This window comes from Sceloporus occidentalis, unplaced genomic scaffold, assembly GCF_023333645.1.
Source record: "Sceloporus occidentalis isolate IW3139 unplaced genomic scaffold, rSceOcc1.0.p SCAF_1, whole genome shotgun sequence".
NCBI classification, from domain to species: Eukaryota; Metazoa; Chordata; class Lepidosauria; order Squamata; family Phrynosomatidae; genus Sceloporus; species Sceloporus occidentalis.
Window position 1 is genome coordinate 23,248,015 of NW_028316981.1, and position 60,948 is coordinate 23,308,962.

Here is a 60,948-nt window from a genome sequence, read left to right on the forward strand (position 1 = left end):
TTTGAGTACTTCAATTCAAATCTGAATTGCATTTAGTATTTTATTTAAAACATTTTTATGTCATCCGGTAATAGCATTCCCTTGGTGCTTTACATCCTCACCCCCCACAATAACTAAATTTTAGCTCTAAATTTCTCGCGAATCAAACGATTAGGCTAAATAGAGCTGCCATTTCACACCAAACTGATTCCATTTTAAGACAGCCTTAGAATCAACATTTGAAAAGTTACTTTTTTTAAACTACTGCTTCCAGAATCCTCTGATCTTCTTTGCTTCGGTCTTCTCTGAAAAGGAGAACAGTGCTCAACCTGGGGGAAATGGAGCAGAGGATGCAGCAGGGGAAATGCAGCACAGAATAGGTAATGAGGTAGTACAGGAATACCTGGCTGCTCTAAATTAATTCAAGTCTCCAGGGCCTGATGAACTACATCCAAAGATATTAAAAGAACTGGCAGAAGTAATCTCAGAACCACTGGCAATCATTTCTGAGAATTGCAGGAGAACAGAAAAAATCCCAGCAGATTGGACAAGGGCAAAAAGTGGGGGAAAGAGGACACAAATAATTACTGTCCAGTCAGCCTGACATTAGTATCAGGAAAGATTCTAGATGAGACCATTAACAGGCCATAAGCACTTAGAAAGGAATGCATTGATGTTAGCAACAAGCCATACCAGGCTAATCTTATATCTATTTTTCATAGTTACAAGATATGAATGCAACGCCAATTCGCTTCCGGTCCCAATACAAAGTGTTGGTTATTACCTTTAAAGCCCTACATGGCTTGTGCCCGAGTTACTTGAGGGAACGCCTCTCCCTACATAATCCGCCTCGCACTCTCAGAACAACGGGGAAATTGTTGCTTGAATACCCCAAGGTGAGATTGGCAACGACTCACCAAAGAGCTTACACAATGATAGCTCCAACTCACTGGAATGCACTCCCGGAGGAGATTCGATCTATTTGTACATTGGAGGCCTTCAAGAAGGCATTAAAAACTTATCTCTTCCAGTTAGCATACCCTCCTGATTCTTTGTAGAAAGTATTCCCCGACCAGATTGGACAACTACCCATAATTGATATCCCAATTATCCTAGTTATACTGTTTTAAAAATTGAATGTTTATAACTGTTTTAAAACTGTTTTTAATTATTGTATTTGACATGTATCATAGAGTTTTACCGTATGTACATCGCTTTGATCTGGAGGAAAAGCGGTATATAAATAAAAGCTTTATTATTATTTATTATTAACGCCGTGGATGTAGCACAAGTCCCCCATGATATCCTTGCAAAAAAGCTAGTGAAATGTGAGCTAGACAATGAAACTGTTAGGTGGATTTGTAATTGGTTGACAACTAAACCCAAAGTTAAACTAGGCCACATGTTGGCAAATTGTGACCCTCCAGATGCTTTTAGCCTACAGCTCTCTTCCCGCCTCACCATAATTATGCTGGCTAGAGATAACAGGAGTTGCAGCCCAGCATCTGGAGGTTGTCCACTTTAGCATCTGGCAGAGAGAAGCAGCCAATCTCCAGTAATGACCTCTATGGCGACTCTTCACTTGAGCCCATGGAAGCTCATCTGATCCTTCAGGGAGGTTGGTAATGAATGCCATCTTCTCTCCAGGGTTGAACTATGAATATATCTACACTACAGAGTTATACCACTTTGATATCAATTTAATTGCCATGGCCCTATTTTACTGAATCCTGGGATTTATAGCTTGGCAAAGTACTTAAAAACAGCCACTAATCAAATTGGCTTTACCTAGGAACAACTTAGGGAGCTGGGGATGTTTAGCCTGGAGAAAAGAAGGTTAAGAGGTGATATGATAGTCCTGTTTAAATATTTGAAGGGATGTCATATTCAGGAGGGAGCTAGCTTGTTTTCTGCTGCTCCAGAGACTAGGACCCGGAACAATGGAAGCAAGCTACTGGAAAAGAGACTCCACCTCAACATTAGGAGAAACTTCCTGACAGTAAAGGCTGTTCGACAGTGGAACAAACTCCCTTGGAGTGTAGTGGAGTCTCCTTCTTTGGAGGTCTTTAAGCAGAGGCTGGATGGCTATCTGTTGGGTATGCTTTGACTGAGATTTCCTGCATGGCAGGGGGCTGGACTGGATGGCCCTTGTGGTCTCTTCCAACTCTACGATTCTATGATTCTACCTGATGAATTGGCCACCCCTTGCTGCACTTCTAGGTATAGTATAGCATGTTATTGTTTGCATGGATATTTTATCATTTCCCCCTAGGAACAAAGGTCAATATTTAAAATTGCTTTCCTTTATGTTCAGAGGAACCCAGTGAGGTAGATTTGGCTGACATTACAGTTGACCCAAGATCAACAGCAAGTCTCCAGATTGAGCACAGAACATGACATCTGGTCTCTCAGGTCAAGATCTGACAGTTTATCCACTATATTTCACTCTAAAGAGGGGTAAAGTGTCTCCTCCAAGGGCCCTCCAGCATTCTTTTAACTAAAAATGTCCCACACAAATTCTTGGGGGCATGAAGTCAACTTCTCCATGTCTTTCTTCCCACTGCCAGGCTGTTTCAGGCCCAGGGGTGCCCTGTTTATAAACAGGAACTCACCTGGAGGGATGGGGCCCTTTCAGTTGTCAGGGGGATCCAATGCAGTCCCCAGCCCCTCGCAACTGCCCACCATAGCCATAAGGATTTGAAAATTGATTGACAGTTTTCTCTTCACATCACTTTCACAACTCAGCTTAAAGCACAGAAAGGATTTATAATCCTAAGAGAGAGCCAGAAACAGCTAACCATTCTTTGCCTTGGCCAAACATAGCCTATAATTCATTAATCTGCTTCAGGACCAGTACCTACTGCTTTGTGGACCAATAGACTCAGGAACAGATAGTTCAGTCTTAATGGTGACACCTAAATTGGACAGTTGAGGGCTTCCTCCATGGATGTGGAGCATTTTATGTTGAATAAACTCTTTGTTACCGTTAAAGCTTTTCCCACAATCGGGACATATGAAGGAAGTCTTCCCTATGTGGACCTTCTGATGGGTAACAAGGTGTGAGCTCACACGAAAGCTTCTCCCACAGTCAGGGCATGTATAAGGTTTCTCTCCTGTGTGGATTCTCCGATGGATCATAAAGTGGGGCCGCTGGCTAAAGCACTTCCCACACTCCAGGCACATATATGGTTTCTCCCCTGTGTGGATTCGTCGGTGAATTGCCAGGTTCATTTTGACACTGAATTTTTTCCCACAATCCAGGCACTCATAAGGTTTTTCTCCTGTGTGAATCCCTCGGTGCTTTGCTAGGTGCGAGTTCCGACTAAAGCTTTTCCCACAGTCAGTGCACTGATAGGGTCTGTCACCTCGGTGGCTCCTCTGGTGCCTCTTGAGGGCTGAGTTCTGAATGAAATTCTTCCCACAGTCGGTGCAATGGAAGGGTTTCTCTCCTGTGTGGATTCTCTGGTGGTTAACCAGATGGGAGCTGTATTTGAAGTTCTTTCCGCAGACAAGACACACAAGGGGTCTCTTAACCCTAGGGGTTGCTGTCTTTATTCTAACCCTCTGAGCTATGAAACTCCCTGAAGAAGCAAGGGGTCCATTCTGAGCCAGCTCTGAAGAACTTTTCTCCAAAGATTTCTGATTCTGAAGATTTTTTTCTGGTTGAGGATTCTGAGGAGAAACTAGTTGGGGCATCTTACATATTGTTCCATGTCCCTCTACGTGTGTACGAGCTTCTGACTGGGAATTTTTCTTCTCATTCCTACTAACTGTTCCATTTCCTGCAAGATAAGAGAAAGGGGAAGAGAAAGAATATACAATGTAGGGTAGGAATAGCAGACTGGAGTGCCAAATTAAGGCTGTGAACAACAATGCCCTATGAGGAGTGAATTAGGGAGCTGGGTATGTTTAGCCTGGAGAAGGTTAAAGGGTTATATGAAAGCTTTGTTTAAATATTTGAAATGATATACTGAAAATTGAGCTAGCTTGTTTTCTGCAGCTTCAGAAAACAGGACCCAGAGCAATGGATTCAAGCTACAGGAAAAGAGACTCCAGCTAAATATTAGGAAGAACTTTCTGACAGTAAGAGGTATTTGACAGTGGAACACACTCCCTTGGAGTGTGGTGGAGTCTCCTTCTTTGGAGGTTTTTAAACAGAGGCTGGACGGCCATCTGTTGAGGGGTGCTTTGACTGTGTGTTCTTGCACAGCACAGGGTTGGACTCTGCGGTCTCTTCCAACTATAATTCTATGAACCACCAGTTGACTCACAGCGTTCTGTGGAGGGAAAGTGCCAAAAGGTGATATGTGAAGTGCTGAGCACTCAGTTTTATTCATTGTAACTAAAAATCATCATTTCTATCAAAACAGAATTAGTAATAGATCAGCGAGGTGGGGTAGGGATAACAATGGTCTTGAATTAACCCAGTCTCCTTACCATTATGAATTTTCCGGTGTGTAATAAGGTTAGAGCTTTGGTTGAAGCCTTTCCCACATTCAGGACACTTATAGCATTTTTCCCCAGTATGGATTCTCCGATGCCGGATCAGAGCTGACTGGTAAACGAATGTTTTTGTACAGTCAAGGCAAGCATAAAATCGCTCCCCAGTGTGGATTCTCTGATGCTGAGTAAGTGCAGAGCTTTGACTGAATCGTTTGTCACAGCTGGGACAAATATAGGGTTTCTCTCCCGTGTGGATTCTCAGGTGTTGAGTTAGGGCTGAGCTCTGATTGAAGCTTTTCCCACATTCCAGGCACTGATATGGCTTCTCTCCTGTGTGGATTCTCAGATGTGCAGTAAGGGCAGATTTGTGACAGAAGGTTTTCCCACACTTTGGACAAGAATCCTTCCTTTCTCCCACACCACTAGGAGGGCACTTTGCAGTTTTAATACTTCCTGTTAATTGAACAGTTTCACCAAGTCTCTCCAGTGGCTGATTCTCTTGCCAGCCTTCTGCCTTCTGCCCATCCCTATGGGCATCAAAGCTAGGAATGTCCTTCCCTTGGGAATGACCAAGCAACCACCTACATAATTCCATTGTTTCCAGACTCCTTGGTTGAGAGCAATCACCTGCAAAGAAAAATCCCAGACTTTAAGTTAAAACCTCAGGGAACAACAATAAAGGGCAGAAGAGCAAGGCTAGGTTTATTTATTTATTTTTTAAAAAACCCAAAACTAATTTCTTCTTTACCTTACCTTTTAAACAAAAGCTCAGTGCAGCTAACAGAAACATCGCCACATTTAAAATAATAAAAAATCTAGCTGTAAAGCAAAGGCAGAAAAGTTTTTAAGCTGATAAAATAAATTAAAATCAAATAAATTAAAATCAAAATAACAAAAAAATTCAATACACCAGATCAAATGCAGACCAGAAAGGAGTTTTCACATTTTGATAGAAGGCCACCTGCAGAGACGAAGAGACCTAGCTCATTTGTTGCCCAATGTGCCCATCCTCCACTGGGTGAATTTTCAGTGGGAGATGACCTGCAGCTTGTGAGCCAAAGATCACAGAGAAACAGTCCTGTCAAAGGACCCTGTGGGGCTTTCTATATTGCCATTTGGGACGTCCTCCGGACGTCCCATTTTAAAAAAGGGGCGTCTCTTTTAGACGCCCCATGGCCTAGTACGGACTCCGTCCGTACAAGATGGCGGCGCCCCTTCTACATGGGCGCCGCCATCTTTACGTATCGGACGCACAGCGTCCAGACGCGTCGCGCCGCTGCTGACGTAGCGAGCGCGCCCCTGGCGCCTCGCTACGTCGCAAACGCGACGCAAAAAGAAGCTCCATTTTGGAGCTTCTTTTTTCGGTCCGCGCGGGAGTCGGGCCGTTTGAAGGCTCCGGCTCCCCCGCGGACCTTCTGGCGGCGGCGGCAGACCGCCGCAAAGCGGCGGTCTGTACCCCGCCTAAGTCTCCCCAAATCGGGAGAAAATTGGATCCTCAGCGAAAGGACAACCAAACCTTAAATAATAAATAATAAAAAAAATATTTTTATCCCGCTTTTTGCCAAGCAATCAAAGCGGTGTACAACAGACGAAAATATATTCATATATACACAGTACTCCCCCTTAAAACAAAATTAAACAGTATAAAACTAAAACTAACATTTTAAAATCCAAACAATAACCATGGGCAGAGTTCGATAAATAGGAGAAGTCTTATTTGTGGCTGAGTATTTTATTCCTGGAAGGCCTGCCAGAAGAGATCCATATTAATGGCTTTTTTTGAAGCTCTCTAGATTGGTAATTTGATGGATCTCGTCCGGCAGGCCACTCCATATGTTGGGAGCGGTTTCAGAAAATGTACTCTTGGAGGTTGCCCTCAATCTGGTCTTTAAGGGCTGTAGTAAATTCCTCCCAGAGGATCTGAGTGTACGAGGCGGATTATATGGAAGGAGGCAATCCCTTAGATAGGTTGGGCCCAAGCCATGCAGGGCTTTAAAGGTGATAACCAACATCTTGTACTCTCAGGATGTCCATGTGCGAATGGGAGAGGGAAGCTGAATGACCACCTAGGGACATGTATAGAAAGGAGAAGGAAGGAAGCCAAGAAGTGGGAAAGAAAAGGGTCAGAGTCACATTCTTCCCCAATCTGATGCTCTCCAGATGTGCACTGCAGTAGATCATCTACCACTCCAGCATCATGTGAAAACATGGTTGTTTACAACAAACCTTTGGAACCCAACTGGTTTAATACAGCTCCACATATGTGCATGGTTTTATTTTAAAACATTCTACTTGGCTTTAGTCTGTCTTGTTTAAAGTGGTGATGTGTGTATGTGCCCTCAAGTCACCTGTCAACTTATGGTGACCCCAATGAATTTCATAGGGGTTTCTTAGGAAAGGACTACTCAGAGGTGGTTTTGCCAGTTACTTCCTCTGAAATTTAGCATACAGTACCTGGCATTTTTGGCAGTCTCCCATCTAGGGACTAATCAGGGCTTACCTCACTCTGCTTAGTTTCCAAGATCAAAGGTGATCTGGTGCTTGTAGGGTACAGTTTTAAATTTATCATATTGATTTTGCTATACATTGTCCTGCATAGAAAGCAGGATATACACTATCATTTCCTCTGATGGTAAGATCCAGGGGAGAAAAAAGTCCAAGAGAGGCTGTTCTGATTAAGACCAAGTACTGAGGTAGTGACTATTTGGTCCCATTTGGACAAAAACATGACAAAAGATGTTGTCAGAACTGCATCCTATTTTGCTGCAAAAACAAGAAGGGAGTGAGTTTTCACAAATTATTCACAAATCCATCTTGCAAGGAACCTCCAGGTAAGATGTAATTCAGGAAATGGGTAGCCACAGGGTGGATGGCATTAACCTAGCCATTTCCTAGAATCATTCTGCTTTTCTGTTGGCTGAAGGAATCTGTAAATTTCTCAACTTTCCCCTTTCTATACTGATTCATTGGAGAAACAGGGAACAAGAAATGAAGCTCTGTGGTGTGGAACTACCTGCTTGCATGAATGAACACTAAATGATTTGCACTAAATGTTTTTGCTCTAAAATGGCTACTCTTAAACAAAGGATACAAAAATTACAGTGAAAAAGACAGCCCATTTTGTTGTTTCAGGTTCTTTTATCCTTTGTCTCACCTTGAATGAATTTTGTATAAGGCTGTTTTCCTTGATGTCCCTGGAAGTGCAATCTCCATAGTTCCTCTCCTTGTTTGAGATGTGTAAGCATGCTAGCCTGTGCCATTGGAAGCCCTGTTCAGAATGAGGAAGGGAGCCTGATTAATTTTTGCAATACTACTATGATACACCTCATTTATAAAATTATTGATGTCAGCCAACAGTGAGTACATACTGTAATAATTGTAGTTTATTGTGGCACTAGAGCTCTCTGCCAGAGAAGGCTAAATGCCTCACATAACTACAGTTCCCAGAATTCCCTAGCATTGAGCCAGGGCAGTTAAAGCCTCCTCCAACTGGACTATTTCTGCAGTGTGTTTTGGACCTTTTGAGTCCCATAAGAAGCAAGCCCAAGGAGAACACTTACCCAATGAAATTACATGCTGATAGTTCTCCTGCATGACATCCCAGTAGAGGGATTTTTCATTCACATCTAGCAGGGTCCACTCCTGCTCAGTGAAATGCACAGCCACTTCTTCAAAAGCCATCTGCATCTTAAGAGAGGCAACATATTTAATTTTTAAAATGGGCTCAAACCATAGTCTAACTATGCCAAAACACCAATCACAGTCCTGCTACACCAGTCTCTAGAACATTCAGAAAGTCATGAGGACAGGCTTGGTAAATGTTCCTGGACATGAACCGGGTTAAGAATGGAGCCTGACATCTGCCAGGCGAGAAAATCAGGAATGGGCTCAAATAACCAGGGTTTTCTTTGGACTCCTCCATTATTATTATTATTATTATTATTATTATTATTATTATTAACCTTTATTTATGATGCGCTGTAAATTTACACAGCGCTGTACATACAATATTTTTAGTTAGACGGTTCCCTGCCCTCGGGCTTACAATCTGACACTGACAGATAGGATGAGATGGGGTTCTACTTTGCTACTGGGTGGAGCCGACCTGATGGAAGGGCCAGAAAAATGGGTGTAAAGGCAATGGCCATAGCTACACTCACCACTACAGCATAATGTAGTGACCCTGCCATATCCCTCTTTTTTGTTATGATTTTTTGGACCTGTCCACCTCCTCAGCTCAAAAGCATGTGTGGAGCGAGACTATGGGTGTAGCAACATAATGCATGTGTGATGCATTCACACTAAATTAGAACTCTATTTAATGGTCTTTACTTATTAAATATCTCACAGTAGTCAGAATCATAGTATTACAGAGTAGGAAGAGACCACAAGGGCCATCCAGCCAAACCCCTTCCCATGCAGGAAATCACAATCAAAGCATCCCCAACAGATGGCCATCCAGCCTCTGTTTAAAGTCCTCCAAGGAAGGGGACTCCACCACACTCTGAGGGAGTGTGTTCCAGTGTTGAACAGCTCTTACTGTCAAGAGGTTTCTCCTAATGGAATCTCTTTTCCTGTAGCTTGCATCCATTGTTCCATGTTCTAGTCTCTGGAACAGCATAAAACAGGCTAGCTCCATCCTCAATGTGACACCCCTTCAAATACTTAAACAGGGCTATCCTATCACCCCTTAACCCTCTCTTCTCCAGGCAAAACATACTCAAATCCCTACGTCTTTCCTCATAAGGCATGGTTTCCAGACCCTTCACCATTTAGGTCGCCCTCCTCCTTGGTAAGCATTTTTAGCTCATACATATAAGAAGGGAAAACCCTGGTGTGTATCATTAGCAATATTATATCAGACTTCTGGTAATACATTGTAATACATCTATGCTGTGTTATAGAATCATAGAATGTAGAGTTTGAAGAGACCACTAGGGCCATCCAGTCCAACCCCCCGCCATGCAGGAAATCCAAATCAAAGCATCCTCGACAGATGGCCATCCAGCCTCTGTTTAAAGACCTCCAAGGAAGGAGGTTCTATCACCGAGAGAGTTTGTTCCACTGTTGAACAGCCCTTACTGTCAGGAAGTTCCTCCTAATGTTGAGGTGGAATCTCTTTTCCTGGAGCTTGCATCCATTGTTCTGGGTTCTGTTCTCTGGAGCAGCAGAAAATAAGCTTGCTCCCTCCTCAACATGACATCCCTTCAAATATTTAAACAGGGCTATCATATCACCTCTTAACCTTCTCTTCTCCAGGCTAAACATCCCCAGCTCCCTAAGTCGTTCCTCATAGGACATGGTTTCCAGACCCTTCACCATTTTAGTCGCTCTCCTTTGAACACATTCCAAATTCTCAATGTCCTTTCTGAATTGTGGAGCCCAGAACTGGACACAATATTCCAGGTGGGGCTTGACCAAAGCAGAATACAGGGACAGTATTACTTCTCTTGATCTAGACACTATACTTCTATTGATGCAGCCTAAAATCGCATTGGCCTTTTTAGCTGCTGCATCGCATTAAAAGATATCTTGGAGATTGGACCCACGTTTAACTTTGAGTTCATCTGGATTTCATATGCACCTTATACACATAGCCTGAAGGTAATTTTATACTCAATAGTTTGAATAATTTTGTGTATGAAACAAAGTTCGTCTACAATAAACAATCAGAAAGCAAAGGTGTCAATATCTCTGCCACCCATGTAGACAATTTTGGATTTTGGAATATTTTGGAATTCTGGATAAGGGAGAGACAGCCTGTACAAAGATTACAAATAAATCACATTCCACCTCCGCTGTGACACATTTCTTCAGAACTGAAGAATATTACCCTTTCTTATATAATCCATCACATAGTTTCTTTCAGCAGACAGGAGAATGGCCTACATTTGCGGTGCAGACCTATGCAGACACTAAGGTCTTATATTCATTTCACTAGCAAGCCTTCTGGCTTTCCTAGCTTCTCAGTTTCAGCCCTGGCATTTATCATCCCATAAAAGTGTAAAGGCAAATGAAGTTACTGTTCATATTTCCAATGACGAATCCCAGAATTCCTTGGGAAAGCCCTACATGCTAAAATAGTACAAAAGTAGGGAACATTCTACTGCAGAAGTGGCCCAGCTAACTGCTCTTTTTGCCAAATGTCTCCCACAAAGGTAAGAATACAATTCCCAGAATACCTCAGCCAATCCTACCTATAGGATTCTGGGGATTTATGGCCCATCATGTTCCCAACCTCTGGGCTGTTTGTTGTCTTCTCTCAGAAAAACACCCTCCTAAATTACGCATACCTGGGGAAACTCCATGCTGTTTGAAAAACAGGATGATGTCAAAGGAAGCTGGGATGAACAGTTGCTGTCTGTCAAAGTAAGAAGGACGCCTGGAATAATAATAATAATAATAATAATAATAATAATAATAATAATAATAATATGTTTTAAATTACAGGAAAAGCATCAGTCACGTATTGATTTGACAACCCATTGTTTTCTTTTATGAAAATCAGACAAATCAGCTTAAAGCCTAATACTAGTATTCTGCTTTTTGCTATCTGGTCCAGATGTTGGAGGTACCTTCTAAAATCACAGGATGATACAGATATTCCATTCAAAAGCCTGGAGGTGCGCTGTATATTAGTAGCAATTTGCTGCCAGGCCTTTACAAACTGTTGAAGTTGGGCTCTTAATGTTGTGTGGTGTTCGTTTTGAGGTTTTTTAAGGATCTGTGCATAGTTTTTTATTTTTATTGTTTTTAATGCAATTTAGCATTTTTAGTTGTTTTAATATGTGGTTGTTTCATTGTATATTTTATACTTTCATTTAACTTTTGTAGTATTTTTAATCTGTATTGTGTTAAAATTGTTAGACAACCTTTCTCCCATTACTGGAGAAAGGCAGGATATATATAACAACAACTATAAGCAACAACCCATTTTAATCTTTTTGTATGGACATTATTTGTATGCTGCCCTGAGATCTTTTGACATAGAGTGGGATAGAAATATTTAAATAAATAAATAGGATAAAAGAAAAATAAATATTTTCTTCTGCCTTGTAAGTATCACCATAAATACTGTGGTTTCAATATTATCATCAGTGGGACTCAAGAGAACCTAACAGTGACCACTCATGACCACTGTTTCTTACCTGACCTGAGTCTCAGGATAGGAACAGGGATAGGAATAAGGTGGGCTATATCAGTAGTTCTCAATTTTTCACCTTTCAGAGGTTTTGAACTCTCCAAATCCATGATCATTTGCCATGCTATCTTAGGCTTCTGGAAACTGAAGTCCCAAACATCTAAAGGATTAAAGTTGAGAATCAATGGACTATATAACAGCAATGAGTTTACATCTGTCCCACAGTCACATCTGAACCTATGGAAATATGCTTTAGTGAAATGGTAAAGAGCTCTTCATTTATTAATTAATTAATTTAATCTAATCAGTCAGGACTAGGTTGGCAACTGTCAATCAGAGGTATTTTTCTTCAGCCGCCCCCAGACTGTGGAATGGTCTGCCAGAAGAGATGCAACAGCTGGATATGCTACCTGGATTTAAAACAGCATTGGAGACCAGTCTCTTCCAGCAGGTTTATCCAGATGATTTTTAAATTATTAACTTTTAAATGCTGAATTTTAACTGTGGATTGTTTAAGAATGTGCATGCCTTATTTGTTCTTTTTTACCATTCCATCTTTTAATTAATGTGTTCTAAGTGATGTTGTACACTGTCTATTTGTTGCTGTTCCACACCTTGATCCATGGGGAGAAACAGATAAGAAATAATAACAATAATAATAATCTACGGTTACTGTCTATGACGTTAACCAAAGACTTCAAAAAAGCATGGAAAATCTTAGTCCTCCCCTCAAATAATATGCAAAACTTGTAGAGTTTCATCTTTGTTCTATTAAAAAAGTAGTTGACATGTCACCATGTCATATCACTAGTAACTCTAATTAGCTTACTAATTAGTAATTGTTAAGGCTTAACACTCATTATTTTTGAAGATTTGGACCAATTAACCCCAGTTCCTTTCTTTTGACAAAAGCTTTCTTGATTCACATGATCGTTTTAAAAAGAGCCCAAGCGCCTTTGGACATGGATTCTAGAACATGGTCACATAGCCTGAAAAATCCACAAAAATCTATGGATGTCAGCCATGAAAGCCTTCGACTTCACATTGCCTTTGGACAGCCCATGGATTGTGTCTCCCCAGGAGAACACCACAGGAAGAGTTCTTACCCAGTGAAATCACATGCTGGCAGTTCTCCTCCATGACATCCCAGTAGAGGGCTCTTTTGTTTACATCCAGCAAGGCCCACTCCTGCTCAGTGAAATGCACAGCCACGTCCTCAAAAACCACCTGCATCTTAAAGAGACAACACTTTTAATTCTTAAAACACACTCAAACCACAATCCAACAATGTCACCTCTGAAGAACTGGGAAAGTCACCACACACTTGGTCAATGTTTCAGGACTTGAACAGGGCTAACCGAAGCCCCCAGCATCCTGCTAAGGAGAGGTCGCAAACTTTTTGGCCTTCCATATCTTTTTGCACTTCAACTCCAATCAGCCCCAGCTAGCACAGACAAAAGCAAAGGTATTTGCTGTTCTGTGCCTTCAAGTTGTTTCCAAGATATGGCAATCCTAAAATGAATTTATCATGAACTTGGCAAGATTTGTTCAGATTACATTTGCCACTGCCTTTGTCTCTCCCAGACTCCATCTAACATTCAGACCACTACTCTATACTGGGTCTCTAGCTAAGGGATTATGGGAGTAGAAATCCAAAACATCTGTAAATCCTACAGCTCCCTACTGCTGCTAAAGACCAAAAGACAAGGCTCAAAATGTTACTCTCTCTTTGCTCCATTGCCTGATGCTGGCAAACAAGATGGGATAAGACTACAGCAAGGATTCCCACCCTGGGGTGCCCAAAGCCCCAGGGGATGTGAGATGGAATTTCAGGGGTGCAAAACGAGCGACTTGTGTCCTTGAATGACGAATCACAAGTCAACACTCATTTTTTTCTGAATAAATTAGAATCTAATTGCTCAATTTAGATTTGCATTTTATGAACTAAGGCCCAAATGGGCAGAAAGTGCCATCCTGGGGCTGGTTTTAGGGCTCGGTAGAGCAGAGCATCCCCATGCTCCCGAGCCCTGCTGTGCCATAATGGCTTGCTCCCATCCACACGGGGATGCCATGATGACGTACGCGCAGCTCAGCATCCAAACAGCGCTATGCCACATGGACATCATCAGTGCATGCGTCTGAAGAAAAACCCGCCAGGAACACCTTCTTTTTAGGGTTCCCGGAGGCCACACCGTTTGGTTGCTGCGGCCTCTGTCAGGGGCAAAAAGAGGTGGCATCTCGCCATCCCTTTCCCCCCCCATCTGTATCCCTAAGTTAAAAGCTTATTTTTTAAAAGTTCAATTTGTTCTCCCGCATTATTGTATGTGGTTTGAAAATTAGAAATTAGACTTTTTCATCTTCAAATGTGATATTACTTTTATAGGGGGTGCAAACATTACTCAAACATTTCCTAGGGGTGTGGGGCATTTGAGAACCACTGGACTACAGTATGCTGCTTGCAGTGAGTGAAGGAGCTGCACAGAAATACAGACGAAGGTGCAATTATTACAGATGTTGCTACCTCCATGTTGCTCTCTTATCACATCCTTTTTCTTTCAGATTTTCTTCTTATGGCCTCCTTTGGTTTAATAGAGCCTGTGAAGATAGATTATAGATGTAGCCCACTTGAGTGCACCTGATAACACATGTGCCTATGGGCAACATGACAGGCACATGTATCCTTTGTGAAAATGTTGCTAATGACATTTATTCAACAAAGTTCTGGCAACATCGTTTGTTTTTTATCCAAGACTTACTCACAATTACCATAAAGTACTTTATTTCTAATTGGCTAACAAACCTAAAATCATATTTCTATGAGAGCTCCAGTAAGTAAAATTACACCCAATCATACTATTAGAAATTTGTGCTGTTTTGGAAATAGAACGGTAGTACAGTCACATTCTGATCTTGGAAACTAACCAGAATCAGTCCTGGTTCATACTTAGATGGGAGACTTCCAATGAATACAAAGTGCTGTAGGCAATATTTTAGAGGAAGTAGCTGGCAAAACCACTTCTGAGTATTCTTTGCCTAAGAAAACCCTATGAAAAGCATGGCTCATAGGGCTGCCGTTATGTTAACAGGACACTTGGAGGCACATACACACACAGCCACATTTTAGGTAGCCCACCTAATAGCCTTTTTTCTATAGATCTGAAAATTGTTAGTGTGGACACAGCTGTAGACAATTTTTCCACTCCCAGATCTCTAAGGTTCACTGTCCTTGTTGTTTTGTCCCTTGAAGTTGCTTCTGACTTAAGATGAATACATCACAGGGTATTCTTGATGAGATTTGTTGAGGTATTAAACAGACTTGAAGAAGCCATTACACTAAAACTTGGGTTACATTTGCAGTGTTCAATACACCCTATATTCCTAGCCAAGCTAATTATGATGCCTTATTTGCTTTCACACAGGCAAAAAGGAAACCATGAAGCATGCATTCCTTTTCTAGTCTTGCATTGCTTCTCTCTCACAAAACAGATGGATCCACACAAAGCTGCTTACCTTGTGAATTTCCATGGTACCCATGAAGCCCAAGATTAAATTCTGCTATCTCTTGGGTTGAGGATTCCTGGAGATTACAGAAGAGACATCTGTAACACAAACCATCATACCACTTTGAACACAGCCTGTCTCATCTGGATTTGGAAGTGAAGCAAGATCATATCAGGTTAACACTTGGATGGTAGGCCATCCGGGAACATCAGAGATTTTTTGACGGGACTCGAAAATACTCCTGCCTGAATTCCTGAAGAGTTGCTGCAAGTCAGAATTGATAATACTGGGATATATGGATCAACAGTCCGGCTACCTATAAACCAGCTCCCTCTGTTCTCACATGTTCCTATACCTTGTGACTTGGCATCAGAGTATCTTACTTTTAAGGAAAATATTATGATAATTCAAAATAGTGTCTTACCTTATACCAAAAGTGGAATAAAACATTTAACAGCCACCTGAACAGGCTGGCTGGACAAGTAAATAATCTACTCAGAGAAAGGCCATTTCCCAACACCTTGTCACACACCAGCATGAATCATAGAAACACAGATTGTGTGGGAATACAATCAGTGCACTCCCAACAGATTGCCAGCTTCTGTTTAAAAGCCAGCAAAGAAGGAGACTCCAAGGCAGTGTATTCCATTGTTGAACAGCTGATACTGTCAAGAAGTTCTTCCTACTGTTTAGGTGGATGTTCCTTTCCTATAATTTAAATCTATCGCTCCATGTCCTAGTCTCTGGAGCAGCAGAAAACAAGCTTGCTCCATCTTCAACATCCTTTCAAATATTTAAACAAGGCTATTATTTCACCTCTTAACCTTTTCTTCGTCAGGCTAAACACACCCAGCTCCCTAAGCTGCTCCTCGTAGCACATGGTTTCCAGACCATTTACCATTTGGTTCCCATGCTCTGCACATGCTCCAGCTTGCCAATATCCTTTTTGAATTGTGTGGCCAAGATATAGTATTCCAAGTGAAGTCTGACCAATGCAGAATACAGCATTACTATTATCTCTCTCAATCTAGAAACTATACTTCTATTGATGCACCCTAGAATTGCACTGGCTTTTCCAGCTGCTGCTTCACACTGTTGGCTCATGCTCAGCTTGTGGTCTACTAGGTCTTTTAGATCCCTTTCACGTATCCTGTTGTCAAGCCAGGTGTCACATATCCTATATCTGTGCATTTCCTTTTTTTCTGCCAAAATGCAGTATCTCATATTTCTCCCTGTTAAAAATTCATTTTGCTAGTTCTGGCCCAGCTTTCTAATCTATTAAGGTCATTTTGAATTCCAACCTTGACCTCTTGAGTATTAGCCACCCCTCCCAACTTGGATTGCTACCATGCTGCAGAAATAAAGCAGTTTGACATCACTTTAACTTATATGGCTCAATGCTATGAAATCATGGGATTTGCAGTTTGTTATGGCAACAGAAGTCTCTGACAGGGAAGACTAGATATTGCTATAGAACCGCCAACTCCATAGCATTGAGTCATGGCAGTTAAAGCATTGTCAAACTGATTAATTTCTGCAGTATGGACACACACACAGGGTCATCTGCAAATTTGATAAGGAAACACTCTATTCCATCATCCAAGTCACTGATAAAGATGTAGAATAGCAATGGATCCACAACAGGACCCTTCAGCACCCTGCTAGTCACTTCTCTCCAAGATGAAGAGGAGCCACTGCTGAGCGCCTTTTGGGTTCAGTTGGTCAACCAATTACAAATCCATGTAACAGTCGCATTGTCTAGCTTGTCTGCAAGAATATAATGGGAGACTTTGTCAAAGGCCTTACTGATATCAAGATATGCTACTTCCACTGCATTCCATTCATCTACGAAGCTTGTAACTATCAAAAAAAGAGATAAGATTAGACTGGCTTGACTTGTTTTTGAGAAATCCATGTTGACTTTTAGTGATCAAGGCATTCCTTTCTAAGTGCTTGCAGACTGTTAATGATCTCCCCTAGAATCTTTCCTGGTATTGATATCAGGCTGACTGGGCTGTAGTTATTTGGGTCCTCTTTCTTCCCCTTTTTGTAGATAGCATCTGCTGGGACTTCTTTTATTCTCCAAGGAGTTCTCAGAGATGATTGCCAGTGGTTCTGAGATTACTTCTGCCAGTTTTTAAAATATCTTTGGATGCAGTTCATCTGGCCCTGGAGACTTGAATTCATTAAGAGCAGCCAGGTATTCCTGTACTACTTCATTACCTATTCTGTGCTGCATTTCCCTGACTGCATCAGCTGCTTCATTTTCCCAGACTGAACATGGGTCCAAAAGACATTGCAGAAATAATCCAGTTTGAGGCCACTTTAACTGCCCTGGCTCAGTGCTAGGAAATTCTGGGAATTGTAGTTTATTGTGGCACCAGAGCTCTCCCTGACAGATAGCAATAGCAATAGCAAGCACATTTCTATACTGCTTATCAGTGCACTTAAGCACTTCCTTAGCGGTGTAAGCTAATTGCCCCCAAAATCTGAGTACTCATTTTAGCGACCTCAGAAGGATGCAAGCCTGAGTGGAGCTTGAGCCCTTTTGCTGGTACTGAACTCGCAACCTTATGGTCTGTGAGTGAGTGGCTGCAGTACAGGCATTTAACCACTGCGCAATGTGTCACAAAACTACAGTTCTCAGAATTCCCTTAGCATTGAGCCAGGGCAGTTAAAGTGGTCTCAAACTGGAATACTTCTGCAGTGTCTTTTGGACCCATGTTCAGCCTGGGAAAACAGAATAGCTGATGCAGTTGGGCAAATGCAATTGGCTCGAATTGGATAATTTCTGCAGTGTTTTTGGACCATGGTTCCCCTTTTCAGAGAAGCCGAAGGCAAAGAAGGCGTTGAGTAATTCTACCTTTTCTCTATCCCTGGTTACTATTTTGCCATATTCCCCATGCAGTGGCCCTACCATATCCTTGTTCTTTTGCTAGAGACAAAAAAAGGCCTTCTGTTGTTTTTAATCTCTCTAGCAAGCCTTGAGCTCTAGTTTTTCTGACTCTTTCCCTCCACTTGTGACCTATCCATCTGAATTCCTCTTTTGTGATTTCGGAGATACAGAAACCAACAAGAGGCTACACAGATGGCAGGGACCTTCTATGAAGCTCTCTGGAGGCAGCAGCTCATCATTCAATAGGAGAAATGCAAAGAAACAGGTATAAAAAGCAATTTTTAAAACAGAAGTCAAAAACACTTTCAATAGCAAACCCATACAAAAAAAAAGCCATATAGTCAAAAGCAGTTGCGCTGCATTGACAGATATAAGGAGGAGGACCACTCTTGGTCCAGGGTGACCAGATAGGTCCTCACCCGCAAAGGAGGACACAACACCACAAAATGGGGGACATCCCACAAAAATAGAAACAATTATTATTATTATTATTATTATTATTTGTATCCCACTTCTCCAAAAAGATTGAAGTGGCTAACAATAAAACAATAATAATAGAAACATAAATTCATGCTTCTTAGTCATGCTCCAAATGGGGGACATTCAGGACATTCCTCCCGGACAGAAGGTGGAAATGGGGGACATGCCCAGGAAAAAGGAAGATGTCTGGTCATTCTGTCCTAACTACAAAGGAGGGTAAGGCGCTGCAAAACAGAGGACATTCCAGGAAAATGGAGGACACTCCCAAATAAAGACAGTCATAGAAATATAAATCCGTGCTTCTGAGCCATGCTCAAAATGGAGGACATTTTGGACACTCTTCCTGGGCAGAATGTTGAAATGAGAGGACATGCCCGGGAAAAGGAGGACGTCTGGTCCACCCTGTCCTAAACACAAAAATGGAGGACATTCCCAAACAAAAAGTCACGTAAATATAAACCCATGCTTCTGAGTCATGCTCAAAATGGAGAACACTTTGGACATTTCTCCTGGACAGAAGGTGGGAATGAGAGGACATGCCCGGGAAAAGGAGGACTCCTGGTGACCCTGAGTTGGTCCAGTTTCCCCAGTTCTCCTCTGCACCCAGAAGTCCCTTCCCTTCCCCTTTACCTGCCTCTCTCTCTGCCTCCTCCTCTCCTCCCAGGGACTACTGCAGAATCAGAATCAGAATCAGAATCAGCAGCAGCAGCAGCAGCAGCACAGGGGACCCACTAAGATGGTTGCAAAACAATCGGGGCGTTTCGACGCAGCCACGGCGCTCTGCTGCTCCCACCGCTCTCGCCACAGCGGCCCCTGCCGGACAGCCCTCGTAACTGCGGGTTCACAGGATCATAGAGATGGCAGGGACCCCGATGGGGCAAGCTTGTTTTCTGCTGCTCCAGAGACCGAGGATGATGATGATGATCCTCTTAAATAGCAGGAAAAAAGCTTGCTAATAATAATAATGATAGTAATCAATAATAATAATATCCTAATAATAATAATAATAATAATAATTATGATGATATAATCCTATTCTCTTAAACAGCAGAAAACAAGATTGCTAATAATGATGATAATAATCTATAATAATAATATCCTTATAATAATAATAATAATATAATCATATTCTCTTAAACAGCAGAAGACAAGCTTGCTAATAATAATAATAATAATAATAATATATGTAATAATAGTCTCCTAATAAGAAGAATCTATAATAATAAAAATCTCCTATTAATATTATTATTAATAATAATATAATCCTATTCTCTTACACAGCAGAAAATAAGCTTGCTAATAATAATAATAATAATAATAATATAGTAATAATCTCGTAATAATCCAGACACTAATAATCTCCTAGGGTGATTATCACACGGGAGACAAGACGTCATTGTCTTGTCCTTCCTGCACAATCGCAGGAAGGACTTTCAGACAACGTCACGCTTATCCAGACATTGTCCTGTCCAGAAAGCATGAGTGATAGCGATCGCACAAAAGCCTTTCAAATAATGTTGTGCTGCTCCTGTATATTGTCCCGGCATTGAAGTGGCATTGCCCAACATTTCGCGTTCATGGGGGTTCATGTTAATGGAATGCTGCTTCAATGACAGGATCAGTGCTATGTTATGAAAGGCTCTTGCGCAATCGCTGTCATGGACAGGATAAGGACAGGGGAGCAATCCTGTCCCTATCCTGTCTGTGTGTGATAATCTCCTAGGTCCTGGACATGGAGCAAGGGATGATAGCTACAGGAAAAGATTCCACCTCTACATGAGGAAGATCTTCCTGACAGTAAGAGCTGTTCGACAGTGGAACATACTCATGGAACCAGTATGTGGAGAGATCTTGTTGCACTTTTGAGACTAACTTAAAGAAAGACGTTGGCAGCAGGAGCTTTCGTAGACTTCAGTCTACTTCCTCAGCTGTGTTTAGAAAGTCTAACACAGCTATATCTTTGAACTCATAGAATCATAGATAGTATGGGGCCATCCAGTCTAACCCCATTCTGCCATGCAGGAATGCACAATCAAATCACTGCCAAAGATAGCCATCCAGCCTCTATTTAAAGGCCTCCAAAGAAGGAGACTCCACCACTCTCTGATGCAGCCTGTTCCACTGTTTAACAGCTCTCCTTGTCAGGAAGTCCTTCCTAAATCCTAATGTTCCTCAGAATGTGAAGGAGTCTCTTTCTTTGTAGGCCTTTAAACAGAGGTGCAAAACACCCTCCAGAAATAATCTAGCCTGGGTCTGCTTTAACTGCCCTGGCTCAATGCTAAGGGATTCTGGAAACCGCAGTTTTGTGGGACATTTAGCCTTCTCTGTCAGAGAGCTCTGGTGCCTCAATAAACTACAATTCCCAGGATTCCCTAGCACTGAACCAAGACAGTTAAAGCGGTCTCAAACTAGATGATCTCTGCAGTGTGTTTTGGACCACAGAAGGAGACTCTGCCACATTTGGAGGGACATTAGGAAGAACTTCCTTAGAGTAAGAGCTGTTCGACAGTGGAACAGACTCTTTCCTCAGAGAGTGGTGGAGCCTCCTTCTTTGGAGGCCTTTAAACAGAGGCTGGATGGCCATCTGTCAATGGGGATGCTTGGACTGGGAGTTCCTTTCTCCTATTATAATATAATAATAATAATAATAGGAAAAAGAAGCAGCAGCCTTGAGGAGAAGCAGGAAATTAATAATACCGTAATAATAATAATGAGAATGAGAATTATTATTTATTTCTTGTCTCTCCTCAAGTCTTCGCCTCATCCTCCCTAAACTACACTTCCCAGAATCCCACGGGCCGCCGCCATGATGACGTCAGCTTTGAGAGGCAACCCTCCCTCAGTCTCTCCAACCCGTGCATGCATGCCCTCCGGCGGCCACCAGGGGGCTCCCAACTTCCGGTCTCGGAGGCCAGGTCCCCCCTTGTGTTTCTTCCCCCTTCTCTCGCTGGCCAGCTCCCTTTGTTCCGGAGCCTGAGTCGGAGGCGGCGGGCGGCATCCGGTTCCAGCAGCAGTAGCTGCTTGGCCACCATATTGGGGTTCCTTATTATTGCTGGAGCCTCGGGGGGCCGGGAAAGGAGGAGCAGAGCCAGGAGGGCAAGTTTGGGTGTGTTTAAAACTGGATAACGGGGGGAAAGAGGGACTGCATCCGCACTGGAGAGTTAAACCGGTTTGGGACCGGTTTAACACTTTGCCTCAAGGCTGTGGAATTCTGGGAGTTGGAGTTTGTTGTGGGGCCCTCTGGGCCCCACAACAAACTCCAACTCCCAGAATTCCAGAGCCTTGAGCCAGAAAAGACTTAAAGCGGTGCCAAACTGGGTTATCTCTCCAGTGTGGATGCAGCCAGGGGGACCTCCAGGCAAAGAATGGGTGGGTCTATTTTTTTGGGGGGAGGATAATTTGGAGGTGGGAAAAAGAGGGTCCAAAAGGGGGGGGTCCCTTTGCTGTGGATAAATTAGTAATAATAATAATAATAATAGGAAGGAAGGAGGAGGAGGAGAAGCCTTCAGGAGTGGCAGGAAATTACTACTACTAATAATAATGTCTTTCCCTCTTTGAATCGTTAATAAATTAATTAAGGCAAGAGGGAGAGACTTTGCACTACTGACTTCCAAAACACACCACAGGGATAATCCAGTTTGACACCGCTTTAACTTTCCCTGGCTATTAGTGCTATTAGGGAATCCTGGGAAGTGTGGTGTTTGTGGGACATTGAGCCTTCTCTCTGTCAGAGAGAGACAGAGAGAGCTCTGGTGCCACAATAAACTACAGTTCCCAGGATTCCCTAATAGCACTAATAGCCAGGGAAAGTTAAAGCGGCCTAAAACTGGGTTATTCCTGTGGTGTGTTCTGGACCCACAACTCTGTCACACTTTCTTGGCCTCCTCTGTGACAAATATTTGTATTTTTGAGTGGTTGTGAGATCTGCAGTCAAGTCAAGGAAGGGGAGGGGGAGATGTTGTACCCCGCCTTGAGGAGAGGCAGGGAAGACATAAAAATGATTTATTATTATTATTATTATTATTATAAACTGGAAGAAAGAAATTGGCAGCATGCAACACACTGCAGAAATAATCCAGTTTGAGAGACCGCTTTAACTGCCCTGGCTCAGCACTAGGGAATCCTGGGAACTGTAGTTTTATGAAGCATTTAGCCGTCTCTGTTAGAGAGCTCTAGTGCCACAACAAATTCCCCAAATCCCCTAGTACTGAACCAGGGCAGCTAAAGTGGTTTCAAGCTGGATTGTTTCTGCAATGTGTTTTGGACCTCAGTCTACTTCCTCAGATGCATTTGCATCTAGGAAAGTTCATGCTGCCAATTTCTTTCTTTCAGTAAGTCTCAAAGGTGCTGAAAGAGCTTTCTACATACTGATTCTACAGGCGAACATGGCTATATCTTTGTATTATTATTATTATTATTATTATTATTATTGAGGGAAGGAGGAGAGGCCTCTTTCCCAGCCAAGAGGAGAAGAGAAAGCTTCAGGATATATATACTCTATGTGTGTGTGTGTGTGTGTGTGTAGTCTCCTCTTCCTCCCTTTGCCTTGGAGAAGGAAGAGGATGAGTCAGAACAGCGCCTGCAAGCATGGCATGCCCTGGCATCATGTTTTCCTTTGGTTGTGGCTCATTGGACAGACTGAAAAATGAAGGGTGGGTGCGAAAGGGGAGTGAGGTGGCACAACAGGCCTCCAGAATTCAGATCAGCTTGACAGTGGTCCAATACACACTGCAGAAATAATCCAGTTTTAGACTGTTTCAGCTGCCCTGGCTCAGTGCTAGGGAATCCTAGGAACTGTGGTTTTGTGAGACTTTTAGTTTTCTCTGTCAAAGTTTCACAAAACTACCGTTCCCAGGATTCCCTAGCACTGAGCCAGGGCAGTTGAAGGGATCTCAAACTGGATTGTTTCTGCACCCACAACTCTGTCCCACTTTCTTGACCACCCCTTCTGTGGCTGAGCTGTGCAGATGTTTGTATTTTTGAATGGTTATGAGATCTGAAGTCAAGGAAGGGAAGAAGGGGGAGATGATGTACCTCACCTTGAGGAGAGGCGGGAAAGAAATAAAATTATTTCTCCAGAATCCAACTGGCTCAAACTGTATTATTTGTGTGGTGTGTTTTGGACCTTTGACTGCATCCACATTGCATAAATAATCCAATTTGACACCTCACCACCACCACCCCGCCTTGTTTCACACGTTGACAGGGCTGTTGCAAGGATCCCTATGCAGGTCTGCCTCTGTTCTGAACCCACACTCCAGAAATAATCCAGTTTGACAGCCCTTTAACAGCCATGGCTCAGTGCTATGCAATTCTGTGGAATTGTACTTTGCTATGGCACCAGAGCTCTCTGACAGAGAAAGCCAACTATTTCACAAAACGACAACTCCCAGAATTCTAGAGCATTGAGCAATGGCAATTAATGCAGAGTCAAACTGGATTATTTCTTCATGGGGATGCAGCCAGAGGCAGATTTACATAGGAGCCCTTGCAACAACGCTGTCAGATTATGAAGCAAGGAGCCCTGGAGGCCCCTGGAATGCTTCACAGATTAAATGCTTTTGTCATCCAGTGTCTGAAGTGTTAGGCTAAATTACCCTCTGCATGTGTGTGTGTGTGTGTGTGTGTGTGTGTGTGAGAGAGAGAGAGAGAGAGAGAGAGAGAGAGAGAGAGATGGTTTAAAGTGGGATTATAAACAGTGAAGTCAGAGAAGAAATGAAAGGGAAAAAAGTACAGATGAAGACTCCAAGAAAAGAGTTTCCACCTAAACATTAGGGCTGCATCACCACTGCAGGAATAATCCTGTCTGACCCCGTTTTAACTTCCATGGTTCAATGCTGTGGAAGTCTGGGAATTGTAGGTTTGTGAGACACTTAGCCTTCTCTGTCACAGAGCTGTGGTCCCATCACAAGATACAGTTCCCAGAATATCATAACATTGAGCCATGGGAGTTAAGGTAGTGTCAAATTGGATTATTTCTACCATGTGGATGCAGCCTAGGAAGAACTTCTTGGTGGTAAGAGCTGTTTGACAGTGGAACACGCTCCCTTGGAGAGTGGTGGAGTCTCCTGGAGAAGAGAAGGTTAAGAAGTGCCATGATAGCCCTGTTTTAAGTATTTGAAGTAGTGTCATACTGAGGCTGGAGCAAGCTTGTTTTCTGTTCCTCCAGAGACTAGGACCTGGAGCAATGGATTCAAACTACAGGAAAAGAGATTCCATCTCAACATTAGGAAGAACTTTCTGACAGTAAGGGCTGTTCAACTCCCTCAGAGAGTGGTGGAGTCTCCTTCTTTGGAGGTTTTTAAACAGAGGCACCACAGGGGATACTTTGATTTTGTATTCCTGCATGGCAGAATGGGATTGGACTGTATGGCTCTTGGGGCCTCTTCCAACTCTGTGATTTTAAGACAGCTATTGTATTTGTCAAGCTCATTCACAAAACAACTGCCAAATGATGATGCCTTGGTGAGCTGATAAACTAGTTGAAAGGAGGTCAGTCTTGGTTCTGCCCCCCTCACCTGAAATTGTACATTGACTGGGCCACATTCTAAATACCTGAAGGCACCAGATCCTGTCTGATCTCAGAAGTTAAGCAGCGTCAAACCTGTTGGATGGGAGATAGCCAAGAAAACCAGGTACTATAGGCTAGTGTTTCTCAACTTATCTGATGTGCAGAACTGGCAGTAATTTTATCCCCAAAGTGCCAGGGACCAGCACCATATTTATGCCCATCAGCTATAGTTGCTTCTTTCTTTCCTGGAAGCATACCAGGGACTGGCTGCCAATGACTCAGGGACAGGCATTGGTCTACTCTAGAGACCACCACTTTAAATAGCACTACTTTCAGGGGAAAGCAATGGCAAACCACCTCTGTGTTTTCCTTGCTTAAGTAACTCTTTTGAAATCTGTGAGGGTCACCATCAGTCTTGGAAGATACACACATGCGCACACACTCTCTCTCACACACATATATTGGGAGGCTGAAGTGAAAAACATTTGACTGGTTTAAGGTTGTCCCTCTCTAAAGAGTTCAGGGCAGAGTGGAAAATAGCAACCTTGGCTGGAAACAGCAAGAAAAGAAGTACAGATAGTTGTGAAATTATGATGAACGAATATGCAGTTCTTTAAATTTCCCTGTTCTAAAAAGTTGCATGAGAAGAGAGTTAAATATTGGATTACTGAGAGCAAAAGTTTATTTTTGTGTTAGACTCTGGATTGCCCCCAAACTGTGTGTTGCCTTGAAAGTTAATGTTAGAATTGGTTCTAGCTGAAACTGGAAAGAAGGTAGAATTTGAAATTCTTTTAACAGGGAAGAAAAATTTGGGAAATTTGTATGATCTTGATGCACATCAGAATTTATTTCTTTCAAGTGAATTCTGCAGAGGAACAGTAAAGATTTCAGATTAAATACAGACAAATAAACAAAGTAATTACAACACTAAGCCTGTTAACTTGCAGTGTATAAGCTGGATGTTATATGGGAAAAGAGAGACATACAACTCGACTCAGGCTTGCATCCTTCTGAGGTCGCTAAAATGAGTACCCAGACTGTTGGGGGCAAATAGCTTACTTGCTAATTTGCTTACTTGTTGTTCACCGCTATGATCTTTGGAATAGCGGTATATAAATAAAACAAATTATTATTATTATTACAACTATTGTACAGAGAGAAGTCTTTACTGCATTACTGGCTCATGGCAAGTAATAGGGATGCTAAGATTGTGTTAAAATATAACTGATAGCTCAAGGGGGAAGGATTGTATTATAATAAATAAAGATGGTATTTAGGTCATCATGTATGAAATCTAGCTTTAACAAATTGGAAACGCTATGCTAAACTAACCTGGGAGAGTGTCAACAGATTGCTGTTGACTCTGTGTTCTTCTTTTTATTGTATAAATAATATGTTTGTATAGTACGATATGTACTCTAGGGCATTTAAATTTTAGATGCCGTTGGGTATGTCTTAGAAATTAGTTGTAAGGTTTTGACATTGCTCCTATTGCTTTGCCAGTAGAAAATACAATTTGTTGTTCAACAGGTGCTAGTCAGCAATTACTGGAGTCTGGTTGGTTTGTGACAAAAACCAAATAAGCATGTATAGGATTGTAGGTTTCCATTCCTAGGTGATATTGTTTTTCCTGCACTGGTATTTTATGTCAAAGGGATTGAGTTGCTTATCTCCACATAAGCTTGGTGAACTAAACTTTGAGTCTGTGTGGTGCAGTGGTTAGAGCAAAGATGGGTAGAGTGCAGTTGTCTAAATGTTGTTGAACTGTATCTCCTAGCATCCTTGTCCACTGACTGATCCTGGCAAGGACTAATAACATTTGGAAGGCCATATTTTGTCCAACCCTAGGTTAAGGTGTTGGAGATCCAGGTGATAGTCCCCTCTTGGTTGTGAAAGGGATACACACTCAGTGACCTTTGGATCGGGGCCGCTACCTCCCTCCCTTGCTCTCTCTGCATGATCTACCTTATGGAGCTCTTGTCATGATGATTAAAAGGGAAAGTGCAATGTATGTTGCCATGAGATCATTATGGGAAAATTGGGATAAAAGTATTGAGTAACAAATCTGCTATATTGATGCCTCAACTTATGATACTAAGTGGTTGGGTGTAGAGATTTAACAGGCTTTTTTCTGCTGTTTCTTTCAGGGCCAACACTTCTTGAGGGCTTAGTTACTAGCTCAAGAGAAGTGGGGAGTAAAGAGGACCCTCAAGTAAGATCATGGAGGAAAATGGTGAAGATGTGGCTTCCCTGGGTAAGGATCTCCTCCCTGTTGATGTGCAGTCTCAGTACTTTCATTGCTTAGAACTGTTTTGAAAGTACTCTTCAGGTAGTCATGGTTTTTCCTCTAAGACCATCCTTTCTGGCTTGTTGTAAGTGTTTCCCCTGATTGCAATAGACTTAAGGCAATTTAGTGCAAAGTCTGTTCCTCACTGTGAGCTACTCTTGGTCCCATCATCTGAAAAATTATCTTAAAAGGGAATATTCAAAATGACTTCCTATATTTCTGGTTCAATACAATAGTATTTTTAAAAGGCAAAAGAAGGGGATAGAAGAGGAAGCATGAAAAACATCTCTAAGAAAAATCAGGTACTGTATTATCTTCCCTGATTGCCATTTTCTCTAAGGGAAGGAATTGTTACAAAGCCTGCATAGTCTCTTCTTAGCAGTGTTGAGGGACGGGGGGGGGGGGGGGGGTGGACAGATTAACAAACAAAATTTCCCAGAGGTGGTGGTGGTTGTTTGAACCATGTTTTTTTTTTTTTATTAATGTGTAGAGCTACACAAATAAAAGACTAAATCAGAAAATTAAGTAGCAAAATGAAGTTCAGATGTTATGGCCACTAGCATAAATAATTATTGTTCTAGAAAAATGCTCTTTTTAAGCAAGTTGTTTTGTTGAACGCAATGTTAATTGGAGAATTTGCTTCTGAATGGCATTTCTTGGACTATAAAATAAAGGCATGTTACAGACCGCCCAAAACGGGCGGTCTGCCGCCGCCGCCAGTTGCTGCATCCGGGAACCGCAGCGGCCAAACTGCGTGGTTCCCGGTGGAGCCAGAAAGAAGTGCCAAAATGGCGCTTCTTTCTGGGCCCTGGAAGTGGCGCCGCGAGGCGCTAGTCGTGCACTTGCGGCGTCACTTCCGCCGCGCGACGTCCGGACACTACGCAACTGCAACGTCAAAATGGCGGCCCCCATGTGGATGGGTGCCACCATTTTGTATGGACTCGGTCCGTACTAGGGTTGAGGGGTGTCAGGAAGTAACGCCCCTTCTCAACCCTACCATGCCCCTTCCTAACCCTAGCAAGCCCCTTTGGCGCATCTGTAACGTACCAAAGTGACTAAAAAGAAGGAACTGACACTGGATAACGGTCTAACAATGAACAACTCTCAATAAACTGGTAAAGTTAAAATGTTTAATTCAAACAGTCATTGTTCTTCCAGTAAGAGGGTTAGAAAATACTAATACTAGCCAATCAGTGTGTGTGTGTGTGTGTGTGTGGTGTGTGAGTGAGTGAGTGAGTGAGAATAATCAATTAACAAAAACAGAAGTGTTTTTGGTTTAAAACCAAGGTAGCTTAAACCAGCCAACCCTGCTTCTTAGTCCTAAAAGAGTCCTGTCTGCCTAAAGCAATCTGAAAATAAGAACTGCAGAGATTGGATGGCTGGAACCATGTATCAGATCCCTTAAATGAGTGTATATTCACATAGCCCTAAAGTTTCTAATGGGCCAAAGCAGATGGCTGTGAAGGAGCTACCTCTGGCCCTGATTGCACTGGGACCATGGTGACCACATTGGCTTTTTTTCAAAGTGGGCTGCTTCTGCAGTCCCAAATGGACTGTTGGCAGGAACAGATTAAATCCGCTCCTTTTTGGACTGGCTTTCTTCCCCCCGTTAGCATGGCCACGGAGCAGCTTCCAGCCACTTTGGGGGTGTGCACAGGCTTGCCATATCCCGGGAACTGGTGGGACTATCCCGCTTTCTGGGAGGCGGGCACTGTCCCTTCCCACTCTCCCTCAGTTCCCGGGACAAGGCAAGGCCCTTCTCCAGAGGCAGAGGAGCGTCCTCTGCCTCTGAGAAGGGCCTTGCTGCTGAGCTGGGCTCGGCTCTTTGGCTTGGGCCTCCCCCACAGCTGGAGGAGGCCCAGGCTGAAGCGCCGAGCGTTGCGCGGGCCCTCCACCAGCCCCTGGGGAGGTCCTGGAGGCGGCGGCACGCTCAGCACTTCGGCCTGGGCCTCCCCACGGCTGGAGGAGGCCCAGGCCAAAGCACCAAGCGTTGTGCTGCCTCCTGGGCCTCCCTGGGGCTGGTGGAGGCCCAGGAGGCAGCGCAACACTCGGCGCTTCGGCCTGGGCCTTCCTGCATTTTTTAAAATTAATTAATTAATTGATTGATGTTGTCCCAGTTTGGTGGCAAGGCCAATTATGACAACCCTAGGCGTGCATCATGTAAACACTTTGCCCCCCAAAGTGTCTGGACGCTGTCTTATTGAGCCTGTGCATTTCAGGCCAGTGTTGCCTGATCTAGGGAGCATCTACACCATAGTGATTTCAGAGATTGGTTTCCTGTTGCCCAGACTGGAAAGTAAAGCTGAAGAAAGCTTTTGGATTTCTAGAGATTTATCTTAAATTGTTGATGCTGACCCTGTGATTTTTAATTTGGGGCTCTGCATGGAGCCTTTCCATTTTTTTAAAAACTTCAAAGATCGACCATTACTTTAGCAGGAATCCAGATTCCGAGGGCTTTATCAACCCTGCCAGTGTTTATCAAGTCCATGCAACCCATCCTGTGCAGGATTTGAATCCAACTAGTTGTTAGATAGCTGGAGATGTTGTGGGGTGCCACTACCATTGTTCATTTACTTGGGAGAGCACAGCATTTGCATCATAATAATTGCCCTTCATATGGCTTCATGCACTCTGCCATTGAGAACATGGCCACATAGCCCGAAAAACCCACAAAAAGCTATGGATGCCAAAAACCCACAAAAAGCTATGGATGCCAGCCATGAAAGCCTTCAACTTCACTTTGGTATCTGGCTTTGTAACCTGATCCCTGTGATCCCACGTTCTGCCTGCACAGTTCCTGGAGATAATCTGCCATCTTCATGGACAGAATCGTTTCGATTTCTGAACCCTACCATATATCATCCCTTTATCACACAAACATGGTCTTTGCGCATGAGTAGAAAATTCTCTGTTCTCTGAGCCACTGTTTATTTTGGTCATGCCAATTTGTCCACTCATCATCAGAGGGAGATGAGAAGAATATTTCTGTGGAGGCATCTGCACAGCTGAGGATCAGAGCTAGATCTCTGTTGGTTAGATTCCTATGTGATGCTGAATTGGCCACTGGTGAGTCTAATACAGTGCGCCCACATCCTACACAGGCGCCCTATACACGGCTTTTGCTGAAAGCCGCACAACAAGCAGGAAATGGCATGCGCACCCATGGTGGACAGATGCCACCGCACCTGAGCCCCATTAGTTTTAATGGGGCTCAAGCATATGCAGAATTTGTTCTACGTTGGGGGGGGGGGGTCTGGAACGGATCCTCCGCGTAAGACAAGGACACACTAAGGCTTAAGTCTAGGTGGCTCCCAGTGAAAGACTCGAATGAGCCAAGGCCCCTTTGAGTTCTAAATTCTGTTACTAAATTTGTGCACCAAGATGGAAGAAAACAGGCATCACCGATCCACAGTTACCTGAAACACCCTTCAGTTTGTTGGAACCCGGCCCAACCTCTTGAAATATTATTGAGAATGAAGTTGCTCATACGACTTAGCAAACCAACACAAAAAAATATGATATGCAAAGGGGTCTTGTAGTACCTTTAAGACTGACTGACTGAAAGAAAGAAGCTGGTAGCATGAGCTTTCATAAACTTGAGCCCACTTCATCATATGTATGAGGTGGAGAATCCAGAGAGCTGGTTGCGTGTGCCAATGTCAGTTGAAATTCAAAACCTTCTAGTTATGGTGATGAGGTGAAAAGCTCAGGTTTAAAAATGGTTCTTGGGGGACAAAAGCAGGAGGAAGGATATTACCTAAAGCCAAGGAGAGTAGATAGGCCAGAACAGTGATCCTTGAACAAAACTACAAAAGAATATTGGAAATAGCAATATTAGAATATATCCACAGACTTCAGTCAGACAGCAGTGGATGGAACAGAGACAATGATTTCCTGGCACACTATACACAATTTCAACACTAATCACCCATCCTCATGAGGGTGCTGTTGACCATCATTTCTCCTCTGGTTCTCACACTACATTTCAGTACTCATTCATAGAATCATAGAGTTGGAAGAGACCGCAAGGGCATCCAGTCCAATCCCATTCTGCCATGCAGGAAATCTCAATCAAAGCATCCCTGACAGATGGCTATCCAGCCTCTATTTAAAGACCTCCAAGGAAGGAGATTCCACTACACTCTGAGGGAGTGTGTTCCACTGTCGAACAGCCCTTATTGTCAGGAAATTCCTCCTAATGTTGAGGTGGAATCTCTTTTCCTGGAGCTTGCATCCATTGTTCCGGTACCTGTCTCTGCAGTAGCAGAAAACAAGCTTGTTCCCTCCTCAATATGACATCCCTTCAAATATTTAAACAGGGGTATCATATCACCTATTAACCTTTTCTTCTCCAGGCTAAACATCCCCAGCTCCCTAAGTCGTTCCTCATAGGACATGGTTTCCAAACTCTTCACCATTTTAGTCGCCTCCTTTGGACATGCTCCAGTTTCTCAATGTCCTTTTTGAACTGTGGTGCCCAGAACTGGACACAATATTGCAGGTGGGGCCTGACCAAAGCAGAATAGAGTGGCACTATTACTTCTCTTGATCTAGACACTATACTTCTATTGATGCAGCCTAAAATTGCATTGGCCTTTTTAGCTGCCGCATCACACTGTTGACTCATGTTCAACTTGTGGTCTACTTGGACTCCTAGATCCCTTTCGCATGTAGTTTCATTCAGCCAGGTGTCCCGCATCCTATATCTGTGCATTCTATTTTTCCACCCTAAGTGCAGTACCTTACATTTCTCCCTGTTGAAATTCATTTTGTTAGCTTTGGCCCAGCTTTCTAGTCTATTCAGGTCATTTTGAATTTTGATCGTGTCCTCTGGAGTATTATCTATCCCTCCTAATTTGGTGTCATCTGCAAATTTGATAAGTATGCTCCCAATTCTGTCATCCAAGTCATTGATAAAAATGTTGAATAGCACTGGGCCCAGGACAGAGCCCTGTGGGACCCCACTGGTCACTTCTCTCCAGATGAAAAGGAGGCATTTTTGAGCACCCTTTGGGTTTGGCCAGTGAACCAATTACAAATCCATGCAACAGTTACCTTGTCTAGCCACATTTTACAAGCTTGTTTGCAAGAATGTCATGGGAAACCTTGTCAAAGGCTTTACTGAAATCAAGATATACTATGTCCACAGCATTCCGTTCATCTACCAAGCTGGTAATTTTATCAAAGAAAGAGATCAGATTTGTCTGGCATAACTTCTTTCTCTGAAACCCATGTTGACTTTTTGTGATTTTGGCATTGCCTTCTAGATGTTCACAGACTCTCTGTTTAATTATCTGCACTAGAATCTTTCCTGGTATTGATGTCAGACTAACTGGATGATAATTGTTGGGATCCTCTTTTTTTCATATGGTTCTCTGCTTCAAATCATGATTGGGAACAAATGCCAGTCTCTAGTGATCACTTCTTCATGTCTTTTAACTGTCAGCACTTTTTCCGTCGACTGCAGTTCTGGAATTTTTTAGCTTTGTTTCAAGTTGAATGGCTTAGGATTCATATGTGCTCAGTTAAATACAGTATGGCCCCCATAACTGCAAGGGATACATTCCCGGACTTAATGTGGAAACGTGAAACCATGGATTATAGCAAACCCTATTGAAATGAATTTCTGGTAGATGTTGACATAGAGTCACATTGGAGAACCTAGAGAGAACACCTGACTAGACATTTCTAGATCCTCCAGCATGATTCTATAGTAGGTTTCTGCTGGAATATCACCGGGTCATCCCTGGAGCACATCATGTTTTCTGATACCCTTCCAGAGACTGTGCCAATGCCAAATCATGGCACAATTACACTTGAGGACCTAGAAAATGCCTAGACATTTTTTCAGATAAACATATTTTTTCAGATGTGGGTAAATGAAACTACAGGTACCAGTCCCATGGATACTGGAGTTGTACTGTAAATAAAACAAACAAAAAAAAAATCCAACAGTTGTTGGCTGCATTAGGGATTCACCTTTTGTTGCTGCAGTTATTGTGGTCCCCCCCCCCCCCCCCCCCCCCGTACTCATGCATACACAGTATACAGTTCAATTTAAGCCCTGAGCTAAACCTATACTCTTGGTAAGCATTATTAGTATCTATATTCTTGGTAAGTTATTTTATGTTAGTTTTTGATGGCTATGTAACTTAAAACTTGGATTCCAAAGATAACCTGTGTGTTGTTTATGTTGACTCATCATTCAATCAGATTTCCAGCCCTCATGGTTTCATAGGATAACCAACCATTCTGTGAACTGAGTGATTGGTTGCCTTTCCTAATGACATTCAGTCATATTTTCCCTACAGGTATCTTCAGGCATCTAAAAAGCTTCACCTCTAATTTTATCTGTTTTTCTTTTCTCCCCGAGCGGCCTATATTTCCACAGATGGCAGTTATACAGGTGAGTAAGTTGTTCCTTTGCATGTTGGTTAGGCAGGGTTAAAAACCAAGTGTGTCTAGAAATTTGCTCTTAAAGAATGTATTGATTGGAATGTATTATGGAAATTTTGCTCAACTTTTAAAACTACTCTTGTTGTTTGTCTAAGGGCTTAGAGTTAGTGAAGGCTTAAGGAGGGACAGACTATTAAGCCCACTTCACATGTTACGCTAGACACGTGTATCACACTGTTGTCATGTATCTTTTTTTTCGCATGTCGGAATGCAGACTCCCGTGTCATTTTCTTGAGGTTACACGTGTTTTCTTTGCAGGCCAACTTGCGGGAACAAAAATGTGAGATGCGTGTCTCTTGTAACATTTGTGTGAGATGCACATGTCTCAGCGGGGGAATTGCCAGCGTGATCATAGAGTGCATTGTACAGAGCATCCCATCTCTCTTTATCCGCACTCTATCATTAGGAGCTTCTTTGTTACACCCCCTCCCCTACTAGTGCTCCTTTTACTCCACCCAAATCAATTCAAAGGTTTCCTGCTGCCATTTTAAAAAATATCCTGCTACCAATATCACCGTGTCATCCCTGGAGCACACCATGTTGTCTGATACCCTTCCAGAGACCGTGCCAATGCCGAATCACGGCACAATGACGGCTTCTTCGCAGGGCTCTTCCTCTGCCACAAAATCCAGGCGCCAACCCGTTTGGACTGATGAGGAAACCCGGGCCTTCATCCAGGTGTGGGGCGATGATGCTGTCCAGAGTGCCCTGGCATCAAACTACCGTACAGTGGCGCAGTTCCAATGGATAGCAGATGAAATGCGAGCCCGGGGGTACAACAGGGATTGGGAGCAGTGCCGGGAGCGTGCAAAGGTGCTTCGGCGTGGCTTCAAAGAGATAGTAGATGGGAACAGCAACGCCGGGCACGGGCGCCGTGTCTGGCCATATTACGAAGAACTTAACCGCTTTCTTTGCATCAAGCAAAATCTGGTTGTTCCGCGGCTTTCAGGGAGCAATGCCAGGCCACCTGTTGACCGTCGACGCCGGGAACACCGGGAAACGCAGGATGCAGCCTACGAGCCAACGTCCTCACTAGGAAAAAGTGACAAAGGGACTTTTGAAGAACCTGATGGGGACTGTCTACTGTTGCCTGAATCTGCTGGATCTCAGCAGAGTGAAGCCAACATGGAAAATCAAGTCCCCTCTCCAGCAGCACACTCCGATATATCCATGGATGGGAGTGCTGGCCCAGGCACCCCCATAGATCCTTTGCCACCCAGTGACTTGATCTCTGGTGAGTTTTGTGTGGCTTTGTGTCCTATCTAAGGGCTTTCATACACTGTTGTTTCAGCTGTCCATGGACATCTGGATATATTTGTCTTTGGATAAATAGGAAACAAAGAGAGATGAATTTATGTATTATTGTAAGTGGTGTGTAAGGAATTGTTCTCGGGGACAAGAAGTTAAGAATCACAGTTTGCAATAGGGACAAGGGGAGGACATTGAAGCCTATAGCCCATTTGGATATAAAATGAAGGCTTGTGTATGTGTGTATATGCCTTTCAGTTGCCTGTCAACTTATGGTGACTCCATGCATTTGACAGTTTTCGTAAGCAAGAAATATTCAGAGGTGGTTTTGCCAGTTTCTTCTCCAAAATATAGCCTACAGCACCTGGTATTCATTGATGATCTCCCATTCCAGGGCTGATCCTGCTTAACATCCAGGATCAGAAGGAATCTGGTGCCTTTAGGACATTTGGGCCCCTTAAAAGTCATATATTGTCCAGTGAAATTTCAAGATTTTGGTAGGGCTAAGCAGGTCTCCTGTTGGTAGCAAGTCTGGATTTTTATTTATTTATGTATTTATTTGTGCACAGCACACCCTTGTTGTAGTACAGCTTCTGACAATCCTCATTCTGAATCATATTGAATAGAGTAGACTTGGTCAATCCCCGATTGAATGGTGAGTCAACACACATAAGTAAGGCCAATAGTCTACATACTTGAGTATAATGTAAGTGCTCCATCTGTGGAACTCCACTATGATTTCTCTGTTACAGGACTCACTGTGTTGCTTTCATAACCCACTTCCATCAGCCATTACATGGTAGGTGGGGGGCAGAATTGTAGAAGTGTCTGACTATGTTCTACTGTTCCCATAGCCAAATGCAGATTGAGGAAATCCTCTGTCAGGGTCCTCCAGAGATCTCAGCAGATGATGTCATCAGTCTGTGTCTGACTGTGGGAATATAGCCGGATGTCTCTGATTGCCTCCACTCTTCAACAGCAAACGAATGGGTGGAGGAGTCTATTGGAGTGACACAGTGAGTTCTGGGGAAAACATAAGGTGGGATTCTTTCAGATATCGCTAAAAAGATGCTGGCCATTGCTTTGTTGAATCTGTTGTAATTGGGATTAACAGTAAGATTCAAGCCCTAGTCTGTGTTCCCTATGTTATTATGCAGCACTAATTCAATCCACTTTTCTGCTGTTTGTTCCTCTAGCGCCAAATCTACGCCCTCGACCGCTGACTGCTGCTGAGCGAATGCGGAATCTCCGTTGCAGGCAGAGAAAGAGGAGGGGGGACACTTTGAAGGAGCTTATGGAAGTCACCTCCCAGGCCACCAGTGAACTTGTCCGGACACTCTCTGAACTCACACACAAAGAGGTAGCCTCTTTTGAGCGTGCTTACAAGGAGGACCTTGCAGCCCGGAAAGACGAGATGGAGCAGAGTGCCGAGGACATTGGAAGGCTGGTCAGTGCTCTGGAATCGAGTGATCAAACTCTGAAGGAGCAGCTGAGCAGCCAGACCAGCGTTTTGCAGGGTATCCTGGAAGTCATGAAGGACATACGGGGCCGAACATCCTACAGTCCCCCCTACCCGTCGCAGTATTACGATTTCCCTGGCCCAAGTATGATGCATACCGGGGGCACTTCCTCAAATGGCCAAGAGATGCCATGTCCCTCCCCTTCCAGCCTTGCGTTCACATCCCAGCAATCGGCCACCAGCAATGGAGATGTCTCCCCCAGGAAACGAATGAAATAGATGGGAGAAGCACTGCTGCTCTGCTGTCATTGTGGAAACCATCCCTCCAGCTCTTCTCAGTTCTTGTTATGACATATATATTGCTTTTCTTACTGACTTTCTTAATTGCATAGGTAGAACGTGTTCTCACCACATTATGTGTGTCGCCCTGCAACTTTAAAGTTGTGGAAACGTCTGCCAGCAATGTACATTTAGATTTCTTATTACTGGTTTTTTTTAAGTGTACCTACATTAGTTTCCCTTCCATCCTTGTTTCCAGAGGAATGCAGCGTTTGATGTAAAAGTCAAAGGTTTTTTAAAATACACTTAATATGTGACCAGGTTCTGTAAAAAAAGGTAATCTTTTAAGAGTAATAAAGTTGCACTGTTGTTCTATATCTTTCAACATGTGTTCTGCAATAGTGCCTTGAGTTCCTGGGTCAAATCGACATCCTCTTTGATTCAGCATTCTGTCTTAGCCACATGCCACAGAGATGTTTACAGTAGGGTAGGAAGGCAGCACTCATGCTTGCTATTGGCCCCTAGCATCTGATCAGAGAGGTGCCATTTCTGAAAATGGAACGTCGGGTTCACCAACAAATGCATTCCAGTGCATTTATAGAATCCCTTGAAATGCCAGTTACTTTAGTGGTACAGGTCGAGTCTCCCTTATCTGAAATACAAAATACTCCTAAATCATCCACATGGGTGGCTGAGATAGTGACACTTTTGCTTTCTGGTGGTTCAGTGTACACAAACTTTGTTTCATGCACAAAATTATTTAAAAATATTGGGTGTAAAATTACCTTTAGCCTATGTGTATAAAGATGTATATGAAACATAAATGAATTTTGGGTTTAGACTTGATCCCATCTCCAAGGTAGCTCATTGTGTATATATGCAAATATTCCAAAATCCAAAAAATTCCAAAATCAAAAACCCATCTGGTTCCTAGCATTTTGGATAAGGGAGGCTCACCCTGTAATCTTAGGGCTGGTTCCTACATTAGGCAGTGTGAAATCCCCACCTCAGGCAGCAGAGCAGGAGAGACAGCAAATTACATAGACAATACCCCACCCCACCCCCAGAGCAACCAGGAGAGCTCCTGGCACTGCTTTGAGATGCCATGCTGGTTGCTCCAAATCCCCACCAGTGCTGCTCTCCCATACTGGTAAAATAGTAGTCTTCCACCCAGTTTCTTGCTCAGAGTTAATTCCCCCACTTTAAGGTGCTCTGCTTCAAAATGAAGCATTATGAGGTGACCCGGTGACCACCTGTATACTGGCACTCTCGGTAGCCATCTTTGCCATCATGGCTTGCATGGAGAAAGATGTCCAGGATGAGGCATTTGGGCCTCAGTAGCTCTCTAAACAGCAAGCTGATAGATACTAATTAGATATTAATTTAGCCAATGACCACTGTAACTGTCTTCATTTCAAACAGTAAGATAGCTGGTGTTGGCTAGCATTGTCCACTGAAATTTCAACAGTTAAAGATGCATTGTCTTTCCAAGCTTGTATTTTGCTTATATTTCATTTCATTTCATACTTCCCCCACTGCTCTTGAACCTTTGTCACATCTCTTGTCTATATTTTCTAAGCTGGAAAGCCCTGTTTAATGACTAAGCTAGTTTTCATGGCAGAAGACCTGCTTGCTTACATACAGTGCTGTCTCCATCATGTACAAGACCTACTTGTCCTTTTAAGAAATTAATTCAGTTGTCAGGATCTAAAACATAATATCTGCCACTTACTTCCACTGAGTGCTTTTGTTCCAACTAACTTCACTTCTAGTATTGCAGTTCAGCTGAGAGAGAAAGCAAGGGGAGATGTGGGCCAGCCAGAGTAAGAATTTAGCCATCCCATTCAACTTTATGATGGTATTGTTCATAGAATCCTAAAATCATAGAGTTGGAAGAGACCATGAGGGCCATCTAGTTCAACCCCCTGCCATGCAAGAACTCACAATCAAAGCATACCCAACAGATGGCTATCCAGCCTCTGTTTAAAAACCTCCAAATGAGGAGACTCCATCACACTCCAAAGGAGAGTCTTCCACTGTTGAACAGCTCTTACTGTCAAGAAGTTTCTCCTAATGTTTAGGCGGAATCTCTTTTCTTGTAGCTTGCATCCATTGCTCCGGGCCCTATTCTGTGGAGCAGCAGAAACAGGCTTGCTCCATTCTCAATATGACACCCCTTCAGATACTGAAACAGGGCTGCCATATCGTATCTTATCCATCTATTCTCCAAGCTAAACATACCCAGCTCCCTAAGTCTCTGATATGTGACTTCAACTCAACTCTGATTTATGGTGGCTTTATCCTTGGGTTATCTTGGCAGGGTTTAGAAGGAGTTTTCCACTGCCTGCCTCTGAGGCTGAGAGAGTTAGATTTGCCCATGATAAACAGGTATTTCAATCTTGGTCTCCCAGAATCCTAATCCAATGTTCAAAACACTCATATGGTAGCAGACCTGTATTTAAACAAGTCTATCATTGCAGCTAGTTTGGCTTAACATTTATTTATTTATTAACAGTGGAGAACAGCAATCTTCCTGAGGATGAGAAGAGGGGTTTTAACTGTGCAACTCTCCCCCCATCCCAATAAAGATCACTGTTTCCAGTCATCTGCTTCTTGTAGATCCCCTGAACTGTAGGGAATAGTTGCTGGGGTTTGCTGGGCCACGAAGTAGCCATGGGACATACATTTTGTCCACCGATTGCCTACACGTGAGTGTAAAGATCATTTTGTCCTCTGTGCAATTTTCAACATTACTTTGTCATCCTTATATTGGGATTGGGATGAAGGGAGCCATAACTGCAAACATTAATATAAATGAGGCTGCAATACTGTGGCTTTTTTCATAATTGTGGGGTTTTGGAACTCACTATCCTTTTTGAAATTCTGAAAGAAATCTGAGAGTTTGGTGATTATTTTCTTCAACATAGCCATGTTGCTGCTATTTCAGTGAGGCATGTTTCAGTTCCCAAGCTTCACTTCTATGTTATTCTAACTACTTTTCATCTAGTGTGACAAACCTCCTGGATTTTTTACTCTGGGAGGATTGTTTCCCACTGATGTATCATTTCATTGGATTTGTGAGTTTGTTTCTCCTTCCTATAATATTAGCATTAGTACTTTACTAGGACACTTAAGGCAGCAATCCCATGTAAGCCCCACTGAACATAGTGAGCCTTTTGAGTAAACAGGCATACGATTGTTCTGCTAGACCACCAGCATTTAAATAGACTCCCCAATGTATGTTATTTGATAGTCTGTGTTTGTTTGATCTTGAATGCTCCTCTGTTAACAAAAATAGCTTCTTCATTGAAATGACAGATATCTGCCTGTAACTTTCAGGGAGTTTTTAATATATCTATGTGTGTGTATGAGTGTGTGTGTGTGTGTGTGTGTGTGTGTGTGTGTGTACAGGCTGCCTCTTTCTTATCTGGAATCCTGAAATCTGAAATACTCCAAAAACCAAAACTTTTTTCATGGATGGCTGAGATAGTGACATCTTTGTTTTCTGATAATTCAGTGTACACAAACTTTGTTTCATGCACAAAATTATTAAAATTATTGTATAAAATTTCCTTCAGGCTCTGTTTATAAGATGTAAATGAAACATAAATGAATTTTGTGTTTAAACCTGGGTCCCATCTCCAAGATGTATGTATATGGAAATAGAGATATTCCAAAATCCTTCACCACCCCACCCGAAAACCCAAAGCACCTTTGGTCCCAAAGCAGAATATTCTAATATTTTCTCCGTAGCAAACTAGTTTGCTGAGTGATGGGAATACTTTTCATATAAGGGGAAAAAGTAATCTGATTCTATCCTCTACACTTTCGAAATGGTCAGTCTATTCTGTCAGCTCAGAACTTTTCCATTTCATTATTTTGCTTATAACAGACAAAGTCTGAGCATATAGATTGCAATCCAGCATCCCCTCAGTGCAGCATAAATACCCACATGTGGAGATGCTCAACTCTGCTTACACTACTGTCAGATATATTGCTTGGGTAATGCTCAGACTGTCACTCTGCATCCATAATGCTACTTCTGCATGGGTAGTTCATAAACAGGATTAATAGAATCATAGAATCATAGAGTTGGAAGAGACCGCAAGGGCCATCCAATCCACCCCCTGCCATGCAGGAACTCTCAATCAAAGCATCCCCGACAGATGGCATCCAGCCTCTGCTTAAAGACCTCTGACAGCATTGCCAGAACATTGAGAACTTCACAAGGGTTGTCAGGGGAAAGGCCCCTCATAGTTTCCTTCATCTTGGAAACACTGATAAGCGCTCTGTCCTTTGTTTATGAATCACTGATTGAAAGTTTGTTGCAAAACAGTTCAATTGTTTTGGATCAGGAGTCCCAGAATCACTGATCCAGACATTTGTTTATGTAACAAGGAAGAATATCCCAGCCTTCTATTTCAGGAAGTGAGGTAATAAGAGGAGAAGAATTTTGTACTTTCACTTGATGGTCAATGGAAAGGGACAGTAATGACCAGGTAAGCAGCAGATAAGCAGGGTGACCAGATCATGTCCTAACTACAACGAAGGACAAGGCACCGCAAACTGGAGGACATTCAAGAAAAATCTAGGGTATTACTAAATAAAAGCTAAAAGCACCAACATAAATGTAAATTCATGCTTCTTAGTCATGCTTCAAATGGAGGACATTTTGAAATTCCTCCTGGACAAAAGGCTGAAATGGAGGATATATCCTGAAAAGGGAGGACACCTGGTCACCTTGCAAATAAACAATATTGGAGAAAACTGGGTTGATTCATCCTTTCACAACCGGATGCTCTCTGAATCTCCAGGACTACAAAACCCATTCACTTGTGGCTGATGGGAATTGTAGTCCACATTATCAACAAGGTGCCAAGCTGATGCTGTCTTAACTAAGCAAATAACAGCATGTTTTTATATGTGTATCATGAGACATATATCCCACTGAGTTGAACAGGAGGTACTCCTAGGTAAGTAGGTGTAGTACTGCAGCTAGGTTCAACAAGGCTGTTTTGTGTGGGCTCTTGATTACATTTAAGAACAGCAGTGTATGCATAAAGCAATTATATTATTTTAAGGGCACCACACAGTGGCGGATTATTCTATGATATCTTCCAGTCTCGTTTGTGTATTAAACATCATGAATTTCTCATAGTTACTTAAATGGCCTCTGATTTTGCATGTTTCTCTAGCTCCTGATCTAGACAGTGCTGTAGTTTGGAGTTAGCAGCAACTTTCCAAAATAGCTGGTGGTTCATTTTTTTTCCAGAACACCCTCTCAAAAATATGCAATATGTCCTTTAATAACCAGAGTGAATTATTCACTTATGAATAATTTATCAATGTGTATCCCAATACAATTTAGTGAAGACTGTTTCATGCACGCTCTCAGTCTTATTTCTGTTGCTTAAGGCACACCAAGACATTTTGCTGCCTGAGGCAGCCACATAATAATAATCATAGAACCATAGAGTTGGAAGAGACCTCAAGGGCCATCCAGTCCAACCTTTTGCCATGCAGGAACACAGAATCAAAGCAACCCCAAAAGATGGCCAGCCTCTGTTTAAAAACCTCCAAAGAAGGAGACACCACCACTCTCCAAGGGAGCATCTTTCACTGTCAAACCGCTCTTACTGCTAATGTTGAGATGGAATCTCTTTTCCTGGAGCTTGCATCCATTCTCTGGAGCAACAGCAAACAAGCTTGCTCCATCCTCAATATGACACCCCTTCAAATATTTAAACAGGGCTATCATATCACCCCTTAACCTTCTCTTCTCCAGGCTAAACATCCCCAGCTCCCTAAGGGCATAGTTTCCAGACCCTTCATCATTTTAGTTGCCCTCCTTTGGATACTCTCCAGTTTCTCAACATCCTTTCTGAATTGTGCCCAGAACTGGATGCAGTACTCCAGGTGACGCCTGACCAAAGCAGAACAGAGTGGGACTATTACGTCCCTTGATCTATACTTCTATTGATGCAGCCTAGACTTGCATTGGCTATTTTAGCTGCTAAGTAGGCCTCACCCAGTTCATCCATCCATTTAATACTATGTGGTTTTTAAAAACGTTTTGTCTGATTTTGTTTTAAATCTGCTGATTCTGCAGTTCAGAGTCTATACTTTAGCTGGTATATTAATGCACATTGTTTTAATTTTGTATGTGATTCACCTTAAATGGGGCAGGGGAGGTATACATTTCCATCCTTGTTGTGTGCCTTCAAGTCGTTTCTAACTAATGGCGAACCTATCATGAAGCATTCTTGGCAAGTTTCTTCAGAGTGGGTTTGCCATTGCCATCTTCTGAGGTTGAGAGTGTGTGACCTGCCCAAGATAGGTGGGGCATCAAATGGAAAAGCTGGGATTTGAACGCTGGTCTCCAGAGTCATGGTCCAACACTCAAACCAATACACCATGATGGCTCTCAAATTTGTGAATATATTCTCTTTATTATAATTGGAAATGACAATCGGATTTAAGTCTTGATAGTATCACTGTGAGAAATGTCATGAAAGCACACAACAATACAGACATCTAGATTAGAGATGGGTAGAAGTAGATATAAGAAGCATTACGATATGAAGAAACCAGAGTGTCGTAGTGGTTTGAATGTTGGCCTACAACTCTGGAGGGCAGGGTTCGGATCCCAGCTCGGCCATGGAAACCCACTGGGTGACTTTGGCCAAGTCACACTCTCTCAGCCTCAGAGGTTGCCATGGCAAAAAAAAAACCTTTGAAGAAACCTTGCCAAGAAAACTCCAAGACAGGATGGCCATAAGTCACAAATCAGTTGGAGGAACAACAAACAACCCATCTCCCCATGGCGAAGGGGCGGGGAGCCTGCTGCCACCACAATGGCAGCCTAAGGTCCAAAACACACTGAAGGAATAAACCAGTTTGAGACCAGTTTAACTGCCCTGGCTCAGTGCTATTAGGAAAACCTGGGAATTCATAGAATCAGTGTTGGAAGAGGCCGCAAGGGCCATCCAGTCAAACCCCATTCTGTCATGCAGGAACTCCCAATCAAAGCATCCCCGACAGATGGCCATCCAGCCTCTGCTTAAAGACCTCCAAGGAAGGAGACTCCACTACACTCCGAGGGAGTTTGTTCCACTGTCGAACAGCCCTTACTGTCAGGAGGTTCCTCCTAATGTTGAGGTGGAATCTCTTTTCCTGCAGCTTGCATCCATTGTTCTCTGGAGCAGCAGAAAACAAGTTTGTTCCCTCCTCAATATGACATCCCTTCAAATATTTAAACAGGGCTATCATATCACCTATTAACTTTCTCTTCTCCAGGCTAAACATCCCCCGCTCCCTAAGGTGTTCCTCATAGGACATGGTTTCCAGACCTTTCACCATCTTGAATAGTGGCACTATTACTTCTCTTGATCTAGACAATATACTTCAATTGATGCAGCCTAAAATAGCATTGGCCTTTTTAGCTGCCGCATCACACTGTTGACTCATGTTGAACTTGTGGTCCACTTGGACTCCCAGATCCCTTTCACACGTAGTCTCATTCAGCCAGATGTCCCCCATCCTATATCTCTGCATTTCATTTTTCTGCCCTAAGTGCAGTACCTTACATTTCTCTGCGTTGAATTTCATTTTGTTAGCTTTGGCCCAGCTTTCTAGTCTATTCAGGTCATTTTGAATCTTGATCCTGTCCTCTGGGGTATTAGCTATTCCCCCTAATTTGGTGTCATCTGCAAATTTGATAAGTATGCTCCCAATTCTGTCATCCAGGTCATTGATAAAGACATTGAATAGCACTGGGCCCAGGACAGAGCCCTGTGGGACCCCACTGGTCACTTCTCTCCAGGATGAAAAAGAGCCATTGCTGAGCATCCTTTGAGGCCATAAGTCCCAAATGAGTTGGAGGAAGAAGAACCACTAAGGTCCCCATGGAGAAGGGTTGGGGAATGGCTAGCAATAGGCCCAAGCCAGAAGAGCTAAGGCTAGGCCTGAGGCTGTGGAGGCTGCGGCCTAGGAGCCCCCATCATTCCCGGAGTGCTAGGAGGCGGGCATGGAGGCTGCTTGGCTCCTGAGGGCCGCCAGAGGTCTCTGGACTAGTCCTCCTCCTCCTCCTCCTCTTCCAGGCCTTGCTTGGCTCCGAGGAGCCTTTCAGGAGGCGGGGAAGCTTCCTACTCTGAACCGAGGAGGAGGAGGAGGAGGAGGAGGAGGCCTGGTCTGGAGACTCCGAAGGAGCTGATCGTTCTCTGGCTCAGGTCTGGCCCTTCCCAGCCCCCTCCTGCTCCTCCGTGGCGCCTGGCTGGGTGGGGGGGCCTTGGGGCCCGGGATCCGGGGCTTCGTTGCCCAACCCCCTTCCCTGGGGCCTGAAGCCTCTGGAGAGGGAGCCCTCCCTTTCCCTCTCTTTCTAGGCTTCCTCCAGGGTTGGGAGGGAGGGAGGGAGGGAGGGAGGAGGACAGCAGCACCCAGAATCCACCAAACCCAGGGGCAGCTTTCTGGGCAGGTGGCCCCAGAGGCGTCCCAGGACGCCTCCTCCATCATTTTTTCCTATGAGCTTTTTTGGCTTTCCTTCTGGCCTTCTTCTGTCCAGGAAGGAATTCCACAACGTCCTCCATTTTGAGGTCATGACTTTAGGAAGCATGGGTTTGTCTCTTGAGATGAGTGTTTGGGGCTTTTGTTTGGGAATGCCCTACATTTTGTGGTGCCTTGCCCTCCTTTAGGAAGCCTGAGTCTTGAGATGAACGTCCTACATTTTCCTTTCATTGCCTCTACGTTTTGTGGCGACTTGTCCTCCTTTGCTGTTGCCACAAGGCACCCGAAGTCCTCCTTCCCCCAGGTCATGTCCTCCATTTTGAGCATGGCTTTAGGAGGCATGGGTTTATCTTGAGATGAGTGTTTGGGGCTTTTGTTTGGGGATGTCCTACATTTTGCAGTGACTTGCCCTCCTTTGCTGTTAGGACAGGGTGACCAAAGGTCCTCCTTTTCCCCAGACCACGTCCTACATTTCAGCCTTCTGTCCAGGAGGAGTTCCATAACGTCCTCCGTTTTGAGGTCATGACTTTAAGAAGCATGGATTTATCTTTAGATGAGTGTTTTGGGCTTTTGCTTGGGAATGTCCTACATTTTCCTTAAACGACCTACATTTTGTGGTGCCTTCTCCTCCTTTACGGTTAGGACAGGTCTTCCTTTCCCCCAAGCCATGTCCTCCATTTTAGCCTTCTGTCCTGGAGGAATTTGATAATGTCCCCTATTTTGAGCATGACTGAAAATCATGGATTCATCTTTAGATGAGTGTTTTTGGCTTTTATTTGGTCACACCCTGCATTTTTGCTTCAGTGACCTACATTTTTACAGTGCCCTACATTGCCCTCCTTTGTGTTGCAGGCCTCTGGGCACCCTGTTTAGGGGGCCAACCAAAATGCACAACATACATGCTGCAAGGTTTCGAAGCATCACTGACTTCTTCATCAGCTGCTGCTTTTGTTGTTGTTGTTGTTGTTGTTGTTGTGTGCCTTCATTTCTAACTTACGGAGACCCTAAGGCAACCCTAAGGTTATAATGGGATTTTCCTGGCAAGGTTTCTTCAGAGGAGGTTTGCCATGGCCATTCCCTGAGGCTGAGAGTATGTGACTTGCCCAAGGTCACCCAGTGGGTTTCATGGCCAAGTGGGAATCGAACCCTAGTCTACAAACTGTAGAGAGATCTTGTAGCCCCTTTGAGACTAACATGAGCTTTTGTAGACTTAAGTTTACTTCCTCAGATGCATTTGGACTCTGGTCTACAGAGTCGTAGTCCAATGCTGAAACCACTATGCCATGCTAAGGTGTTAAAAATCTTTGTTGTTGTTGTTGTGTCCCTTCAAGTCATTCCTATTAATGGTGACCCTAAGGTGAACCTATCATGGGGTTTTCTTGGTGAGTTTCTTCAGAAGGGACTTGCCATTGACATCCTCTGAGGCTCAAGAGTGTGTGCCTTGCCCAGGGTCATTCAGTGGGTTTTTATGCCCAAGCAGGGATTCAAAACCTAGTCTCCAGAGTCATCACAGTCCAACACTCAGGCCACCACTCCATGCTGGCCTTAGTCACAGACTAATGCCAGTGTCCTTAGACCAGTCACTTTGCAGGGTTGTTGTGGAGTAAAAATGCAGAGCAGAAAAACCACCTATGCTGCCTTAAGCTTAATGGAGAAAGGAAGGATGCAAATCTTGACACTACTCATTAAAAAGGTATATTTTAAAAAATTCTTAAAAGTTGAGTTGAACATAGCTAAATAAAAACTTTTTTTACTTAAGTAAATACGTAAATAGTTAAGTTTACTTAACTGAATAAATAATAAAAATAACTTAAGATTTTCCCTACTCTTCCGCTTCTGTGTTATTACACAACCCTTTTGTTCAGGCTTATATTGTTTTGAAAAGCAAGTTCCTAATCCTCATGGCTTGAGACAGGAATCGTAGAACATTGAGTTTATGCATCTTGAAAGAAAACAGCTCAATGTGCAGAGGCAAGCAAGTAGCACCTACAGAGAAGTGTGTAAGGAAAGCATGGGGAAAATTTGGTGGTACCCACATTGGTACCCATTGGTACCCAAAAAGCATGTGTCTTGGCTTTAGTCTAGCCTGCCTTGACTTTGGGCCAGAACACATGTAACCGAAAGATCCTCTTAACCATTAGTTAAGAGACAGAGAAAGGGTTGCAGAAGAGTCATGCAGCCGGCCCCCATATTCATGGATTCTTTGTCCATGAATTCAATCATCCATAGCTTGAAAATTTTCTAAAAGAGTATAAATTCCAAAATGCAAACCTTGATTTTGTGCCATTTTAATAATAGACACCATTATACTCTGCCATTCAATACAATGATGCTTGTATTTAATGGGATTTGAGCATCCATGGATTTTGGTCCTGAAACTAAGCCTAACGGGTTATTTGCAGTCCTTGTTAGGTGGCATCCCTTGTGATATGCATCTGAGGAAGTACACTTTAGTCTATGAAAGCTCATGCTACCAACTCCTTTCTTTTAGGTAATCTCAAAGGTGCTACAAGATCTCTCCACATACAGTTTTCACCATAGTTAAAGTCACTGTTGGTGCAATCCATCACTACATCGGAGATGTGCATGGAATGGCAGAGGAGATTTTCTCCAGAAAGAAAGGGGAGTGTATGATCTTGTGACCAGCTTCTGTTCTTCTTAACCACCTTTTAAAAAGTCCTGTTGCTTCTTCTGCACTGTTTTCCCACAGTTTTCCCTATTTCCAGCATATTCTTGCAGCCTGCTCTGTTTATTGTGTAAATATTTTAAATTCTCTAAACACACACAGTACAAGAAAACACATATGTTTTGGAGCAAGATTATTGGTGATATTATATGTAAAATTTCAAAATTCAATGTCTCAAACGTTACAGCTAGAACTATTGTGTCAGAGGTTTACAGAATTTATTCTTATGCAGCGGGATCTTGTACCACCTATGAGACTTACGTAATTTAGGGAAAGGAAGTTGTAGCATAGTACCACCAGGGTTGTGGGTGATGTGATTAGGTCCTGTGATGACATTTCCTGAGTAGATGTCTGGGCAGAGTTGTCATCTAGCCTCTGGGTTTGTGGCAAGGTCTTTTACCTGTCTCACCATTTGTGTTGTGTGTCCTCTTGTAGGTAAGTAACTGTTTGGGGTTTGGAGGCTGTCCATAGGCAAGTAAAGGCCTGCCACCAAGAGCCCTTCAGAGGGCAACATTACTGTCCAGAATGGGTTATGCTTCACTGATGGTATGTCTGAGTGGTCTCAGTTGGGAGCTGTAGATCACTACTGGCGGGCTTCTGTCATTTTCTGTTTCCAGTCTGTTCTGTAATACATTAGTCATGCCTTATTTATTAATGTGTGTGTGTGTGTTTTAAATTCATATGGTGGATATTGTAGCTTGAGGAATACAGTTGGCCCTCCACATTTGCAGTTTAGACTTTTGCAGATTTGATTATTTGTAGTTTCGATTAATATCTCCTCTCTAGGAATCCCTAGGTCCTCCAGCGCAACTCTGCTAGAAGTTGACCATAGAGTTGCACTGGAGGACCTAGACGTTCCTAGAGAAAACACTTCTCTAGGCATTTGTAGGTCCTCCAGCATGATTCTGTGATCAGCTTCTGGCAAATGTTGACCATAAAGTTGCACTGGAGGACCTGGAGATTCCTGGAGAGGTGTTCTCTCAGGTAAATATAATAGTGGCATTTTTATTTGTGGTTTTTCCACATTCACAGGGGTCCTTCATCCCTCAACCCATTGAATGTGGAGGGACCACTGGACTTGTTGTAATTCCATGAGTTTAGCATCCCTGTCTTGTGGGTCTGAGTAGATGCAACTGTATCAAAGGTCTTGGCTGTAAACTATGGATCTGATAGTGTCTTCAGGGTGGAAACTGGAGGGATGTATGTGTAGCAATCAGTGGATTTGTGATATAGTGTGGTGATAATAATAATAATAAACTATTTATTTATATCCCGCCTCTTCCATTTTGGGGATCGAGGCAGGTAAAGCAGAGTTTATGGAATACAGAAATGATAAAACAACAGAATTCCCCCACCCCCTAACCCTCCCTCCCTAAAATACAAAATTATAACAATAAAATCATACATAAATATATACATAACAATGATATCAAATGTGTTAGTCATTAAACAAGTGACAGCTAATACGGGAGCATAATTTGTCCATTCTTCTTCCATTTTGATTCCTTGTGGTAGACAAATTGGAATTATAACTCCATGAAGAATAAGCAATCAAAAGTCTTGTAGGGAACATTGAGACTAACTGTTTAATCTTACTCAAAAGTTAATGTCATTGTGTTTGGTGAGGCTTACTCCCAGGTAAGTAATATACAAATGGCATACATATACTTACAGGTATATGGAGGGTGGGATGAAATGCAAAATGTGTGGTCTGATACAATTCTATATAAAGCTGACAATAATCAAATGACTTCACACTAGTGCATGATGTACTTAATATATGCACATCTTACAGAAGTAGGTATAGTTTTAACTTTTGAAGACAAAAGAAATTCTCAGGATCCTTTCCCCCCTGTAATAAAGGTCCAAAACATACTGCCAAAATAATCCAGTTTGAGACTGCTTTAACTGCCCTGACTCAGTGCTAGGAAATTCTGGGAACTATAGTTTTGGGAGACATTTAGCCTTCTCTCTCAGAAAGCTCTGTGCCACTATAACCTACAATTCCCAGAATACCTTAGCACTGAGCCAGGGCAGTTAAAGCTGTCTCAAACTGGATTATTTCTCCAGTGTGTTTTGGGCCAAAAATGACTGTCTCCACCTACTCCAAGATTAATCCAGTGTTTAGGATTTACCTCATTATGAAAAACATTGGGCCAGATAATTTGCCAACGCAGTAACTGGTGATAATCTTTCATCCCCTTTTTGCTGTGTTAGTTAACACACGCTATAAGTCCAAAAATCATTATCTCCATTGAGGAACCAAACTTTGTAGCCCTTCTCCAGCAAGAAAATTCCAAAGGGAGAACTGCTAAGTTAAAACCACAGAGTTGGATTCTCATCCTTTTAGGTTTGAATAAAGACAACTGTTTTCAGTTCTATTGCAGCTACTAATTAACATTGTGAAACTGGGACGATCTGTGCTGCTGCTAGTTCCTGTTGTTGTCCCTTTGCTTATCTTAAGGTTACTGTGCTTATCTTAAGCTTTGCATAGAAATGTTGCAGACTGCACTTTTTGCTTTTCATTGACATTTGCTCTCCCCTCTCTCCCATTACCCCTGTGTGAATGTATCCAGTCCAATAAAAGAAAACAAAATCTGCTCATTTTTAAGGTATCACAAGATTTTCCATTATTTTCTCTGCAACAGATGAATAAGGCTATACTTTGAAAGCTGGTGAAGAATATAACTAGGATCTGCAGTCATGACATAGCAGTCTAGGGGCCAAGCAAAAAATTAGGAAGTTTCATTTCAATTTAATCTAAGTGGCTTTCAGATGTGGCCTATATTCTTTCAGCTTTAGTGCCCCTTCCATTCTTCAGTGTGGTGACAATAGTACTTATCTACCTTATAAGACTGTAGTAAAGTTTACTGAAACCGATAATGTATATTAAACATTTATGTGAACCGAAGCTGGTCATTGATTCTTTATCACGATAAGTATTGCTAAGCATAAGATAACAATCAGCAGTCATTGATTCAGTACAGTGCAACCTTCCTATCCACTGGGACTTGGTTCTGTCCCCTCCCATGGATGGGGAGAATGCAGACAGTCATGCCCTATATCAGTCAGTGGGTTACAGTACTGGTTTGTAACTGGTTGACCGGACAAACCCAAAGGGTGCTCAACAATGGCACCTTTTCATCCTGGAGAGAAGTGACCAGTGGGGTCCCACAGGGCTCTGTCCTGGGGCCAATGTTATTCAACATCTTTATCAATGACCTGGATGACAGAATTGGGAGCATACTTATCAAATTTTCAGATGACACCAAATTAGGAAGAATAACCAATACTCCAGAGGACAGGATTAAAATTCAGAGTGACCTTAATAGATTAGAAAGCTGAGCCAAAGCTAACAAAATGAAATTCAACACGGAGAAATGTAAGGTACTGCACTTAGGGCAGAAAAATAAAATGCACAGATATAGGATGCGGGACTCCTGGCTGAATGAGACTACATGTGAAAGGGATCTTGGAGTCCAGGTAGACCAAAAGTTGAACATGAGTGAACAGTGCGATGCAGCAGCTAAAAAGACCAATGCGATTTTAGGCTGCATCAATAAAAGTATAGTGTCTAGGTCAAGAGAAGCAATAGTGCCACTCTATTCTGCTTTGGTCGGGCCCCACCTGGAATATTGTGTCCAGTTCTGGGCACCACAGTTCAAAAAGGACATTGAGAAACTGGAGCGTGTCCAAAGGAGGGTGACTAAAATGGTGAAGGGTCTGGAAACCATGCCCTATGAGGAACGACTCAGGGAGCTGGGGATGTTTAACCTGGAGAAAAGAAGATTAAGAGGTGATATGATAGCCCTGTTTAAATATTTGAAGGGATGTCATATTGAGGAGGGAGCAAGCTTGTTTTCTGCTGCTCTAGAGAACAGGACCCGGAACAATGGATGCAAGCTACAGGAAAAGAGATTCCACCTCAACATTAGGAAGAACTTCCTGACAGTAAGGGCTGTTCGACAATGGAACAAACTCCCTTGGAATGTAGTGGAGTCTCCTTCCTTGGAGGTCTTTAAGCAGCGGCTGGATGGCCATCTGTCGGGGATGCTTTGATTTGGATTTCCTGCATGACAGAATGGGATTGGAGTGGTTGGCCCTTGTGGTCTCTTCCAGCTCTATGCTTCTATGATTCTAAGTCCACGTGCACACACCACCTTTGAATAATATGGGGTATGGTGAGCCATGTAAGCCCGCTATATGTTATTTCCATCTTGGGAATGAGTTAAACTGCAGATGGGTCATGACTGCCTCATCTACCCTAATCTTCGCTCTTCTCTATTTTCTTTCCCTTACCTTTTTTTAACCATCTAGTTGGATGATGAGTTCTGCAGAGCTCAAAAGCTTGCATACTTTAGTGGTATTTCTGTTTATTCTAATAACTGCATTTCCCAGCTATAGGTAATATAGGTGAAGTGAATGTTTAAAAACATGATACAAATATTTATATTTAATACTAATTACTTTGTGCATTCTTTTATTTTTTCTGAGCAGTAAGTGAAAAGATGGTGAATGAAGAAGAAGAGGGTACTTCTCAGCAAAGAGATCCCAAACCAACATTGCATGGAACGCCTTCAGAAAGTTGCCCAAGGAATGCTTCCCCAGACCATGAATTGGAAGGAGATGAAATCAGTGAGACCAGTTCAGAGATCGAGGGGAGAAACTCGGCCCCAGAACTGGAGAATGAATCTCTTCCCATCAACGGAGGTGCTTATCAGTCGCAGACACAGTACATCTGCCCTGTTTGTGGAGAATGCTTTAATGGGAGTTCCTGCCTCGTCGAGCATCAAAAAGTCCACAAAGAAGAGAAGCCACACACATGCCCTGTCTGTGGAAAGGGCTTCAGCCAGCAGGCTGACTTGGCTGAGCACATGCAGAGCCACACAGATGAGAAACCATTTTCTTGCCTGGAATGTGGGAGAACCTTCCTCTTCAGCTCTGACCTGGTTTCTCATCAGAAAGTCCACACAGGAGAGAAACCCTACATCTGTCTGGAGTGTGGGAAGGGCTTCTCCCAGAGTTCCCAGCTGATGTCTCACCGGAGAGTCCACACGGGGGAAAAGCCCTATGAATGCATCATCTGTGAGAAGAGCTTTCGGTCCAACTATGACCTGGTCAACCACCAGAGAAGTCACACGGGAGAGAAACCTTACATATGTTCTGACTGTGGGAAAAGCTTTACCCGGAGTTCGCACCTAATTTCCCATCAGAGAGTACACACCGGGGAGAGGCCCTATCCCTGTGGGATTTGTGGGAAGCGGTTCCGAGACTGCTCCCATTTGATTAGGCATCAGAGAGTCCATACTGGTGAGAAACCTTACGAGTGTTCCATATGTGGAAAGAGCTTTCGGGTCAACTACGACTTAGTGACCCATCAGAGAAACCACACTGGGGAAAAGCCGTATGAATGCCCCGACTGTGGGAAGGGCTTTAAGCGGAGTTCCCATCTCATCTGCCACCAGCGGGTTCACACAGGGGAAAGGCCCTACCCCTGTGGCATCTGTGGGAAAAGTTTCAGTTACAGCTCAGACCTGATTAAGCACCAGAGAATCCACACAGGTGAGAAACCTTATGAATGTCATATCTGTGGGAAGAGCTTCCGAATCAACGCCGACCTCGTCACTCATCAGCGAATCCACACAGGAGAGAAACCCTATACCTGCGCCGATTGTGGGAAATGTTTTGCTCGGAGCTCGCGCCTTGTATCCCACCAGAGAGTCCATGTGAAGGATGGAAGTCTTGGAACGGCCCTTTCTGAAACTGACACATCCCCTGGTGCCACTACCTGGTCCCCGGCGTCTGAACGTCCCTGGAGTCAAGAGGAGAAAGTAGCTCAATCCCTTAAGCAAAGCAGTGACCCTGCTGCTCTGACTGGACTTGCAAATTCGAGTCAGTTTGTCCTCAGCAATGCTTCTCAAGCAACCCACATGGGTGAGATAAAGGTAGAGTGTCTTTCTTGATTCCTGCTATTGTGTGAGCAGTGAGACAACAGTGAGATACAAAACACTGACTTTCCAGTTACAGAGTATGGAACAGTATCATGAATTCCTCCTTCCATCCCTTTTCACTTGGGTAAGTTTAAAGGGAAGATTGAAGTAAGCCTTGTATTTACAAAACTTTGGAGTCTCTGAGCTGTCTTTCTCATTGTGAACCTCAGAGGATGTGTGCATTGGCACAAGGAACTAAATCATGTCTTGCACCATGGCATAGTTACTACCAAACACATCTTCATTAAAAGCCATTTTTAAAGCTGTTCATTTGGTTTTGCTTACCCCAGTAGAATCCTTGATAAATATAGGCCAGGGAGTCTTGAGAAATTTTCACTAAAAATTCCTAGAATTTAAAAACAATGCTTATTTATTTGGCAGTGAGGAAGTATACAAAACTAGAGTTGAGGTTGGTCACACCCATTTTAGAAAAATTAAAAACATGATACAAAACAAAGAGTACTGCTCTACATGGTTTGCCTGGAAATGATTAAAGAAGCAAGAAAAAAAATGGGAGACCACCCCAAAAGTTTCTTACTGTAATGAACCTTTCCCAGTGTTGAGTTTGTATCATCTCCTGTTCACCCAACCCCTGGTGTTCCCATATAAAGTAAGCCTTCCTGCTTTCTTCTATTCCTATGAGGAAGCCATGGCTCTGAAAATAGTTCAGTATATACATGGCTGCAAAGTTTATTCTGAAGGTGGATAAATCCTCCCTGCCCCCCATGTTTTCAGTATAATAAAGTACTTCAGTTGGATAGTGTAGAGCTTTAAGTCATTAATAAAAATAATATTTAATTTAATTTATAAGAGAGACTTCTTCCTTGTAGGGTTGACCCAAAGAGAGATCCCTATAGGACAGCACAGAGATGCTTTTTATTTCTTCTTGGAGTGAGTGTAGGGGTGTGTGCAGGAACCATGCTGGACTCATACAGAGAATGTTTGTTTCACACTACTGTCCAGCCTGCCCTTGCTACCTCGGTTTTGAAAGGTTTTTATTTTGGGGCAGGGGTGGTGGCGGATGGCCCTGTTCAGAATTCACCATCCAGCATGACAACTGACCCTGGTGGCTGTTGGATTCTGGATGTTGTAGTCCAAGGAATAGCTTTTTCTACCTCTGCTTTTTTCAAGGAACACAAATACAGTTTTTCTTCCCAGTACAGGGAAGGCTGGTTGCAAATGTGCAATATGTACATCGGTTCTCTTGGTGCATATGATGTACTGGAGAGGAGGAGAAAAACAGTCCATGTAGAGATTTCTCTCTGCACCTATGCAGGAAAGAATCAGGCCCATTTGTTTTTTATTTCAAGAATTTCCAAGGGATTTTATTCCAAATGCCCCAAATGCTTTTTTAAAAAAAGTCTAGTATAACAGATTTTAATACATACGTTCTGATATGGTAAAAGCATATACTCTGTTCCTTAATAGTTCCACACTAACCCTTTTGCTTTGCTTATCTCTATTGGTGTTATAAACTTTTTTTCTTGTCCTGATGTCTTAAATGTTTGCTAACAACTCCACCTGGGAAGGGGGGGGGGCGGTTCCAGTACCTTAAATCCAGGGTTTGAGTGTAAGGGCTTCCAGTACCTTAAATCAACTTGAACTGCAATCCTATGCATGCATCTGGGAGGGAATCATGTTGAATTTGATGGGGCTTTTATCTGAGTAAAAGTGAAGGATTTGCACAGTCAGTTTGGTAACTACTAGTAAAATGAATATGACATCATCTTTTTAGTCAATGTATTTGTTTCAGCCTTGTGTTTAAGCATCACCTGGTTTATATAGACAATAAGGAAATGAACAAGGTGGTTGTAAGATGGTGGAAATAGAGCAGCTAGCAGTTTCCAGTACAGGCCAGTAATGGTAGGATAGAGAGAGGCTAGTAACATAACAGTATCACAGGTTGAGTTTCCCTTATCAAGAATTCCAAAAACCAAAATACAGTTGGCCCTCCATATCCATGGATTCAAGCATTCACAGACTGAAAATATTCCAAAATACATAAATTCCAAAAAGCAAAGCTTGATTTTTCCCCATTTTATATAAGGGATATCATTTTACTATCCCATATATTTAATGAGACTTGAGCATCCATAGCTTTTGGTATCCATGGAGGGTCCTGGAACCAAACCCCAGTGTATACCAAGAGCCCACTGTATTCCAGAAACCAAAACATTTTTCATGGATGGCTGAGATAGCAACACCTTTGCTTTCTGATGGTTCAATGTCCAAAACTTTGTTTCATGCACAAAACTATTTAAAATATTGTATAAACCTTAATGTCTATATGTATAAGGTGTGTATGAAACATAAATTAATTTTGTGTTTAGAGCTGGGTCCCATCTCCAAGGTATCTCATTATGTATGTATAAGCAAATACAGGTATTCCAAAATTAAAAAATAATCCAAAATCACTTCTGATCCCGAGCATTTCACATAGTATGACTCAACCTGCATTACAAATCAAGCATAAAGTGGACAGGAGAGAAAGACAAAATATTCAAACACATACTTAAAACTTTGAAATGATCTGAGCATAACTAGTCCTAAACTAGCTGCATTGGTGACTATATCTGATAGGTTTCCAGTTCAGTGTCTTGCTATGATGTGCACAAGTGTATCCCAAACATTCTCAGTTACCACTGCAAGATAGCTTTATGCTGTCACTATCATCCTACTGTCAGCTTGGTAGCAAATCATTTAAGGTACGTCAACCTTGAAACCCTAATGAAAGTGATCTCCAAGAGTACTGTACAATGGGTACAATATTCTCATTTGTATTTGGGCCAGAAAAGGTTTATTTGAAAAAGCATCTGTCTCATTCTGGGCCACACATGCCATTAAAGTAGCAGTTTCTGGTTCAGATAACACTCTGAATCCTGGTGTATCTAATGTAGTGTAAAGAAATAGGCCAGGGTATTGTTCTAGAAACCACATATCTCCCCCAACACCACTGATCTTGGAATGAAATTTAAAAACCTCTAGAAGACTAGAAGAGGACAGTTTAAATAAAATGATGTGCTTTATTTTATCAGAATAAATTCTGAGTGTGGAGACTCATGAAGCTATGTCCTGGATGACTGGTTCAGGTTTCTGTACTCATCCTTCCTTCCAGGCTGGGTAGTGGCAAGTGGGCAAAAGGACCCATGTTTTCAGGCATGGTAACAGGAATTTCAAGGGCACTGTAATAAAATGGAGCCAACATGTTATAGTGGTTTGAGTGTTGGGACTCTGGAGACCAGGGTTCAAATCCCCACTTAGCCATGGAAACCCACTGGGTGATCTTGAGCAAGTCACACACTTTCAGCCTCAGAAAACCCCATGATAGGGTCGCCCTATGTCAGAAACAACTTGAAAAGCATACAGTGGCAGCATAACAAAACGGCAGAACTTGGACATTCAACTTTTTTAGACTACAGCTCCCAGAATCACCTCCATCCCAGCCATGATGGCTGCAAGAACTTCAGTTGCCAATCTCTTCTCAAGATAGAAACAAACAAAAAAGGGGAATATTCTTTGTAGCCCAGGGTGCCACTCGATGTTATTCTCCGTAGCTGTTAAAAAGTTTAAGTAGCAATTACTGAAACTTCTTATCTGTGCTTAAAAATATGGGCAACATTGTTTAATAGAAGTTTAGTTCTCTCACAGGCTTCATCGGTGGTAACAAGACCTATGATAGGAAGGAGGGGAACTTTGGCTATCTATATTTTGGATATAATGTCCACAAACCAATCTGGGTAGTGCTGATGTGAGCCAGAGGTCAAAACATCTGTATGGCCAAAAGTTCTTTGTCCCTAGAAGAGCTCAGGCAGTGCAGAAGGCAGCCATTGTCCAAGTTCCGAAAGTAGTGTCACCAAGATTGGCACAAAGCACACAAGAGACCAGATGCATTTTTTAAAATTGCTATTTCCCTATCATGTTGTTAATATTTCTTAAGTCAGAATGCAACATTGGCATATCTGTGAGTTCGTTTTTATGTATTCCTGCCTGTTACGTTCCAATTGCCTGTGGATCTTGTAGTTTTTCTCGATACAATATATGCTTAACCATCTAGTATTAAGGCTAGGTTTCCGTGCTATAGTGATGTTATTAATCACTCCATTGCATATACGAATCAGCATCTATAATGTGAATATTTAAATTTTCTCACATGAACTGAAACTGAAGTAGTTCAAGTGTACAAAACAGCAAATCACTGGCCTCAGCCAGGACAATTTCAGTCACAGCTGAATCTGAACTGGAACTGAATCCGAAAATGTATTTTATAACTCCTTGCAAGTAATCTCCTGCCATTAAAAAAAGGAAAAAAGAATGATACCAGGCTGCCATGAAAGACTGAATTGTTGGCAGCAGCCAACTGTCTTTATTTTAAATCAACTATTGCACTGTGTAATCCTGTGTCTTTCTTTAAAGATAATAGAAATTAAGCTCTTGTTGGCTAGTGCTGAATGCAAAGTGCACAAGTTAAAGAAAGGATAAATCAACATAGAGAAATCTTATTAGTTGAGCCTTGGTCATTTGAAAATCTGTCTTTTCTCTCTGCACACACTTCTACACACACACAAATGCTGCTTTTCTCTTTCAGTCAGACCTTGGAAAAAATGACAAGTTGGGTGCAGGTTTCTGGGAGTTTTTTTTTTTTTAAAGTAATTTCCCCTTGTTTCTGCTACGCATTGTTGTCACAAGATTACAATATTTCTTGTCTTTTGACTATAGTGCCCAGAACCACATTACAATTCCCACAATTTTGGGACTTGTAGTCCAAAAGTAACTTTTCTAAACTCTGTTATTGATTTGGCTATGAGAAATGATAGGCCATCTGACTGAAATAAACTGAATTTCACCACCTGTACGACTTTTCCATGTTTGTAGAAGGGGAAGGACACATGCCACCCTCCATATATTGTTGGACGTCAATCCTCAGCAGCCCTAGCTAGCAAAAGACACCCAGAGTTGTAGTCCAACAACATTTGGCAAGCTGCATGATTCACACTTCTGGTGTAGAAGAATCCAAAGAGTGTTAACTTGATCACAATCACACTTTCTCTTCAGCTTGACCAGCTGAATTGAAAGAAGGTAGGTTTTTTGGAGGAAGGGGGGAATTCTTAACTTCTGTCTGGATTAGATTAAAATTTCCATCTCTTTAATTTGTCTATGGATCAGTTTTGTTTTATCACTTGTCTGTTCTACCTGTACTCCTATTATTTCTTAAACTGTTATCTATGTCAGGTTGGACTTTTCAATTTTGAATTTACTGTATCCTGGTTTCTTATGATAGTCAATAAAGTTTGTTTAAAATGTGGTTTTGATGTCTATAAACTGTGGATATCAGTCCAAACCTAAAAGGAAAAAAGACTGGGCTCCATGAAGTTTGACAGTTAACACTTTTGTTTTTTAAGACATTGGTTCTCAAACTTTTTACCCTTGGGATCCCGTTACATCTAGATGCGGACCTCACACCCACCCAGCCAGCTTGATACTGTATATGAATAAAAATATTTTGTTTGTTAGTGTGTGTATTTTCATTCACACATTCATATATATTAATATTTTAACAATTAAAAGGAAATGACCTCCTCCTCCTCCTCCTCCTCCTGCCTCAGGTAGAGGCTCTAAGTGCCCTCTTTAGGGATCAGGGCACCCGCCTTGAGAAACTCTTGCACCCCTTCAGTGGTTCCTCCTCACAGTTTAAGAACCACTGGTTTAGGAAGCATTCATAGATGATACCATTTTTACAGTGATATCGTCTTGTATGATACAAGGCACATTGTTATATGTATTTTCCAGCATAAATCTTGAAAGTGTGTTAAAAACCACTTAGCATTTTTTTGATGTAAGTGATTTCAGAGGGCCAACTGCATGCATATATCACCGAAGGCAGGACTAATTGATACAGTAGATCAAATGTATATACTTTTGATTGAGATCTCATTTGACCCAATTTCTTCCATACTGTTAAAAGCACATACTGTAGTGATGGTGGGGTGCTGGACAATGCTATGCAACATAGGATTTAGAGTATTCGTGTCAGCTCAGAAGTAAGTCCTGCTGAGTTCATTGACGCTTCTAGGGTTGCAGGCTGAGTTGAAAGCCCTAAGATGAGATAGTCCAAGGTGAAGGAAGAGATAGTATTTGAAGATGAGACCTCCAGGTTGGAAGACACCCAACCAGCTACTGGGAAAGAACAGAGGACACAAAGAAGTAGTACTGTATCCAGTGAAGCAACTGGACTCAAACTGTAAATATATTTAACTGGTGACATGCTCAGATGTGAAAGTCAAGTCTGAAGCTGCACGAGACAATAACGTGGAATGTGAGAAGCATGAATTGGGCAGTTCAACATTGTAAAACAAGAAATGAATTGTATAAACATTTTATACAAGCATGGGGCAATTGGATAATCTCAGGGTTTTGCTCAGGAAACATCAAGCTAGAAAGAAATGGGTTGACATTAATAGTGAATTTAGCAAAAAGAGTGGATGCAGTAATCTAATTGTGTTAGCATACAACTGAAAAAAATCACTAAGACTTCATGCAAAACTTAACAATGCATAATCCACATTTATGCAAAGGAAGAACAGGAAGAAATAAAAAGATTCTATACTGACATCCAGGAATAAATTGATCATGCATCAAAACAGCTCACAGATGACTGGAATGAAAAAGTAGGAAACGGCAGAACCAAATGTAGGAGAATTAGACCTAGAATCAAAAAAATGAAGCAAATCAATTTATGCTTTTACAAGGCCAACACTTTCTTCATTATAAACATTTTCCTCAGGCAACTGAACAGAGGACTGTATATATGAATGTTACCAGGTGGTCAATACAAAAATCAAACAGACTATATAACTGTAAGGAAAAGATGGAGGAGGTCAATTGTTTCTGTAAAAACAAGACCAGGAATGGATTGTGGCACAGTCCATGAGCTGCTAATATCAAAAATTAGAAGATAATTAAAGTAGTACACTAAATCAACCCGAGTGCCACAATACAATCGAAAGAGCATCCCTATAGACTTTAAAGATCACATTTGCACTACTAAGCCTAACGGACCACGAGCCAGAAGAACCCAGGACCAAAACCAGGG

General features: G+C 42.6%; 3 protein-coding genes across 15 annotated transcripts in view; 2 read left to right on the plus strand and 1 right to left on the minus strand.

Annotated features, from left to right (window-relative positions):
* The window catches only part of LOC149321188 (uncharacterized), a 19,699-nt gene extending 2,348 nt beyond the window's left edge, over window positions 1–17,351 (minus strand). The window contains exons 1-9 of one of the 7 annotated variants that reach the window (XM_089516702.1): window positions 15,074–17,351; window positions 14,085–14,158; window positions 12,670–12,790; window positions 11,643–11,723; window positions 10,716–10,804; window positions 7,983–8,109; window positions 7,577–7,690; window positions 4,417–5,049; window positions 1–3,761 (exon numbers count right to left, since the gene is read on the minus strand). The exon at window positions 1–3,761 is cut by the window's left edge and continues 2,348 nt beyond it. In XM_089516702.1, the coding sequence (XP_089372828.1) occupies window positions 2,824–3,761; window positions 4,417–5,049; window positions 7,577–7,690; window positions 7,983–8,109; window positions 10,716–10,804; window positions 11,643–11,723; window positions 12,670–12,790; window positions 14,085–14,090 (2,109 nt within the window). In that variant the 5' untranslated portion in view covers window positions 14,091–14,158; window positions 15,074–17,351 and the 3' untranslated portion in view covers window positions 1–2,823. Of the gene's footprint in view, window positions 3,762–4,416; window positions 5,050–7,576; window positions 7,691–7,982; window positions 8,110–10,715; window positions 10,805–11,642; window positions 11,725–12,669; window positions 12,797–14,084; window positions 14,159–15,073 lie in introns of those variants that run through there. The other 6 variants (XM_089516694.1, XM_089516684.1, XM_089516675.1 and 3 more) reach the window with 6 other exon arrangements.
* Window positions 17,352–19,926: 2,575 nt separating this feature from the next.
* On the plus strand, window positions 19,927–40,212 carry LOC149321189 (uncharacterized). 6 transcript variants are annotated; one of them, XM_089517038.1, is made up of 5 exons: window positions 19,927–20,237; window positions 27,099–27,205; window positions 33,612–33,644; window positions 34,254–34,928; window positions 36,139–40,212. In XM_089517038.1, exons 2-5 carry the CDS (start codon window positions 27,172–27,174, stop codon window positions 36,678–36,680), a joined length of 1,284 nt encoding a protein of 427 aa, XP_089373164.1. In that variant the 5' UTR covers window positions 19,927–20,237; window positions 27,099–27,171; the 3' UTR covers window positions 36,681–40,212. The 6 variants fall into 6 exon arrangements, with proteins under 6 accessions (XP_089373164.1, XP_089373155.1, XP_089373119.1 ...); XM_089517029.1 differs by lacking the exon at window positions 19,927–20,237 and adding an exon at window positions 21,334–21,355; XM_089516993.1 differs by lacking the exon at window positions 19,927–20,237 and adding an exon at window positions 21,365–21,546.
* A 4,630-nt stretch (window positions 40,213–44,842) lies between these two features.
* LOC149321190 (uncharacterized) lies at window positions 44,843–59,368 on the plus strand. 2 transcript variants are annotated; one of them, XR_016280579.1, is made up of 3 exons: window positions 44,843–44,908; window positions 52,366–53,943; window positions 58,731–58,803. XR_016280579.1 is itself a non-coding variant. In XM_089516904.1 (3 exons), the coding sequence occupies exons 2-3, from the start codon at window positions 52,377–52,379 to the stop codon at window positions 58,815–58,817; spliced, it is 1,524 nt and encodes a 507-aa protein (XP_089373030.1). In that variant the 5' UTR covers window positions 44,843–44,908; window positions 52,366–52,376; the 3' UTR covers window positions 58,818–59,368. The 2 variants fall into 2 exon arrangements, 1 of the variants encoding a protein (XP_089373030.1); XM_089516904.1 differs by having other exon boundaries at window positions 52,366–53,813; window positions 58,731–59,368.
* The last annotated feature ends 1,580 nt before the right edge of the window (window positions 59,369–60,948 follow it).

What these genes read in the sequence shown, in the direction of transcription:
- LOC149321189 (XM_089517038.1), top strand. Translation starts at nt 27,172, where the DNA reads ATGGAGGAAAATGGTGAAGATGTGGCTTCCCTGG. An exon ending in TGAAGATGTGGCTTCCCTGG is followed by an intron (nt 27,206 to 33,611) that starts GTAAGGATCTCC and finishes TTTCTCCCCGAG; the next exon opens with CGGCCTATATTTCCACAGAT. An exon ending in CACAGATGGCAGTTATACAG is followed by an intron (nt 33,645 to 34,253) that starts GTGAGTAAGTTG and finishes ATACCCTTCCAG; the next exon opens with AGACCGTGCCAATGCCGAAT.
- LOC149321190 (XM_089516904.1), top strand. Translation starts at nt 52,377, where the DNA reads ATGGTGAATGAAGAAGAAGAGGGTACTTCTCAGCAAAGAGATCCCAAA. An exon ending in CCCACATGGGTGAGATAAAG is followed by an intron (nt 53,814 to 58,730) that starts GTAGAGTGTCTT and finishes CCATGTTTGTAG; the next exon opens with AAGGGGAAGGACACATGCCA.